Source organism: Chiloscyllium punctatum, chromosome 13, assembly GCF_047496795.1.
Source record: "Chiloscyllium punctatum isolate Juve2018m chromosome 13, sChiPun1.3, whole genome shotgun sequence".
Lineage (NCBI taxonomy): Eukaryota > Metazoa > Chordata > Chondrichthyes > Orectolobiformes > Hemiscylliidae > Chiloscyllium > Chiloscyllium punctatum.
Window position 1 is genome coordinate 56,248,832 of NC_092751.1, and position 72,089 is coordinate 56,320,920.

The window sequence follows — 72,089 nt, forward strand, 5'->3', positions numbered from 1 at the left end:
TTGCTATCAATTTAATAAATAGTACCGCGAGTTGGAGTCTCCTAAGAGCTGTTAAAATTAGTTTATGACCTACCGTATCAATTGCCCTAGCGAGGTCTACAAAGACCACCGCTAAATCTTTCCTTTTCTTTTTAGCTCCCTTAATGATATTTTTAAAAATTTTAATACGTGACTACTGTCGGCCATGCTAATGACAGTGTTGCACAGTACTTGGAAATGGATGGTAAAATAGAGCAAAGTCTGCATGTCTTCATCAAGTGGACGTCATGTCTGACAGCTCTGCTAGATCTCTTTGAGGAAGTATACAGCAATTAAGACAAAGCAGAATCAGTGGACGTGATCTAATTCAACACACATAAGTCCTGTGATAAGGTGCCATACAGCAGACTGCTAAATAAGATAAGAGCATGGTGTTACTGACAAGGAGGGGATTGGCTGACTGGATGAGTGAGAACAGAGGGGTCTTTTACAGGATGGCAGCCACTGACATTTTAAGACTTGAACAGTGATCGGTGTTGAGAGCATAACTATTCACGTTACAAGTTAAACATCTGGACAAAGGAACAGTGTGCATTGTCGCTACATTTGCAGTTGACACAACCGTAGTTGGAGAGACAGGTCGTGTCAAGAAACCTGGGAGAATTCATAAGAACCTTGGCAGGCGCAGAGAGTTGTTAAAGAATTGGCAAATGGAATGCAATATGGGATGTGTCAGGTTATGCAGTATGAGATGAAGAAGGCAGGCTTCGAAGAATTTCTGTTCACAGAAAGCATTTAGAAATCCGAAGCACAACGTGACTTGGGAGACCGAGATCAGGCAGGATCAGTTGGAATTAAGGGATGAAAACACAATTTTAAAATTTATGTCAAGGGACCTCGAATACAAGAGCAGAGATGTCCAATTGAAGATTTATATGGTTGTGGTCAGACCGCATTTGGAATATTGCAAGAAGTTAGGTCCGATGTCTAAGGGTAGAGTCAGAGTCACACAGCAGTTTAACGTACCATTCACTCCATATAAACCATGCAGGACATATTGCCAAATTAAAATAGACCCGTCTTCCTGCATTTGACCCATATACCTCCAATACATTCTTAATCATTTACTTATCCAAATAACTTTAAAACAATTTAACTGCACTTGCATCCATCACTTCTTCTAGCAGATTATTGCGCACAGTGACCAAAGTTTGTGAAACAAAAGCTGCCCGTCATCTCCTTTATAAATCTTCCTTCTCGTACTTTAAAAGTATGCGCCTAGATTAGATCTCTCTCACCTTTGATAGTAATTTTATTTCTGCTCCTCATGATTTTACAAATCTCTATAAGGCCAAACGCCGAAGTCCTCTGCTCCTGTTAAAAAAAGAAAGCTTTCAATCATGACATCATCCTGGTAAATACTTCTTGAACCCTCTCAAATTTAATAAAATCCTTCTCATAATGAGGAAACTAGAACTGTACACAATACTCCAGAAGATGTGATGGCATTGGATAGGGTCCGAAGAAGGTTAAAAGAATGGTCCTGGGGGTTAAAAAATGCTTTTCATAATATGTTGAAAACTCGGGGGCCGTACTTGATGCAGTTTAGAAGTTTGAGGGGGTTCTGATTGAAACTTATGCAATACAGAGAGGCGTAATTAAAGTGGCTGCGAAGAGGTTTTTCAACTGGCACGAGAGACCGGGATTCGACTGCACAGCCTCACAGAGAAAGGGTGACCATTTTGAATCTTCAGCAAGAAGTGAGTCATTCTTTGGAACACCTTGCCGTAGACGTCTGTAGAAGTCATGTCATTGCGAGTGTTCAAGATAGACAGAGATTGGTCCCTGATTGATGAGGGGATCAACAGTTACAGGAGATGGCAGAAAGCAGAAGAAAGAGGTTGAGAAACATATCAATCATGACCAAATAATGGAGAGGCCTCGATGCGTTTAATAGCCTAATTCTGCTCCTTTACCTTGTGGCCTTATAGCTATTGCGTGTTTCGTCAATCTGCCCATAGACTGAGCAAGTCAGATCAGTAACAATACTGTGGAGGAGACATACCTGGAGTATGCATGAAGTGGTATTCTGAGTCGCTCTGTTCAGGATACAAACGTGGGACAGAGCATCCTCGATTCGTACTGTTTAATGGCTATTGGTGGGCTAACTTATTTGGCTGGTCGACGAGATTGCGATGAAGAATGAAAGCAACAGCATGTACACAGTTCTTGTACCGGACTCATGAAGCACCCACATTCTCAATCCTGTGCCTTGCCTGAGGCACAACGACTCTCAGGTTAAAGCAACATCAGTCAACTCGTGTGATCTCTCTCTCTCTCTCTCTCTCTCTCACTCTCTCTAATGAGACAGCAGGCCTGGGAATATGTCAACTTTGATTTCAAAGCTTTATTTGTATATATGACAAAGAATAATTGACAAACTATCTGTATGGGGTCCCTAATGGAAGAGTGCAGAAGCCAGTGAGAGAACTCTTCATTGAGGTGGAGAGTGATAGAGCTGACTGAGAATGTGAGCCGAAATTTAAATAGAAGAAATGACACTGATATGAAGCGTGAGCAGGGTACAACGAATTGGGGAACAGAACTTAAAGGGATGACAAGCACATAAAAAGCATTTGCAGGAACTGCAACTGATTCTCGTTCCTGTCTGACACAAAGAACACTGGAAACGTGGCCATGTCATGGCTAACAAGGGATATGAGGACATAGTACTGCACTCAAGGAGGAGGCTGACAGATTGGCTGAAAATAAGAGCAGACATTAAGACTGGGAGCAGATCAGATATTTGCACAAGATGAAGAAAGAATTAATGCAGAGAGAATTTTAGCTTGACAGTAATCTTGAGAGAAACATATAATGAACTTTTAAAGCTCCTGAAGGTAAATGAAGGGAGAAAAAAACGATTATTGAAAACAAATCACTTACAATGAGAAACAGTGGATGTAATAGTATGGGATAAATATATGGCACACCAAATAAATATGTATATTGGTTCTATCAACAGAAATGATGACACAAGTAATATTCCTAAAGTGCTGGAAAGAAAAAGAGAGGGAGGAACTGAAGGAAATCAGTATTATCAGGGAGATGTTGATTTCGAAATTGATGAGATTAAAAGGCAATAAATTCCACCAACTGCGAATCAAACACTAGTGTACTTAAAGTCACCCTAAATGCAGTGAAGGTGTTCTGTAACTAGAGTGTGGAGTCTAAATAGAGTAAATTAATTATCGTACTTCAATATTCTATCGACTCTGAAACAATAGGGTCCAATAGCTTGGCGGACAGTTAATGTAACCCCACTATTTATAAAAGCAAGTAGCGAGAAAACATGGAATGACAGAAAAGTTAGCCGAACAATGGAAAACAGTAATTGGATTGGACAGAGCCAGCATTAATTTACGAAACTAAAATAGGAAAGGAGATATCGTCTTCTTGTACACAAATCGCTGAACGTAAGCATGCAGGCACAGCAGCAGGTGAGGAAGGCAAACGGTCTGTTAGCCTTTGTACTGAGAGTATTTGAACACAGGAGCAGGGAAGACTTGATGAGATTGTGCAGGGTCTTGTTGACACCACAACCGAGAGTGTTGTGTGCAGTTTTGGAATCCTTATCTGGTAAAGGATGTTCTTCATACGGAGACTGCACAACAAATGTTTGCCAGACTGTTCCATGGCATGGCAGGACTGACGAATGACGACAGAATGGATTCGTTAGGATGAATATCACTCAAGTTTAGAATGATGAAGTCCGATGTCACAGAAAAGTATAAAATTATAAAAGGTACACATAAGGTAATTGCACGAAGGATGTTTTCAATGGCCAGGGCGTCCAAACCATAGAGTGCGGGGAGGTAGCGTCACTTCTAAGAATATGGGAGCTATTTCAGTCACAGGTGATTCGGAAAGTTGTCGCATAATGCATCATTCCCTGATGGGGAAGTGATTGTTATTTCTCACTTTTCTCACTTCTCTGAACATTATGAGGGACATGCACAAGGTAAAACAGGCAAAGTCTTTTCCCTGGGGTGGGGCAGTCCAGAACTAGAGGGCATAGGTTTTGGGTGCGAGGGGAAGGATATAAAAGATGCCTAAGGGGCAACCTTTTCACAGAGAATTCGGTCGTGTCTGGAATGAGCAGCCAGAGGAAGTGGTGGAAGCTGGTGCTATTGCAAAATTTAACTGGCATTTGAATGGGTATATGAATAGGAAGGATTTGGAGGGGTATGGCCCAGGTGCTTGCAGGTGGGACAAGATTGGTTTGGGATATCTTGTCGGCATGGACGGGTTGTACCGAATGGTCTGCTTCCATGCTGCACAAGTTCAGAAATAGGACATTAAGCGCAACAAGTCCACACCGACCCTCCAGGGAATAGCCCTACCAAAACAATTACCTAGGTTATGACTCTCCATTCGCTCCTGAATAAGTCACCTAACCTACAGTCGACCCAGTTGGAGTCAAAGTAGGTCTCTGGCGCTGTAAGACAGTAGCGCTAACCAGTGAGCCACCGTGCGGCCCTGCAGCAAACTTGCAAGTCGCATGCAAGCGTGTGTCAAATGCGATTCCTAAAAGAGATGTTCTGCTTCTGTTGTTTTCCCTGTCAGGAACAATAATTCCTGATTCATTGATCAGGAAATGAACCCAAACCACAATGATGGAAGTACTGAATCATAACCGATAATCGACCAGGGTTGCATGGCTTGTGCAAATACATCTGCTGTTAACATAATATCTTTGCTTTCCTGCGAAGAGAAGTTTCTTCCAAAAAAAAGATGTTCGTGGCACATGTGGTTTTATAGTATAGAATAATGCACGATGTCAGTTCCACTCATCAAACATCCATACTTTCACATTTCCAGTTTGCAGTGCTTGGCCCGCAGTCTGACGTCTGAAGTGTTCACCTCAATGAGTCTTTCCCTGCCAACCAATAACCTCAAATGAAACAACGCATGGGAGTGAAGTCAGCTTTGGTTAAATTTGTTCAGGACCCGAAAGAGAATTGAACCTCAATTTCACCCATAAAGAGAAATATACAGACACACCTGGTGAGAGTGACAAAGGCCTTAGGAGCGACCGACTTCAAGAGGATTTTCAACCTTTGGCTTCTTCTTCTTTCACTTTAGACTTTAAAACCAGAGCCTGTTTACGGAAGCAAAGGGGTAAACAGGCAGCAGGCTGCTATTCGAGGAAAGGCCCAGACATGAAGCATTGATACATGCTGAATGTAAACCTCCTGAGGCAGCCTGGCTGCCTGTGATCTTGCAGCCTCCTTCCTGTTTACTTCTACTTGTTTAGTCGCTACATAAGGAACAGAATCATTATGCCACTTACCCGTACGTTTCCTCCCCTACTGTTTCCCCGTTGCTCTACAGCTTCTACAGTCTCACGTTTTCCTTCCTGCCAAACTGGAGCATTATTCGTGTCAGCTGCGTATTATTCTCACGTTCATCGAAGTGGAAAAGGGAAGTGGAATTGCAAACTCAAACAGATTAGCCCTGGAGAAAATGGCTTGACGCATTTTCATCAGAAAGAATTCCGAACAACAATGAGAAAGCACGTTCCGATGTTTGCTGCAGTATATGTGCGAACACGCAGCAAAGCTCCAGTGGGACTCGAGCTCATGGCCACTGGCAAACAAGGCTAGAGCTCCAATCACTGAGCTGCAGAGCCACGAGCGAAAGTGGCGCTTTTATATTGATATAATAATGATGACCTCACCCAGAACAATCTCCATCAACCGAGGTTTGTGATGCAACCTGAGTTTTGTGGTATAAAATACTACTTGAAACCTACTTGTTTGATCACTTGTTTGATACAACACTTTGTCAGCTTCGCAAAATCTCGTTATGCGACTGTGATCAATATGTGCTTAAACTCCAATCAGAGGAAAAGCTTTGAAGTTTCCAGTATATGAAAGGCACGATGCAGTTTTGATACAATTTACTGGCGTTGATTTGAACACGTATCACGGTTTTTCTTCATCACTTGGTGAGTAACTCCTTTCTTAACGGCATTATGAGATCTCCTTAATGAAGAGATTTCATGCTTTATGGCCTTGATACATGAAATCTCGGGCGCTAGACATAAAAGATGTAAAATCATGCATGATCAAAAAGTTGGAATACGAGGGAATGCAGGTGTCTGAGACAGCATTATTTAAAAAAAAAATTTGATGTCGGATTCGCTGACATTGGCATTTAGTGTCCACATCCAATTGTTCTTGAGTGGGCTGTAGGACATTACAACGATAGATGGAGCGGAGACAGTGAAAAGATTTGAATAAAATGACGAAAACTTTGATAATTAGCTGAGCCGTGATGGGTGAACAACGCCTGTTCTGAATACTCCCACGGGCATCAGAGTTGTTCGAAGGCCTCAGGATTGCCTCATTGGGTGAACAATCCGCAACTCCTTCCCTTCCACCATGTGGGAGCTCGTGTGGAAAGGTAAAGCTTTGAAGGCAGCAGCACACAGTTGTGAAAGTAGGCGGTGCTAACAACGTCATTCAAATAAGTCAGAATAAAACACTTTACAGAGATCAAGTACAGGCATGCATAGAGGCAGAGGACGTGAGACCAGAGTCGAGAGGGAATATGAGAGGACGGATGGGAGTGCATTAGGATAGTTTAGTCCAAAGGAATGGAAGAGAGGTTGAGCTGCAGAAGAACAGAGACGTCGAAGATCCGTATGACGTTAATGAGGTGCCAGTGTGCAGACTTGGTGAAGTATCTCACCATTGTTATGACGTGACTGTTCAGACTCAGACAATTGTCAAGGAGAAATTGAGTCAGTGGTGAGGCACTTTCTACACCAACGTGGCCAATGCTGCCTTTCAGTGCATTTAATCCACTTCCAGCAACACCGTACTCAAGATCCACCTCTCCAACTATGACAAAGGCAGAATTCCCATGGCCATCACCTTCCACTCCACCGACCTCCTTTGACATCATATCATCCTCCACCATTTCCGGCACGTGCAAATGGAAGACACCAGCAGACATGTATTTCGTTCTCCATCACTAGCCGCTTTCTGTGAAGATCATTCCTTCGGTGATTCATTTGTCAGCTCCACGCCACCCACCAAACCACCCTCCCCTCCAAACATCTTCCCATTCCATCACAGGATTTGCAAAATCCACCCTCACCTTTGCCTTCAACTCCGTCCAAATACTCAAATGATTCTTCCACATTCATCGGAGTTTTACATGCAATTCCACACATGACATTTACTCTATCCTGTGCTCCCAATGCAATCTCCTTTACATTGGAGAGACAGGATGCCTAATTGGAGAGTGCTTGAGAACACTTCCGGGACTCCCACACCAAGCGACATCACTGCCCTGTGGCCGAACACTTTAACTCTCCCTCCCACTCAGCCAAGTATATGCAGGTCCTGGGCATCCACCATCGCTATACCTTTACCACCCGACGCCAGGAGCAAGAAGGCTTTATCTTTCACATTGGGACCCTTCAACCACACGGCATCAATGTGGACCTCAATATATTTCTCATTTCCCCTCCGCTATCTTATCCCAGCTCGATCATTCCATGTTCGCACCGCTCTCATGAACTTTCCTATCTGTCCATCTTCCTTCTCGCCAATCTACTCCACCCTGCTCTCCGACCTATCACCACGACCACCACCTCACCCCACTTAACACACTCTCAGATACCTTGCCTCCTCCTATTTGTCTCTCAACCGCCTTGGCTCACAAGCCTCATTCCAAATGAAGGGCTTTTGCCTGAAACGTCGATTCTCCAGCTCCTTGGATGCTGCCTGCGCTGCCGTGCTTTTTCGAGACCATACTCTCTTCTCAGTGGCGAGGCAGTGGATTTGTGTTGGGGACTGAAGACAGAGGCTTCAGTTTTGCATGATGCAATTATACGAAATGTCTGCTCCAATAGGACAGGACGTCAGACAAGTCCGGACAGTCTCGAGCGAACTGGGATTAGATGGTGTTAACATCAAATTGTTGACCTCTCCGTCTCAGTAGTGGAGGCTGTCTGTTTGAAAGATTCTTGTAAAATTCCGCTCAAATTGTTGGTGTCAAAATCCCTTATCTTCAATCCGTGGCTTCAGGCACAATCCAGAGTCTGTGAGAGACTCTTTCTCATTCTCTTGACTTTTAAAAATATATGACATCAATTTTGCAGCATATTAGAAGGGAAAGATTTTTTTTAAAAAATCACTCCACCATGATCTGATGAAGCTGCGTATTTTATCCTAAATTGAACTTTGGTCAAAGTTTGAACATGGAAGGAAAAGGCTCTGGATATAGAGGGAGAGAATAGTTCACTTGTTATGTGTGTGGACACGGCTTCTGCTATCATCAGAACTCAAAAACTACAATTGCAGTCATATTTAGGTGAGACTACAGACAGGTCAGGACTCATTTCTCCTTCTGAGCTGGGACCCCATGAAAGCAATGACACCTGGAACTAGCTCACTGTGTGCGGAAGGATACACTCCTTCTCGGACCTGCTGCAAAAACTGCTTGATCACAATGAGGAGAAATCATTTCAACGTCTGGTTTGCGGTAAATGTTTCGAAACGACCAGTGATTGGACCATCCAACACTACGCTCATACTAATGAGAAACCTTTTATCTAGCCAGACTTTGGAAAATATTATCATACCCCTGTCTGGTTGATGCATGGGAAATGTGCTCACACGAAGGAGAGTCCTTTAAAACTTCTGGGGACATGACGGCCGATCCACCTGCTCACCCGGAGGACAGACATCTTCAATTCCACAACTGACGGACGTGCTGCAAATGTCCGAGCGAGGTAAAGTCACGACAACATTAGTAACACGCCTTTTCAACGCCCAGACCGATGGAAGTGCTGTAAATGTTCCTGGGGACTGACATGGTATCAACGTGTTCACAAGGAAGAGGCCTTTTCAATGCTCAGATTTTGGGAATCACTATACAAGTTCCTTGTCATCTTTTTATCATAAATGCCTTCACATTGAGGAGAGACCTGTCAAATATCTAGTGAGTGGGATGTGCTCGCCAGTCTCCGCAGGACTGATGTTCCATCGACATTTTCACAAGATGAGAGACATTTCAATTGTTTTCGTTGTGGGAACAGGCGATCACCTCATCTCTCAGTACACCAGCGAGTTTGCACTGGGCAGAACGTATTTATCTGTTTCATTTGAGAAAAACAGTAGCTCACTCATCCACCCTGCTGAGACAGCAGACAGATGCACTCGGGGAAGGAATTCACTCACTCATCGGGCCTGCTGAGACAGTGCAGAGTTCACAAATATCAACTGCGATTAGACTTTGTTGTTCATGACATTCAGGACTGAAAGCAAAGTTTTAATGTTCTAAATAAATGTCAAACAAATCAATTTTGTACTAAAAACTATGTGAGAGATCAGTGTAAGAATGGGATTTCATAGTACTTGAAGCATCAGCACAGGTTGTCAAGGACAAATGTGTTAGAATTCTATGAGATCATAATGAGGAAATGAGAAAAAGTCTATTCTGTGAATGTGGTCAGCTTGAATTTCCAGTAGGCATTTGTCAAGATGCTGTATCGGAAGCTGCAAAAGAATAGGCCATGGTGTTTGGGGCAAAGTACTGGTATGGCTTGAGTTCTGGCTGACTGGCGGAAGGCAGACAGTTGAGTGAAGGGGTCTTTTCCCGGTTGGCAGCGCGTGACGTGTGGAGTTCAGCAGGGGTCAGTTTTGGCACCACCGTCATGCATGAATCATCGGGTCAAAGGAACTAAGGGTGTTGTTGCTCCATTTGCAGATTATACAATGACAGTTGGAAGGACAAATCGTATTGAAGAAGCGGGCAGGCTGCAGAATGACGTGGACGGGCTGAGTGCTTGGATAAAAAAGGTTGCAGTTCGAACACTGTGTGGAAATGTGCGAGGTCATCAAGTGATGGAATGATTAGAGGCATAGACTATTTTATGACGGGAAAAGGCTTCAGATATCTATAGTTTTAAGGCACTTGAGAGATCTAGTTAAGCTTTCTCTAATGTTTAACATGCATGTTTTGTTGGCTGTTTGGAAGACAAAAGCAATGTCGGCACTCATCCAATAGCAGAGGTTTGCAACTGACGCGATAAGAGTCTCTCGTCACACGCATTTATATCATCGAGAGGAGCTTTTGGCCCCATGTCCAAGGGAAGATATATTATGAGTGGTGGATAGGAGGTTTACAATAGCTGACTCAGTGGAGAGCACTGATGCCTTCCAGCCTCAGCCACGCTGGTTCAATTTTTCTCGGGGGACGGTCTGCAGTTTGCACGTTCTTTTCCTGTCTGTCTTGAGTTTCCTCCACGGAGGAAATATGTGTAATTGACGTCATTTGGCCATGGAAAATGCAGAATTACAGGAATCGAGTAGAGTACTCTAGTGATGGAGAGGGATAAGTGTGTACTGCAGGGCAAGAGTTATAGCTGGGGGCAGGGAAATTATGATGCGGTGAGGCATGACTTAGGATGTGTGGATTGGAAAAGTAGATTCCAAGGCAAGAGCGTAATTGATATGTGGAACTTGTTCAAGGAGCAACGATTGAGTGTCCTTGATAAGTACGCACCTATCAGGCAGGGAGGAAAGGGTCGTGTGAGGGAGCCGTGGTTTAATAAGGAATTGGAATCCCTTGTTAAATGGAAGAGGGCGGCCTTTGTAAAGATGAGGCGTGAAGGTTAGATAGGGGCGATTGAGAGGTATAAGGTAGCCCGGAAGGACCTGAAGAGAGAGCTAAGAGCAGCAAGGAGGGGACATGAAAGGTCCTTAGTTGGTAGGATTAGGGAAAACCCTAACGCTTTCTATAGGTATGTTAGGAATAAAAGAATGACTAGGGAAGGAATAGGTCCAATCAAGGATAGTAATGGGAAGTTGCGTGTGGAGGCTGAAGAGATTGGGGAGGCACTGAATGAATACTTTTCGTCAGTATTCACTCAGGAACAGGACATTGTTGTCGATATGAATACTGAGGCACGAATAAGTAGAATGGATGGCTTTGAGATATGTAGAGAAGAGGTGTTGGAAATTCTGGCAAGGGTGTAAATAGATAAGTACCCTGGGCCTGATGGCATTTATCCTAGGATTCTCTGGGAAGCAAGGGAGGAGATTGCAGAGCCATTGGCCTTGATTTTTGTGTCGTCTTTGTCGACAGGAGTAGTGCCAGAGGACTGGAGGCTAGCAAACGTGGTTCCCTTGTTCAAGAAGGGGAGTAGGGATAATCCTAGTAACTATAGGCCAGTGAGTCTCACTTCTGTTGTGGGCAAAGTCTTAGAGAGAATTGTAAGGGATAGGATTTATGCACATCTGGATAAGAACAATGTGATCAAGGATAGTCAGCATGGTTTTGTGAAGGGCAGGTAGTGCCTCACAAACCTTATTGAATTCTTTGAGAAGGTGACTAAGGAGGTAGATGAGGGGAAAGCGGTAGATGTGGTATATATGGATTTTAGTAAGGCGTTTGATAAGGTCCTCAAGGTAGGCTACTGCAGAAAATACAGAGATATGGCATTGAGGGTGAGTTGGAGGTTTGGACTAGGAATTGGCTGGCTGGAAGAAGACAGAGGTTAGGAGTTGATGGCAAAGTTTCATCTTGGATTGCCGTCACTAGCGGTGTTCCGCAAGGATCTGTTTTGGGACCATTGCTGTTTGTCATTTTTATAAATGACCTGGAGGAAGGGTTAGAAGGTTGGGTGAGCAAGTTTGCGGATGATACGAAAGTCGGAGGAGTTGTAGACTGTGAGGAAGGATATGGCAGGTTACAGCGGGATATAGAGAAGCTGCAGAGCTGGGCAGAAAGGTGGCAAATTGAGTTCAATATAGCTCAGTGTGAGGTGATTCACTTTGGTAAGAGTAACAAAAAGATGGGGTACTGGGCTAATGGTCGGATACTTGGTAGTGTGGAAGAGCAGAGGGATCTTGGTGTCCATGTACACAGATCTCTGAAAGTTGCCACCCAGGTAAATAGTGCAGTGAAGAAGGCATATGGCGTACTGGCTTTTATTGGTAGAGGAATTGAGTTCCGGAGTCCTGAGGTCATTCTGCAGTTCTATAAGACTCTGGTGCGGCCCCATCTGGAATATTGTGTGTAGTTTTGGTCGCCATACTATAGGAAGGATGTGGAGGCACTGGAACGGGTGCAGAGGACGTTTACCAGGATGTTGCCTGGTATGGTAGGAAGATCCTATGAGGAAAGGCTGAGGCACTTGGGGTTGTTTTCATTGGAGAAAATAAGGTTTAGGGGTGACTTGATAGAGGTGTACAAGATGATTAGAGGGTTAGATAGGGTTGACAGTGAGAACCTTTTTCCACGTATGGAGTTAGCTATTACAAGGGGGCATAGCTTTAAATTAAGCGGGGCGGGGGTAGATATAGGACTGATGTTAGGGGTAGGTTCTTCACTCAGCGAGTCGTAAGTTCATGGAATGCCCTGCCAGCAGCAGTGGTGGACTCTCCCTCTTTATGGGTACTTAAGCGGGCATTGGAAAGGTATATGGAGGATAATGGGTTAGTGTAGGTTAGGTGGGCTTTGATCGGCGCAACATCGAGGGCCGAAGGGCCTGTACTGCGCTGTATTCTTCTATGTTCTATGTTCTATATTCTATATTGCGCGCGCCTTCTCTGGCACTTTGGTAGTTAGGAATCAACACTCTCCCTGCTGTTTCCTGGATTTAATTCCGAGTCATGGAATGAGAATCTACTGTGGCTGTACAAACTCTAAAAAGCGAACAGGAATTCGTGTTATTAAAGTTAACAGCTGTCAGACTCGTTGACAGTTTGACATCAGACCTGCAAGCAAATGGGTCGAATCCTGATATGCATTGCCTTGTTTGACACATACAGTACTACAACAAACAGCAAAGTCCTGACTGAAACTTCCAAAAAAGTTGAAGATTTAACTTCTTGAATGCAGAAATGTTGGTTCCCTTGTAGGACAGCCTAGTATCAGAGTGTTTAAATGAGAATGTGATTCGTACTTTTCAGACAGAGATGAGAAAAAAAAGGAACAAACTACTGCAGATGCTGCAGTCTGTACTGAAAACAATAAGTGCTGGAAATCACAATTGGTCAGGCGGCATCCATAGAGAGAAAGCAAGTTCATATTTTGAGTCTTGATGACGCTTTATCACATGTGAAGTGTGATGAGAAGTGTGGACAATGCTGTATGTATGCAATTGTGAGGAGAGGGGTTGGTCTGCTGCAGAAGAAATGATGTTAATTGTGCAGTTTAAGTGACTGGAATGTGAGAAGGACGTAACGATGGTGTGATGGTGAAGCCAAACCCACTCCTTCCCTTTCTTCTACTTTATCTGTTGCATTCACTGTCATCTCTTTTCCCTGCACACATTCCAGTGGGACTGCACTTTTTTTCCAATTTGGCAGGTAGACATCCTATTGTTCTGCCATTCTCACAAACTGGTGGAATTGTGTACTGCATAGGCTGTCGGGTCGGGCTCATTAAGTTTAATGAAGGCTGAGAGCGACAAAAATTTAGTAAGTAAAATTACGAAGGGTTATGAAGAAAGGCAAGAAAGTGCATTTCAATATTATCAGATGAGATATGAGCTCATTGAATCTAGAAACAGACTTGGGCTGAATGGTCGCTTTCTGCTTTAAAAATGAATTGTGTTAAAATATGAAACTTGAAAACTGACTTTGGTAAAGATTGCAAAGCTAAAAATGCGAGTATCCCTCCGAGACACTAAATCGAGCAGAGCTGTGGTAAGGACGACACGCAAAGTGCAGTCATTGTTTGTGAACGATCCAGAGTGAACAGTGTACCAGGCTAAACAGGAAAAACTGCCTTCAGCACCCACACTTGAGCTTGACTCAACGAGATCCATACTCACCTCTCACAAACCAAAATTGTCCATCCCTTTTCCCGCCGTCCCCTCTGCTCTTGTTTTAAAACGAGTGCACATCAGACAATAGTATCTGACGTCGCTGCTGTCGGAATGCCACATGCAGCGAAGTGATTCTGACGGTTCACAGAATAATTTGTTTTCGAAAGATCAGTCAGTGATTGGTACTGATTATTATAAATAATAACTATTGAAAGATCATCGCAGAGAAAGAACTGAATCCTAATGAACAGATTACCCTGGATGATCTCTGTTTTTATCACATTGTACACGATCTAAATCCGCGTTGCATTTACCCATTGTTAAAGACCCCTTCGGCGCTGTCACAGTTTTGTTATATTTGCTTGGTTTATGACACACAGGCTGTCGGTCCGTATATTGCATTGCAGTGTCTCATGCATGCAATCATCTGTCTCATATGGAAATGCACTGTTTCTGTAGCTCAGTGGTTAGATAACTGGTCCTGTACAGTAAAAATGTTCTTGAAATACCCCAATCCTGTTTGTTTTTCCAGGAATTTGAGGAAGATCATTCAGAAGGTTAGAAAGCAGCCGACGGTAGAAATGTACTGGTTTCACATGATGAGAGATTTGAGGCAGGAAAAACTGCAGAGTGACAGGTAAACCAATGGGGGAGAAACATGGACAGGGGACTGAACAGATATTTGCTTTCACTGCAGACGGACTAAAATTGGACAAAGTCCGTCAAGTGCGTGACAATTATTGTCTGAGCGCTTGTCACTCTCGGGGAAAAGTGTTTGCATGTTTTGCTCTGTAGGTGAAAATGAGCTTCAGTTTATCAAGGGGTGAGAACACAGTTTTGCTCCCTCAAACTTCATTGCATTTATTGTGCCGTTTTAGATTAAACGTTAGGTGGAGATACAATTGAGATGAACGAGATTTGAAAAGATTTGTTTCTCAGGTTGACGTTCTGGATGTACGTTTTCTCGCTGAGCTGGAAGGTTCCTTTCCAGACATTTTGCCACCATACCATGTAACATATTCAGTGAGCTTCCTAATGAAGAACTGGCTGTATAACCCGCTTTCTATGTATAAATGCACGAGAGAAACGCAAGAGAAGTTTTAGAAGCATGACATTACAACCAGACCTCTATCGACAAACAAAATTGACTTGGATCACATTTACCAACCCCTGACAAAGAGAAACAGGAAATGACATCAACATAGGAAATGATATCACCACAGGAAACGACATTACAAACCCAGGGAAACCCAAACAAATAAAGAGAAAGCGGCTAAACCACCAGTGCTTCACTCTGAGGCCCACTGAAGATGTTACCTTACGATGATGAAACGTCTGGAAATGAACCTTCCAGTTCAGCGAGCAAACCTACATGCACTGAGATGAATATTTGGAGTGTCAGAGCACATAAGCCAATAGGCCAGCTTTGGACAAGTGGGATGATGTGCCTGTGTCTGTGCTGAAAACACTCAGTGACTCAATCAATTTGGAGGAAAAGATGATCTCCAGTGAAAAAAGAAAGCCAAATTCTGCGCCATTAAGAAACGATTCAAAGGTCCCAGTTGTCATTCCTGGTGGTGCAGTAGTTGGAATTCCACGTTTGTCATTTCACGGACTTTGTTCAATTCCGACAACCTAGCGTTGTGAGACTGTTGTGTGAACCACTGATCCCCTGCACGATTTGAACCCTAACATGACCCTTCTTTATAACTGAGACAGTTCCCTCGCCCAGATATTTCCTCAATCCACAAATAGATCTCCTGCTTGAAATTATTTAAATTCAGATTAATATACTTTCCCTCAGCCTGACGTCCAAATGCTCCCTGTTCCTTATCAATAGGAGTTGCTCTGGTTGAGTTTGAAATTCCCCGACATATGTCCAAATGCTTCCTTCTCCATCGCAATAGAAACTGACACAGTTGCGTTTGAATCTCCCAAACTGATATTCCAATACTCCCCGCTGCTCCATGTGAATAGAAGCTGTTCCAAATGAGGTTGGACCCAGCCGAGGCATTTGACGCACATCTGTACTTCTGGGATGGACGTCGCGCACATCGATTGCATCACTGCAGCCACATCCACTGATCTTCCCTATCCCCATTTCCCGTTGAGTCTTCTGGCATGTCCCACTCAGTTTCTCTGATTCTGGGCTTGTGAACAGGAATTATCTGGTATTTCGCAATAGCAGTTAATTGCTTTTGTTGAGCAAGTTGGTGAAATAACTGATGTGAAACTATATTGTTACCGGTATACATTTCAACAAAATTCTGCAGTATCACCTCAACATTTGATGTTTTGTAGAAATCTTTCAGTATCAGCCTTCAGCAATGTCTAAGTTAAAGATTCAGCCCACTCTGAGTAACCACATCTCAGTCACTGTTTGACAACTATTTCTGTTGTGCATATGGTGCTGCTCCCGAAATATCCCAAAAAACTACCCTTATTGTTTTTCTGCATCTTGCTTTGTCCTATGGCCGCCACAAGTTCAGTTCCAATCTAAGCCATGGCAATAGGCATCTTTCCCGTTTTAGCAAATGGAAGTGGTAATCAGTCGCATTTTACATGAAAATACTCTTCGAGGTGACAACTTTCAACCTTCAAGTATTCGCTTTCTCACGTCTCAGTGTTTCGTGCATCAGGATTCAAGCCCAACCTTTCTCGGAGATTTCTCTCCCTTACAGAATCAATAACCAATCGTTTCATGCCTCCTGCAATTTCACTGAGGCTTTGCACAATCTGACACTCACATTGACATCATTCAGTTTGTGCTGCTGCAGTCAATCTTGCTGGGATAAAACGCCCAAATCCCACCGTCGGGAAGTTCCACCTCGTCGATAAAATTAGATTCTCGATTGTGAGAATAATTCTCATAAAGTAACTTGGACGGACAGAGACCAGAAATTATTTGAGCATCAGGATCAGATAAAGGAGGCAGCACAATATTGAGCAAAAGATGATTTATTGGAAAATAACAGTTTGTGTGGCTTTCTGCGTCATTTATTTCATTTGTTCCTTCCGCCAGAGCCAGAGTATTGTATTGAAAGGGGGGGTGGGGTGATAAACCACCCCGTGTTTACCATGGAGCAAGGCCCACATCAGGAGAGCCAGCAGTATCCATTTTAAAGCAAACAGTATTCATTCCAAAACAGCAGCTGCCAGCCCGACCACATGATCAGGAGAAGGGGGCCCAAAGACAGATCCGAATACACACACCGGACCAGACACTAGTCAGGACTCCAGACAATGGTCATGACTCACAGATCGAAACCCACCTTATAATCTCGTCAAGGTTCCAACTGACACACACCCATAACCTGATCATGCAAAACAGTCCTACACAAAAGGCAAACACCAAACGAACAGGATGAATCTAACAGACACTTTGGAAGTAACAAAGGGGGCTGCTAGCCTCCAGCCCTCACGGAGAGACAAGCAGATAGCACCCGGACCCATTTACGTAAAGATAAGCAGCACAACTTTTGTGTATGCTGCCGACTCTGAGGACGGCAGGAAGCTTGACATTCATGATTGCCACCATTCACACTCATTCATACCCAATCTCCTACATCCTGACTCATGAAGTATATAACCTGTAACATTTATTAATGACTTGGCTGAGGGAGTCGAACGGTGGGTCAGTAAATTTGCAAATGATACGAAGATAGGTGGAGTTGTGGACAGTGAGGAGGGCATTTGTCGTTTGCAAAGGGACTTAGATTTGATGCAGAGCTGGGCTGAGGAGTGGCAGATGGAGTTCAACCCTGCCAAGTGTGAGGTTGTCCATTTTGGAAGAACAAATAAGAATGCGGATTACAGGGTTAATGGTAGGGTTCTTAGTCAGGTGTAGGAACAGAGGGATCTTGGGGTCTATGTACATAGATCTTTGAAAGTTACCACTCAGGTGAATAGAGTCTGGAAGAAGGCCTATGGTGTATTATCATTCATTAGCAGAGGGATTGAATTCAAGAGTCGTGAAGTGATGTTGCAGCTGTACAGTACTTTGGTTAGGCCACATTTGGATTACTGTGTGCAGTTCTGGTCGCCTCACTTTAGGAAAGATGTGGAAGCTTTGGAGAGGGTGCAGAGAAGATTTACCAGGATGTTGCCTGGAATGGAGAATAGGTCGTACGAGGATAGGTTGAGAGTTCTCGGCCTTTTCTCGTTGGAACGGCGAAGGATGAGGGGTGACATGATCGAGGTTTATAAGATGAACAGGGGAATAGATAGAGTAGACAGTCAGAAACTTTTTCCCCGGGTACAACAGAGTGTTACAAGGGGACATAAATTTAATGTGAAGGGTGGAAGGAATAGGGGAGATGTCAGGGTGGGTTCTTTACCCAGAGAGTGGTGGGGGCATGGAATGCGCTGCCCGTGGGAGTGGTAGAGTTAGAATCATTGGCGACCTTTAAGTGGCATTTGGATAGGTACATGGATGGGTGCTTAATCTATGATAGAACATCGGCACAACATCGTGGGCCTGTTCTGTGCTGTATTGTTCCACGTTCTATGTTCTATCGCGCGTGGAACGGGAGAGATTCGGACCTCGGTTGGTCTCCACCGGCATTAAACACTTTAATAAATTACCGATTGTCGAACCGCACTCTGGGCTCGGACTGAGATCATTTCATCCGCGCTAACAATGTCAAATTCAAAAAGATCATTAGCATACTGAGGGATATTGATATACAGAAGAATCTTGGTGCAAGTCAGTAACTCCCAGAAAATGGCAACAGAAGTGTTTCAGATAGGAAAGAAAGCAAACGGAGCACTCGCCTTCGCCAGAAACAACGTTGGGTATCGTGGTTTGCATCTGATGCTGTGATTCTATAAAATATTTGTTTCGCCACACTTGGAGTACTGTGTGCAGGTCTCATCTCCACATAATAGGAAGGATGGGGAGGCTTTGGAGAGGGTGCAAAAGGGTTTTATCAGCATGTTGCCTGTATTAGGGTTTTTAAGATTGTGTTAGGTGTAAGTGGAAATTAAACAAAGTTGGATTGTTTTGTGAGAGTATCAGAGGCTGACAGGTGACCAGGTACAGGAATATAACATTTGGAACAGGGATAAATAATGTAGATAGTCAGAATCTCTTTTCCAATGTGTAAGTTTCAAATACTGGGGAGCATAGGTTTAAGGTGAGAAAGAGGAAGTTTAAACGAGATGTGTGAGACAAGTTTTTTTTCACGTAGAGTGGATGTTATCGAGGGAGGTCGTAGAAGCAGAAATGTGAGTAAAGTTTTGAAGTGGGATTTAGACAGAAACATGAACGGGCAGAGAATATAGGGATTTAGACCCATGTGCAAGCAGATGGTATGAGTTAGAATAGTATATTGGACAGCATAGACATGGTGGGCCGATGGGCCGGTTGCTGTGCTCTACTGTTCTATTTACTAACTTCCCAGCATCTACCCGCTCAGACTCCCTCAGAACCTTGGATGTTTCATTCCATTTCTCTCTCATTATCTAAACTTCAATGGGTTCAACCTCAACCTACTCCACCTTTTCTCATTAGAAATTCCCTGTATTCCCAGGATCAGCGGAGTGAACCTTCTCTGACCTGCCTCCAATGCAACAGTATCTTTCCTTCGGGCACTCACACTGCTCATAATATTCGAGGTGTGGTCTGACTTGTACCTTGCATAGTTTTAGCTAGACCTGCCTATTTTTAGACTCGTTTCCCTCTGTAATAAATTTAAGCATTTGATTTGCCTTCTCTATTACCTGCTGACCCTGTGAGCTACATTTTTCAGATTGATAAACAAGAACTCCCTCAACCCTTCCTGCTGTCAGTCTGAAACTAAATAGTGGTAGCCTAACAATAAGTCGGGAGCAAACTGAAATTGTTTGAAAGGATATGTCAATATACAATAACTGGCCACTTAGAAAGCCAATTGATTAAAAGAGAATTTGTTTTTGAGCCTGTTGAATTTAATTTGGTGGTGCGAATATAAGTGGCAGAATTGTATGATGTAGGAGGGTGTGGGGGTACGGGGGATATGGTGTATTTCAATTCTCAGAAGCCTTAACGCAAGTTTCAATAAGGGCTAAAGAGTAACTTGATATAGAATAGAGCCCCTTAAAGATCAATAAAGTCACCCATGTGTGGATCCAGAGGAGATGGGTGAGATATTAGACAAAACAGTCTTGTCAGTATTTGCTGTGGCGAAAGACATGGAAGCTCGGGAACTTGGGGAAATAAATAGTGATGTCTTGGAAAGAATCCACACCAGAGAAGAGAAACTGCTGGATTCTTCAAACAAATAAAGATAGATAAGTCCTCAGCAGCTCATTAGTTCGATCATAGAATATTGTGGGAAGCTCGGGAAGAGATTGCAGTGACTCTAACAGAGATACTTATATTATCAACAGTCACAATGAGGTTGGAAGACTGGAGGGCGGCGAATGCTGTTCCATCACTTAAGGGCTGCAGGGAAAAGCCAGGAAATTACAGCCCAGTGAGCCTGGAGTCACAGGAGGTAGGCAAGGTCCTTAATGAATACTATGTCTCAGTATTCACTGCTGAGAGGGACCTTGTCATTTGTTAGGACAGCGTGAAACAGGCTGATGTACATGAACAGGTAGATGTTAAGAAGGAGGATGTACTGAGAATTTTGTAAAAGATAAGTCACTGAGCCAGACTGGATGCATCCAAAGTTACTATCCGAAGTGAGGGAATGGATTGCTGCCCACCTGTGTGATGACCTTTGCACCCTCACTGTCCACTGGAGTCGGACCAGATGACTGGAGGCAGGAAAATATTATTCCCTTGTTCAGGAAAGGGAGTAGGGATAATCCTGGGAATTGCACACGTGTCAGTCTTATGTCTATGGTGTGCAGATTCTTGGAGAAGACTCTGAGAGATAGGAAACCATAGATTGATCAGAGATAGTCAGCATGGCTTTGTAAGGGGCAGGTCATGCCTTACAATTCTTAATCAATCTTTTGGGAATGTGACGAAACACCTTTATGACTCATTCAGAAAGTATGGAGGCATAGGATACAGGGAAACCTGTCTGTCTGGATACAGGATTACTGGCCCACAGAAAACAGACGGTGATGATAGATGGAAAGCATTCATTCATTTGGGCGGCACGGTGGCACAGTGGTTAGCACTGCTGCCTCACAGCGCCAGAGACCCGGGTTCAATTCCCGCCTCAGGTGATTAACTGTGTGGAGTTTGCACGTCCTCCCCGTGTCTGCGTGGGTTTCCTCCGGATGCTCCGGTTTCCTCCCACAGTCCAAAGATGTGCAGGTCAGGTGAATTGGCCATGCTAAATTGCCCGTAGTGTTAGGTTAGGGGTATGGGTGGGTTGCGCTTCGGCGGGGCGGTATGGACTTGTTGGGCCGAAGGGCCTGTTTCCACACTGTAAGTAATCTAATCTTGGAGCTCAGTGACCAGTGGTTTTGTGCAGGGAGTGGTTAGAGGACTTCTGCTCTTTGTGATTTGATGAATAAGTTGGATGTGTGTGTGGAAGAGTTGGTTAGTAAGTTTCCCAATGACACAAAGGTTGGTGGAGTGGTTGATACTGTGGGGGGCTGTTGGAGGTTGCAAAGGGACATTGACAAGACGCTGAGAAGTAGCAGATGGAGTTCAATCTGGAAAAGTGTGAAGTCAGTCAGTTTAGAAGATTGAATTTGAATGCAGAATTCCTAGTTAATTTTAGGATCCTTGGCAGTGTGGAGGAACAGATCCATGGATCCCTCAAAGTTGCCACCCAATCTGATCGGCTTGTTAAAAAGGAATATATTGTGTGGGATTTCATTCGTTTGGGAATTGAGTTTTAAAGCTGCGAGGTTATGTTGCAGCTCGATAGAGCCCTGGTTAGACCCCAGTTGGAATATTGTGTTCCGTTCTGGTCCCTTCATTGCAGGAAGGATGTGGAAGTTTAAGAGAGGGAAAAGAGGTGATTTACCAAGATGCTGCCTGTACTGGAGAGAATGTCTTATGAAGAAAGGTTGAGCGAGCTAAGGCTTTTCTCATTTGAGTGAAGAAGGATGAAGGGTGACATGGCAGAGGTGAACAAGGTGATGAATGTCATAGATAGAGTGAATGGAGAGAGATTTTTTTACCTTGACATAAATTTCTATTACAAGGGGTTATAATTTTCTGGCGATTAGCAGATGCTTAAGGGGAAATCTCAGAGGTAGGTTTGTTCCATATAGAGTGGTGTATGTGGAATGCACTTCCAGCGGTGGCAGTATAATTCGATGCATTAGGGACATTTAATATACTTCTGGATAGGCACATGGATGATAATAAAATGAAGGGAATGGAAGTTAGAGTCGTAGAGATGTACAGCATGGAAACAGACACTTCAGTCCAACCCGTCCATGCCAACCAGATATCCCAACCCAATCTAGTCCCACCTGCCAGCACCTGGTCTATATCCCTCCAAACCCTTCATATTCATATACCCATCCAAATACCTCTTAAATGTTGCAATTGTACCAACCTCCACCACTTCTTCTGGCAGCTCATTCCATGAACGTATCACCCTCTGTGGGAAAAAGTTGCCCCTTAGGTCTCTTTTATATCTTTCCCCTCTTATCCTAAACCTATGGACTTCCCAACCCCAGGTAAAATACTTTGTCTATTTACCCTATCCATGCCCTTCATAATTTTGTAAACCTCTATAAGGTCACCCCTCAGCCTCCGACACTCCAATGAAAAAAGCCCCAGCCAGTTCAGCCTCTACCTTTAGCTCAAATCCTCCCACCCTGGCAACATACTTGTAATTTTTTTCTGAACGCTTTCAAGTTTCCCAACATCTTTCCAATAGTAAGGAGACCAGAATTGCACGCAATATTACAACAGTGGCCCAACAAATGTGCTGTACAGTCACAACATGGCCTCCCAACTCCTGTACTCAATACTCTGACCAATACAGGAAAGCATACCAAACGCCTACATCACTATCCTATCTGACCTGCGACTTCACTTTCAAGTTACTATGAACCTGAATCTCAAGGTCACTTGGTTCAGCAACACTCCCTCAAATCTTACCTTTAAGTGTATAAGTCCTGCTAAGATTTGCTTTCCCAAAATGCAGCACCTCGCATTTATCTGAATTAAACTCTATCTGCCACTTTTTTTTATCTTACGGTCGGATAAAAGATTGGCATGTTCTGTACTGTTCTGTGTTCTACGTGTCGTATGGTAAACTGGGTAATAAGCTCAGATCTGTGTAAAAGAATATCGCGTTCAGGAGGAGCTACTCAACTGGACAGAAAATTGGGCTTGATGGTAGGAGACAGAGGGTGATGGGAGACATGTTGTTTTTTCTGACCGGAGGCATGTAACCAGCGGTGGAGTGGGTCCACTGTTGTTTGTCATTTGTATAAATGGTTTGGATGGGAATATTGTTCAGTAAGTTAAGTAAGATTTTGGCTGACACTGAAATTGTTGGTAAACCGAACAATGATGAAGGGTATCTGTGATACAACAGGATGGACAGTACTGCTGGGATAGTGGGCTGAAGTATAGCAGATGGAGTTTAATTAGATAAATGTGAATTGTGTCATTTTCGTGAAACAAACCAGGGTGGGACTTGTCCAGTTAATGTTAAATCCCTTGGTCGTGTTGTCAATCAATGACCCAGGTACACTGTTCTTTAAAAGTGGTGCCACAGACAGACAGGCTGGTGAAGAAGGCGTTTGGGATGGTTTCCTTCACTGGGCAGAGCATTCACAGTAGGAGTTGGGACGTCATGTTGTATCTGCACAAGACATTGGTCAGGACACCATAAAAGCATTGTTGATCAGTGGGAAGAACTCATCTGGTTCACTGACCTCCTTTTGTGTAGAACATCTGACATTCTAACTTGGCCTGGCCAACATGTGACTCCAGACCCACGACAACATGGCTGACTCTGAGCTGTCCTCTGTGTAATTAGCAGTGACACCCACATCCCATGAATGAATAAATAAAAATACATATGTCCCTCCCTACTTCTGCAAACACCTCCAGCTGCAGCAATTCAGACTGGCTTTGTAACACGATTCAGGTCCTGACCACTCTCTGTAACAGTCTCACCACCTCCAGCACCTTCATCCCTCCCTGTTCCTTTTGTGACATTAAACCCTTACACTGATTCCCCTTCCCACTGCCCAACTCCTGCGAGCAGACCCTTTGCAATCCCTTTAACACTTACTCCTAGAACATTCTCTCACGACAGGATTTTAAGTCTCTTAATGTAATATGATCTATTTTATCCTGAATGAGGGGCCGGTGGGTATTTCTTGCTGAGATTTTGTCTGTTTCAATGGAATATTCTTTTGTTGAGTGATTTACACTTCCTTCAAACTGTTCATTTATAGGCACATATTTCAGTCTGTTTCGCCTCTTTACCTTGGTCAGTTCTCATCTCAAACCCATGTAATTGGCTGTTTTTGTTTCAAGTTGTAGCTTATCCTTTCTGTGGTTCACTTTAAAACTTTATATTTCTTTAAACTGTACTTTATCACAATTTCCCAGAGGATCTCTCCAGGTGATATTACTCATTCACTAAGTTTGATCACACAACGGTCGCTCTGAGATTGTTATGTCCCTAGCCAGTTGCACAATGTGTAATTAAAAAAAAACACCGAAAATCTTTCTTCTAATATCACTGTTGACAGTATGACTGTCCCAGATTATGTGAATATTGAAGTTTCCCAAAATTATCACAATGTGTTTGTTAAAAAATTCCAATGAATTCCTGTTTAATGCAGTGATGAGCAATGGAATGTAGTTCGGTGGCCTAAATCTGTTCTGCTGCTTGTGTCCTTTGCAAGTAGTCACCAGAATTTATATTCAGACTGACTCGACTTCATGAACTGATGCCAAATGCTTTCTCTGTAATGCCTTTGTTATCCATTATTGTTAGCGTTACCCATTGTGCCTGAGTTTGCACAAGGTGGTAAACCATTGAATATTTATGTCCACCTTTTGTTCGCCCTGTAACCACGTCTCTCTGGTGTCTAAATCTCTTTTATCTCTGTGTCACAAATCCATCTACCTTGTTGAAGAGACATTATCCCATTCGAAAAAAACATAATTTACTCTTTCCTATATTTTCCTGTCACAGACCTATTCCCTGATGTAGTTAAACTCTGTCCCATCCTGTTCCTTTCTGCTTGTCTTCAGTCACATTTCCACGCTGCTCCCATACTTCACCTTTTCTTTTTGCATTTGGAAAGCTCGTTTCACCTGAACCCTCTCCCAGCATCCTCTGTGTCAGTTTAAAACCCTGTCACACAAACCTACCGACATGATTGGCCTGGACACTGGTTCCAGTACAGTTCCAGTGGGACCATCCTAATGGATTATTTATTAAATCGGTTATGGGATGTGGATGTCTCTGGCTAACCAGTCTTTCTTGCCCAGCCCTAGCTTCCTTCAAGCTAAGTAACTTGCTCGGCCATTTGAGAGGGTAATTTAGAGGCAAACACTTTGCTGTGGGCATGTCATGTAGACCATGTGATGATGAGCAGATGTCCTTCTCGAAAGGAGAAGTATTTGGTATTTTTGTACATCAGCAATGGTTTCATATTTATTTATCGATTGTTAATTACTATTTTTAAAATTCTTCATTTCAAACTCCACCATTTTTGATGGTGGGATTCAAACCCTCTTCGCCGGAACATTAGCCGAGGTTTTGGATACATACTCGAGCAATAATACCACTCGGCCATCACTTCGCCTGCTCACTGGTTGCTTATCCCTGAGCACTGATACATGAAGCTAAACCCATTCTGCCAACATGACTGTGTGATCCTGAAGTATTGCAGCACTCTGGTGATATCACTCAGTCTGTTTCCGTGTAGTATCCCTCACTGTGTGGGTCTGATCGCTGCCTCTGTCAGCTTCTCCCGCTCTTTCAGGTACTCCAGATCCTGAGCCAACAGAATTCTCCACTCCAGAGAAATGCAACAGCACAACCCAGGGATGGAGTTGGATTTTCCAGATATCTGTGGGGCTCATTTCCATTCTCCATGTGTAACCCTCACTGCATCAGTCTAATTTTCTATTCTGTCTATTTCTCTGTCTCCTTTCGGTATTTAGGAAGTTCCTGACTCAATAGACCTCACAATTGCTGGGGGTCTCGTCCAACACCTCGTTGAAGACGATTGGTCAGCCAGAGAGACAAAGGGCAGGGAGATGTGGAGTCTTCAATAAATCCTGCAGTGAGGTAAGATCAATCAGAGTGCACAGAGCAGGGAGCAATGAGAGGGCCCCATATATCGGCTAACAGGACATGGCATAGATACAGTGCTGGAGGGGGAGCACAGTACAGTACAGACATACTCCAGACTCAATCACCACGTCTACTTTAATTTATGTTGCACTGAGACAGCATGGGGAGTTCATAGTTTTCAATCCAGTCCTGCGCTGTCTTAGTGAGCATCAGAACAACAGAGGGGAAAGTAGGCCTCCGACGAGAGGTTGGGAATGCTGCCTGGGATCTTTCTGTTCTGTGTTCTCCCTCCATCACTGTGCTAAGACTCACTACTCTGCAACTGTGTGCCTATGGCATGGCTTGTGCACCGGTGTCTTCAGTCATTTTTAACTCCTATAATAGTTCCTGTCACTGTTACTGCCTCCCTTCCCGATAGTCCTCCACATATTTGAAATGTACTGCATTCCAGACTACCATCCTTATCGCTATAAATTGTTTCAGTGTCTACAACATGCTTTATTTCGGTACTGTAATCTCCTTTAACTGGATACAGAGTGATACAGCACGGAAACAGAACCTGTGGTGCAACTCATCAATGCTCTCCATGTTTCTATAATGAATGAGTCTCATTTGCCTGCGTTTGGCCCTTAGCTCTTCAAACCTTCTCCCCTCCATATACCTGCCCAAATGTGTTTTCCATGTTGTCATTGTTCTTGTTTCTCCCATGTTCCCCTGGCAGTCCGTTCGTTCTGTGCACCATCCTCTGTGGATAATGTTGCCCCTCAGCTCCCTCTTTAAATCTTTGCTCTCTCACGTCCCGTTTGTACTCTCGAGTTTTGGGCTCCCTTACCCTTGGCTATTCACCATTCTTAGGCCCAATCCTTGTGGCACTCCACTGGTCACAGACCTCCAGTCTGATAAGCAAACCTCCACCACCACCTTCTTCCTTTGAGCCAGTTCTGTATCCAAATACCAATCCTCCCTGTATTCCGTGAGATCGAATCTTGCTAATCAGTCTCCCATGGGGAATCTTGCCGAATGCCTTACTGAAGTCCATATAGATCACATCTACCGCTCATCCCTCTTCAATTCTCTTTGATACTTCTTCAAAAAACTCAATCGAGTTTGTGAGACATGATCACCCACGCTCAAATCTCTATCTCTACTCCGTCCTTGCTTTTCCAAATACATGTGGATCCTGTCCCTCAGGATTCCCTCCAACAACTTGCCCACAACCGACGTCAGGCTCACTGCTCTATAATTCTCTGGCTTGACCTTACCACTCTACTTAAACAGTGGCACCACGTTAGCCGACCTCCAGTCTTCCGGCATCTCACCTGTGACTATCGATGATACAAATATCTCAACAAAATGCCCAGTAATCACTTCTCTAGCTTCCCACAGAGTTCGAGGGTACACCTGATCAGATCCTGGGAATTTATCCATCTTTATGCATTTCAAGATATCCAGCACTTGCTCCTCTCTAATATGGACATTTTGCAAGATGTCACCATACATTTCCCTACATTCTATATCTTCCATATCCTTTTTCACAGTATAAACCGATGCAAAATATTCGTTTAGTATCTCTGTCTTTTAAACGTTGTAATTGAAACCACGTCCAACCTTCCTCAGGAAGTTCATTCCACAATCAAAACACTCTCTGTGTAACAATTTGCCCCCATGTCTTTTTTTTTGAACATCTCTTCCCTCTATCCTTAAAAATGTCATCCCTCTCTTGAGACTCCCCCATCCTACGGAAAAGGCAACTACCATTAAATCGATCTATATCTCATTTTTAAAAATAAACTTTTAGAACATCACATCTCAAACTCTAGGTTCCAGTGAAAAATGACTCAGCCTATCCAGCCATTTTTCAGAACTCAAACCTTTCATATCCAACAATCTCTGCTGAACCCCCTGCAGCTTAATAATATCCTCCCTATAACTGGGCGACCAGAACTGGACAGAGTAGTGCAGAAGAGGCCTCATAAATGTCTGCACAATCTCAACATGACGTCCCAAATCCTCCACTCAATGGACTGAGCAATAGTCAGGCATGCCATATCCTGCGGTTCCACACACCAATGGTCTGATTAATTTTTAAGGGACACTATTTTGTCTCGAGTTACTCTTTTACTCTTAACCTATTTATACAATCACTTTTGGATTCTCCTTATCATTCTCTGCTGAGGCTATTTCATGTACCCTTTCTGCGTTCCTGATTTCTAACCAAAGTGTATTCCTAAAGTCCCTGTGATCCTCAGGGATTCCCTTGATCCAGCTGGCTCTACCTGACATGTGCCCCCTTTTCCTTGACCAGACCCTCAATAGACAGCCAATGTTTCCTAATGCTGTCAGCATTGGTCTGCACACAAACGGAAACACGCTGGTGGTGATCACTCAATTTATCTCACTTTTAAAATATTCTCACTTGCCAGACTTCCCTTTCCCTGCAAATACACTAGCCAATCACCTTTTGAGAGTTCCTGGCTAATATTATCAAGATTAGTCTGGCCCCATTTTATAATTTGAACCTGTTGACGAGCTCTGTCCTTTTCCAACGCTATTTTCAAAGTAATACACTTGACTCACTTTGGCAAAATGCTTTCCCACTCACACCTCAGTCCCTTTCCCGACCTTGTTTCCCAAGGGGAGGTCAGGTTTTGCCCCTTTCTCTTTTCAGGAATTTACATATTGATTGGGAGTTTTCTGGAACACAATTACCAAATTCCTCCCTTGCAAACACTGAACACTGGCTGTCCCAGTCTAGGTTTGGAAAGTTTAAAAACCCCATCCATAAACAGCCCTATTATTATGATTGATATCTGAGATCTCCTGATGTTTGTTCCTCAATCTGCCACTGATTATTCGGGGTCAGTAGGACAATCGTGTCAGAGTGATGACGCATTCTTATTTCTCAGTTCCACTAACATCGTGTCACTGAGTGATCCCACAGGAATATCCTCTCGAGGCATAGATGTAATGATTCAAGCAATGAAAACCCACCACCACGCGTCCTCTCTTGCCTCCCCTTCGATGCGTCCTGTAGCATCTCCAATTTGAAACAATGAACTGCCAGTCCTGTCCCTCCCTCAGCTTTGTTTCTGTAATAACTATAATATCCCAGTCCCATGTTCCAATCCATGCCCTGAGTTCATCTTCCTAAGCTGTCAGGCCCCTTGCATTGAAATAAATGCAGTTTAATCATCAGTTACCCCTCCCCCATTTCCTGCCATGTTCTTGCCTGCCTTGTCTGCTGAAATTGCTGTCTTTAACTTGTGCACCAACCTCAATCTTCTTTCTGGCCTTATGACTGTTTAAGGTGCAACACCCTGCCAGATAAGATTATATCCTCTCAAGCAGCTCTAACAATTCACTCCATCAGGATGTGGGTCCCCCTCCTGCTCCCAGTTCAGGTGCCTTCCCCACCCTGTCAACCTGTGCTGACACCTTCAGACATCCAGGGACTTGCCCACCAATTTCCCGGTGTTACTCAGTTCTCTAGGAGGACCTACCTTTCATGATGTATATCCTTCACTTACGAGACTTCCCACAGTGCATTACCTCACAGTGATCAGATGTAAACTCCATCTGCCATTACTCAGATTGTGTACAACTCTGAGTATGACTAACTTCATCCAGTCTCCCCAACCGTCCCTACCTCTAATTGTCGAGAGAATGCACAACCCTCCCTATTGCGTTAACCTCCTCCAGTCTCTCTCATGGACACCATCTATGTAAGCTTCTCCTGTTCCTGATTATATTTTCCTCCTGTTCCAATAAACCCTTGTGAACTTTGTGACCTAGTCCAATCTCTGCAGTGCTCTGTATAATCAGCCTCATTGTGACTGGAATCTGGCATCAATTCCAGCCTTGGCCAACTGTCTGTATGGACATTGCATGTTCTCCCCCCAACGGTGTGGGTTTCTTCCGGGTGCTCTGGTTTCCTGCCATAGTCCAACATTTGAACGATACGTGATTGACCTTCATAAATTGACTGTAGTATTCAGGCAACTGTGGTTTAGGTGAGTTCACCATGAGGAATGCAGGGTTTATTGGACAGGGAGAGGGATGGGTGTGGTTAGGATGCTCTTTAGAGGGGTTGGTGTGGACTTGTTGGGCCGAATGGCCTTTCTCCACACTTTAGATATTCTATTCAGGTTACTGCCCAGTCCTGTCAACTATCCCTGTCTCTTGAACCTTCCCTCATCCTCAATACTCTCCTTATATGTGTAATCTCCAACAGACTCTAAAACATTCCTTGCCTATGTAAGCTTCTCCAGTTCTTACCACGATCGCTATGACTGTCACCTCTTCCTGCTTTTAGAATCCTCTCTATAACTGTTGACATTCGTTACATCACTCCCAATCACTGTTCCATCCTGAAACCCGCAAAAACATTTATATCTCTGTAAACTCATCTGGACTATCTATACTTCCTTTTGACAATCCCGTGCTGAGACTTTCTCTATATCAAAAAAGTCCTGAAGTGTAGGTAACACTTATTATTGTAACCTCCCTCCAGCCTTACAGCACTGAGGTTCTGGAGAAGCTCTGTTCAAACCGACAGCTATCTCTGTGTCTGTAATCTGCTCCACTCACCAGAATTCATTCTCTCTGAGCTCTTCTGTAGCCCATTAAACACTCCCTAACACTGTCTGTATCTGTGTAACCTTCTCCAAAAACACAACCTTCCCTATCTGTGTAAATCCCTACACCAGTCCCTATCCCTCTCAGCTCCGTCTAATAATAAAACCCTCCAAGTTTGTGTATTCGCCTTCAGTCCCTACTCACCTCCCTATCTGTGTAACCTTCTCCATGCATTTTTGCTTCAGTCTCTTCAAATTTTCCTGTCAGTGTAATATCGTCTGGACCTGAAAACTCTCCCTCACTTTAACATTCTCAGGCCACACAACCCACACTATCTGTGACCTACTCCTGTTGGAGAACACTTCCTCTGTGAACTGCTCCATCTCTTCAACTCTCCGTAAGGTCCTGCAGCTCTTACAGTCCTCCCGTCTACATAACCTCTTCCAGTCCCTAAAATGCCATCAGTCTGTGGAGACCCTACCACCATCCCTATCTGTGTTATCCTCTCAAGTCCCTGCAACACTCCTCATCTGTCGATCCCACTCCAATGCCTGTGGCTCTCTCGGTTCTGTTCCAACAAGACTCATTAACTATGTCACATCGTCCCGTCACTATCACTCACACTGTCAATTTAAGCTCCTCTTGTATCTTCATCCACCTACCCATCTGTATAACCTTCTCCAGCTCTTCCCCTCCATCTGTGTCAACATCACTCTCCACTCGAACACTCCCTACCGTAGGAACTTCCTTCTGTTTGTGCTATGCTCCTTTATCTGTGAAACTGTCTCCAACCAAACTTGCTACCTCAATCTCTCAAAAAAAATCCAGACTCCACAGCCTCCATGTCTAAATAACCCCCAGAGCCCAAGCCCCCAGAGCCCAAGCCTTCCTATATCTATAAACATCTTCAGTCACGATGACCCTCCATATCTCTGTTTGTTCCGCCAGATGATACAAACCTCTTTATCGCTGTAATCGGCTCAGCTCCCTAAAACAGTCCCTGTCTGTGTAATCCAGCCCTGTTCTACAAACATCCTTATCCCTGTAAACTTCTCTTTCCCTCCCAACATTCCCAACTCCATGAACCTGTCAGCCCTACAGCGCTCCACATTCCTGTCACCTCCTGTGGCTCTCTGGTCCTCCTTCCCTGTGAAACCACCTCCAGTCCCCACATCCCTCCCAGTCTGGGTCCTCTGCTCCAGATCAGATCATTGCTGTCTCTGTAAACAGTTCCACTCCTGACAACTCTTCCCATTTGTTTAACCTCGTTCAGACCCAATACTCTCCAGCTTCCTGCATCCTCTTCCTGCCACTGCAACCAAAATCACATGTTTATGTAACAACCTCCAGTGCTTACACCCTCCCCAACTCAGTAACCTCTTGCAGCCCTAGCAAAACACCGAAACTATGAAACCTCTCATTTCCCTACAATCCTACCTCCCTCCTCAAATGCCTTCATCACGATTAAACCTCACAATCACTGAATCCTCCTTTTGGCATTGCAACCCTCCTAATATCCTCGTGTCCTGATACACCTCCCTATCTCTGTAACCCCCACCACCCTCCAGTGCCCTTCTGGGGAACATGGCAGAGGAGAGAAGATTTGTAGAGTCTGGACCATATTACGGAGGCAGAATCCTGGGAATTACAGATTTGTTCTAATGTCTGTGGTGTGCAGATTATTGATGAGGACTCGAAAGACAGGATTTATGACTACTTGGAAAACCGCAGTTGAATTAGAGATGGTCAGCATGGGTTTTTGAGGGGTGGGTCATGCCTCACAAACCTTATTGAAATATTTGAGGATATGACAGAATACTTAATGGCTCATTCAGAAAAGAAGGATGATTGGGATACAGGGAAATCTATCTGTCTGGATACAGGACTGGATGGCCTAGAGAAGACAGAGGATGGCAGCAGATGGACAGTATTGAGCCTGGAGCTCAGTGACCAGTGGGGTTCTGTAACAATCGGCTCTGGGACTCTGCTCTTTGTGATTTTTGTAAATGACTTGGATGTGGATGTTGGAGAATGGGTTATTACGTTTGCCAATAACATGAAGGTTGGTAGAGTGGTGGGGAATGTGGAGGGCTGTTGACGGTTGCAATGGGACATTGACAGGACGCAGAGCTGGGCTGGAAGTGGCAGATGGAGTCCACTCTGGAAAAGTGTGAAGTGATTCATTCTGGAAGGTTGAACTTGAATACAGAATACAGGATGAAAGGCAAAATACTTGGCTGTGTGGAGGAACAGAGAGATCATGGGGTCCATGTCCATAGATCCCTCAAAGTTGCCACGCACGTTGGTAGGGTTGTTAAAAAGGCATATGTTGTGTTGGCTTTCCTTAGCAAGGGGATTGATCTTAAGAGCCGTGAGGTTTTACTGCATCTTTATAGCATCCTGGTGAGACCACACTTGGAATATTGTGTTCAATTTTGGTCCCATTTTGACAGGAAGGATGTGCAAGTTTTAGAGAGCGTACACAGGAGATTTACCAGGATGCTGCCTGGAATGGAGGGCATTTCTTATGAAGAAAGGTTGAGGGAGCTAATTTTTTTCTGATTGGAGTGAAGAAAGGGGTGGGGTGACTTGGTAGAGGTGAACAAGGTGATGAGACGCACAGAGAGAGTGAATAGTCAGAGACGTTTTCTCCTATGGCATAAATGGCTGTAATAAGGCGGGATAATTTTAAGGTGATTGGAGGATGGATAAGAGGATAGAGAATGGTAGGTAGTTGGATGGACTGCCAATTGTGGTATTAAGATTAGATACATTCGGGACATTTAATAGACTCTTGGATAGACACATGGATAATAGTAAAATTAAGGGTATGCAGGTTAGTTTGATCTTACAGTCGGATAAAAAGTTGGCATAGCATCATAGAACATAGAACATAGAACATAGAACAATACAGCACAGAACAGGCCCTTCGGCCCACGATGTTGTGCCGAACTTCTATCCTAGATTAAGCACCCATCAATGTACCTATCCAAATGCCGCTTAAAGGTCGCCAATGAATCTGACTCTACCACTCCCACGGGCAGCGCATTCCATGCCCCCACCACTCTCTGGGTAAAGAACCCACCCCTGACATCTCCCCTATACCTTCCACCCTTCACCTTAAATTTATGTCCCCTTGTAACACTCTGTTGTACCCGGGGAAAAAGTTTCTCACTGTCTACTCTATCTATTCCTCTGATCATCTTATAAACCTCTATCAAGTCACCCCTCATCCTTCGCCATTCCAACGAGAAAAGGCCGAGAACTCTCAACCTATCCTCGTACGACCTACTCTCCATTCCAGGCAACATCCTGGTAAATCTTCTCTGCACCCTCTCCAAAGCTTCCACATCTTTCCTAAAGTGAGGCGACCAGAACTGCACACAGTACTCCAAATGTGGCCTAACCAAAGTCTTGTACAGCTGCAACATCACCTCACGACTCTTGAATTCAATCCCTCTGCTAATGAACGATAATACTCCATAGGCATTCTTACAAACTCTATCCACCTGAGTGGCAACCTTCAAAGATCTATGTACATAGACCCCAAGATCCCTCTGTCCCTCCACCTGACCAAGAACCCTACCATTAACCCTGTATTCCGCGTTCTTATTTGTCCTTCCAAAATGGACAACCTCACACTTGGCAGGGTTGAACTCCATCTGCCACTCCTCAGCCCAGCTCTGCATCATATCTAAGTCCCTCTGCAGCCGACAACAGCCCTCCTCACTGTCCACAACTCCACCTATCTTTGTATCATCTGCAAATTTACTGACCCACCCTTCGACTCCCTCATCTAAGTCATTAATAAAAATTACAAACAGCAGAGGACCCAGAACTGATCCCTGCGGAACTCCACTTGTAACTGGACTCCATGCTGAATATTTACCATCTACCACCACTCTCTGACTTCGACCGGTTAGCCAGTTTTCTATCCAATTGGCCACATTTCCCTCTATCCCATGCCTCCTGACTTTCCGCATAAGCCTACCATGGGGAACCTTATCATGGCCGAAGGGCCTTGGGCTGAACTGTTCTGTGTACTATGTTCTGTGTGGTAAAGTGGGTAATAAGCTCAGATCAGTGTAAAAAGGATATGGCATTCTGGAGGAGCTCGTGAACTGGATACAAAATTGGCCTGATGGTAGGAGACAGAGGGTTGAGGGAGACATGTTTTTCTGACTGGAGGCATGTGAACAGCGGTGTAGTGTGACCCCTGTTGTTTGTCATTTGGCTAAATGGTTTGGATGGGAATATTGGTTTCCTGGTAAGTAAGCTTCTTGGGTGACACTGACATTGGTAGTAAATTGGTTAGTGGAGAAGATTAAATGATACAACAAGATTAACAGTACTGTTGGGATAGTGAGCTGAAGAATAGCAGATGGAGTTTAATTAGATAAGTGTGAAGTGTTCCATTTTGGTGAAATAAACCAGGGTGGGACTTGTACAGTTAATGTTCAGGCCCTGGGTAGTGTTGTCAGTCAGTGACCCAGGGGCGCTGGTACACTGTTATTTGAGTGTGGTGTAACAGATAGACAGGCTGGTGAAGCAGGCGTTTGGGATGGTTACCTTCATTGGGGAGAGCATTAAGAGTAAGAGTTGGGATGTCATGTTTTATCTGTAAAAGGCATTGATAAGGTCACCATAAAAACATTGTTGATCAGTTGGAAGAACTCATCTAGTACACTTACTTCCTTTAAGGAAGGACATTAAATATTCTAACCTGGTCTGGCCAACATTGGACTCCAGACCCACAGCAATATGGCTGACTCTGAGCTACCCTCTGGGTAATTAGCAGTGGGGTCAAAGAATGTTTGTCCAGGCAGTGACACCCACATCCCATGAATGAATAAATAAAAATGCATATGTCCCTCCCTACTTCTGCAAACCCCTCCAGCTGCAATGATCCGTACTGGCTTTGTAACACCGTTCAGACCCTGACCACTACCTGTAACACTCTCACCAGCTCCAGCACCTTCAACTCTCCCTGTTCCTATCGTGTCACTAAACCCTGACCATGGCTCCCCTTCCCACAGCCCTCCTCCTGCTAGCAGACCCTTTGCAAACCATTAAACATTTACTCCTAAAACACACTCTCACTTCAGGATCTGAAGTACTTTATGGTGATCTTCTCAGCCTCCAAATCTAGTATGATCCCTTATCTCCTGAGTGCGGGACCAGTCGGGATTTCTTGCTGAGGTTTTTACTGTTTAAGTGGAATGTCCTTCTGTTGAGTATTTTACACTGTTCCTTCAAATATATTCTGCTGTCCACTTACAGACACAAGTTTCAGTCTGTTTAGCCTGTCTACCTTGGTCAGTTTTCCTCTCACAAACATGTAATTGGCTATTTTTGTTTCTAGTTGTAGCTTGTCCTTTCTGTGATTCACTTTAAAACTTTACATTTCTTTAAACTGCACTTTATCACAATTTCCCAGAGGATCTCTGCAGGTGACATTACTCATTCACTAATTTCATTACCCGGTCTCTCTGCGATAGTTATGTCCCTAGCCAGTTGCACAATGTGTTCTTCAAAGAAACAGTGAAAAAAAATTAACCGAACTCCTCTTCCAATATCAATGTTGACCGTCTGTTTGTCCCAGATTATACAAATATTGAAGTTTTCCGAAATTATCACAATGCCTTTGTTAAAAAATTCCAATGAGTTCCTGTGTAATGCAGTGATGAGCAATGAAATGCTGTTCGGTGGCTAAAACTGTTCTGCTGCTTGTGTCCTTGGCAAGAAGTAGACATAATTTACATTCAGACTGACTCTACTTCATAATCTGCGGCCAAATGCTTCCTTTGGTATCCAGTGTTGTTAGCATTACCCATTTTGCCCGAGTTTCTGCAAGTTTGTGAACTATTGAATATTCCTGTTCACCTTTTGTTCATCCTGTCACCACGAATCTGTGGTGTTTAAATCTCTTGCAACTCTGTGTCACATTTCCATCCACCCTATTGAAGAGACTTTGTCCATTCCAAAAAATGCGTAATTTATTCTTTCCCACAATTTCCTGTCACAAATCGATTCACTGATGTATAGTTTTAGTTAAACGCTGTCCCATCCTATTCCTGTTCTGCTTGTCTTCAGCCACATCCCCATGCTGTTCCTATGCTTCACCTTTTCTCTTTGGTATTGGAAAGCTCCTTTCACCTGTCCCTGCATCCTCTCTGTCAGTTTAAAGTCCTGTCCATAAACCTACTGATATGATTGGCCAGGACACTAGCCCCAGCACAGTTTCAGTGGGACCATTGGAATGGATTTTTTTAAGAAGTCAAGTATGGGATATGGATGTATCTGGCTCACCAGCCTTTCTTGCCCAGCCCTAGCTGCCGTTCAGCTGAGTAACTTGCTCGGCCATTTCAGAGGCGAACGTTTGCTGTGGGGATGTCATGCAGACCATGTGAGGATGGACAGATGTCCTCTTGAAAGGCGAATTATTTGGATCTATTGTACATCAGTTATGGTATTTTTAGATTGTCAATTGCTATTTTTAAAATAATTTATTTCAGATCCCACCATTTCAGATGGTGGGGTTCAAACCTTCTTCCCCTGAACATTAGCTGAGGTTTTGGATACATGCTCTAGCAATAACACCACTAGGCCTTCACCTCGCCTGCTCACAGGCTATTCATCCCTGAACACTGATACCAGTGCATCATGGAGCTAAACCTGCTTTTCCTTCATGAGTGTTTGATCCTGATACCTTCCTGCACTGTGGTGATAATACTCAATTTCTCTCCATGTAGTATTCCTCATTGTGGGGGTCCAATTTCTGCCTCTGTCAGTGTCTCTCACTCTTACAGATCTACTCCAGATCCTGAACCAACAGTATTCTCCACTCCAGGGAGACACAACAGCACAGGCCAGGAATGGAGACTGGGATTTTCCAGATCTCTGTGGGACTCACTGTCATTCTCTATGTGTAATCCTCACTGCATCAGTCTAATTTCCCATCCTGTCTATTTCTCTATCTCCTGCAGGTATTCAGGAAAAGTAGACTTCCCAACTACTGGGTATTTCGTCCATCACCACATTGAAGATGGTTGGTCAGCCAGAGAGACAAAGGGCATGGAGATCTAGAACCTTCAATAAATCCTGCAGTGAGGTAACATCACTCACAGTGAACAGAGCAGAGAGCAATGAGAGGGCTCCAACCATTGGCTAACAAGACATGACTTAGATACAGTGCTGGAGGGGGAGCACAGTACAGATACACCCCAGGACAATCAATACCCCTAGTGTAAGTTTTGTTGAACTGAGACAGCATCGGGAGTGTCACAGATATCTATCCAGGCTTGTGATGTCATAGTGAACATCAGGATCACAGAGGGGAAAGCAGGCTTCCCATGAGTGTGTGGGAATGCTGCCTGGGATCTTTCTGTTCGATGTTCTCTCTCCAACACTGTACATTTACCATGTCTCGTGGACCAGTGTCTTCAATAATTTTTAACTCCTATAACAGTTCCTGTTCCTGTAACCTCTTCCCTTCCTGATAGTCCCTCCACAGATTTGAAATGTACTGCATTCCAGACTATCCTATCCATCGCTGTAACTTGCTTCAGTGCGTACAACATGGCTTATCTCAGTAGTCGTCTCCTCCAATAACTGGAGAAAGAGTCATGCAGATCAGAAACGGTTCCTTCGATCCAACTAGTCCATGCTGACCACAGTTCCTGAACGAGTCACATTTGCCTGCGTTTGTTCCCGATCCCGTCAAACCTTCTCCTCTCCATTTACCTGCCCAAATGTCTTTTCCATGATGGAATTGTACTTTTCTCGACCACTTCAGCAGCAGCTCATTCAATATGTGCACCATTCTCTGTGTAGAAATGTTCTCCTCTGGTCGTTTTTAAGTATATCCTCTCCCACCTCATATTTCTGTCCTCTAGTTATGGATTCCCCTACCCTGGGGTAGAGACTTTCACTACTCACCCTATGTATACACATTCTGTTTTTATAAACCTTTATACGGTAACCCCTCAGCCAGCTACACCCAATGGAAATATGAAGGATAGTGATACAAATAACTCTGCAATGTTCCCCACTGCGACTTTGCCTCAATGTTCTGGGATACACTTGTTCAGGACCTAGGGCTTTCTCTACCTTTGTGTTCTAAGACCTCCATCACCACCTCTTCTGTAATGGGGATGCTTTACAAGACATCACTGTTTCTTTCTTTTGTTTCTGAATCTTTGTCCACTGTACTTTCTGACATGAAATATTCATTTCAGGTCGTGGCCATCTCCTGTGTTTCCAGGCATAGATTGCCTCATTGATCTTTGAGGGGCCTTCCTGTCTCTCCAGTAGCTTTTTTGTACTTGTATGCTGTAGAATCTTTTCGGATTATCCTTAACCTTATCTGCCAAATCTATCTAATTTCACCCATGTTGCTTTCCAGCTTATCCAGCCTCTCTGTTTCTGTCAAACCCTGCAGTATCAGTAACATCTTCATCAATCGTCGCTCCATTTGCAGTTTCAGAATATGCTTCCTAAATCAGGATGATCAGAATTCTATACAGTACTCCAACTGGAGACCCAGCAATGTCTGATACAGCCGTATCATGATGGACCAACTCATGTACTCAATGCTCTGATCCATGAGGGCTAGTGTGCCTAATCTGCTTTCCCCTTCCTGTCCACCTGTGATGTCACTTCCAAGGAACAATGTAAATGCAGCCCTTGGTCTCTCTCCGGTCGACAACACAGTCCAGAGCTCTGCTATTAATTGTATTAGTCGTCCCTTGTTCATCTTATCAAAAGTCAAATACCTGAATTCAGCTCCATCTTTTATTTCTTAACCCACTGGCTCAATTGGTTAAGATCACCTTTGATAATTGTATTCACTGCCCACTATAACTCTTATTTTGCTATCCACAAACTTAATAACAAGAATTCATATATTCTTGTTTCTGTCAATAATACACATGCGTGACCCCAGCACCGATCCTTATGACACACCGCTGGTCAGAACCCCCCAGTCTGCACAACAACCCTCTCCCACCATCCTCTGTCTCCTACTGTCAAGCCAATTTTGTGTCTGTTTGTCTCGTTAGCCCTGATCCCATGTGATCTAACCTTACTAACCAGTGCACCATGCTAAAACCTGTCTAAGGCCTTGCTGAAGTCAGGATAGACAACGTCCACTGCTCTGCCTTCATCCATTTCCTTTGTCACCTCTTCAACAAACTCTATCAATTTTGAGAGACATGAATTGGTATGCACAAAGCTCTGCTGACTATCCCTAATCAATCGTTGCCTTTCCAGATGCATGTAAGTCCTGTCCCGTGGAATTGCTTCCAACAACATTGGCACCACTGACATCAAGCGAATTGGTGTTTATCTCCCCACCTTTCGGTCGCAGCCTTTCGTAAATACTGGCACAACATTAGGCAACCTCCAGGCTCCAAGCTCACCACCCGTGCCTGTCAGTGATAGAAAAATCGTTGTAAGTTTCGTCCCTAACTTTCCCCAATGTCCTGGGATATACTTGATTAGTTCCCAGGGAGTTGTCTAATTTTAATGTATTTTAAAAACCTTCAGCATCTCCTGTTCTCCAATGTGGACTCTTTTAAAAACATCACTGTTTATTTCCCTGCTTTCCAGTGTGTTTTCCACAGAAAATTCTGTCGTGAAGTGTTTGTTTCGGACCACACCCATTTCCTGTGGTTTCATTAATCTTTAAGTGGTCAAATTCTGTCCCGAGTTATTCTTCTGTTGTTAATAAAATAGTAGAATCTCTCTGGATTTTCCTGAATCCTCTCTGCTAAAGCTCTGTCAGTTCCCCTTTACGCCCTCATGGTTTCTATCTTTAGAGTAATACTACACCCACAATGTTCTTCAAGGGATTGACTTAATCCAGCTGGCTGTATATGACATGTGTCGCCTTTTGTCTTGACCAGAACCTCAATATCCCTAGTCATCCAATTTTTCACACTTGTGTCAGCGTGGTCCTTCACGCTAACAGGAATATGCTGGCCCTGAAATCTTAATTTATCTCTCTTTTGAAAGAATCCCACTTGCCCGACGTTCCTTTACTTGCAAACAGCCTCCACAAATCAACTTTTGGACTGTCTTGCCTAATATCTTCTCGACTGGTGCAAGGTCAGTTTTGATCTTTAACTTGTGGACCAGGCCTGTCCTTTTCCATCGTTATTTTCAAACTAATAGAATTTTGGTGACTTTGCAAACGTGCTCCCCCACAAACACTTCAGCCCCTTTCTCTACCTTGTTTCCCAAGGGGAGGTCAGGTTTTATCCCTTTCTCCAGTCGGGCCCGTTACATACTTATTGAGAGAGTTTTCTTGAACAGACTGAACAAATTCCTCCCAGCCAAGCTGTGAACAGTCTGGCAGTCCCAGTCTAGGTTTGGAAAGTTAAAATCCCCGACCATTACAACCCTATCATTCTTGCAGATATCTGAGATCTCCGACACATTTGCTGCTCAATTTCCCGCTGACAACTGCGGGCCTGTAGTACCGTCATATCAAACTGATTATTCATTCTTATTTCTCAGTTCCACTAACATAGCGTCACTGGGCGATCCCCAGGAATATCATCTCTCATTGCTGCAGTGATGCTTTCACTGATCCACTCCCCTTACTTTCTTGTCTCCCCTTCTATCCTTCCTGTTGAATCAGTCGTCTGGAACAATGATCTGTGAGTCCTGTCCGTCCGTCAGCTGTGTTTCTGTAATTCCTGTGATTTCCCAGTCCCATGTTCCCATCTATGCCGTGTGTTCATCTGCCTGACCTGTCAGGCATTTTACATCAAAATAAATGCAGCTTAATTCATCAGTTTTCCCTCATTGCCTGCTGTGCTCTTACCTGGTTATCAATTGATATTACTCTGTTGAAACTCTGTCCTAGCCTCAACTTTTATACTGCAGCCTGAGACCATCCCCCTCACTGTGGACAACACCCTCACCTTTCACATCTTTTGTAAACCTACTAACGAAAACTTCTGCTTTCACATCTGAGTGATTAATGCCCCTCATATGTTCCTCCCCATCTCTGTGATATTCTTCAGTTACTGCATTTCTCATTCTTTATCTCCAGAGCTTCCAATCCCCCTGATCGATGTAAGAATATTGATCCCTTGCAGCATGTTTAACACCAGTAGGAGCCTCCAACTGCTCAATGCAACCTGCCCTTGTAACCTCCTCAAATACTACAGCTCACTGTCTTTGTAATATCTTCCATAATCTGCAATCCTGTTGATTTCTGTAACCTCCTCCAGAACAGCATTCCACATCTCTGTGTAACTGATAGGAATGCTGCAAACCTGCCTTCACAGTCCTCACTAGTTCTCTGAGCTCCTTCAGACCTACAACCCTCAGTATCTCTGGCTCCTCCAATCCCTACACTTCTCCCTGGCTGTGTGAACTGATCCAGACCCTTCAACCCTCTCTATCTCCCTCTCTCCTGCAACTCCAACTTTTGTCCCTGTCAGTGTAGCCTCCAGCACCAACAATCCTCCCGGGCTCTATAAACTCCTGCAGCTCCAACTACCACTCCAACTGTCTAATATCCAGTGCCTACAATCCTCCCTTTCTCCTAAAACTTCTGTAGCTCCAACTACCACCAATATCTGTGTAATCTCCAGTCCCGACAACCCTCCCAATCACTGTATTTCCTGAAGCTCCAAAGACCACCCCTATCTATGTAATCTCTAGTGCCTATATTCCTCCGTATTGCTGTAACTCCTTCAGGACTGATAACCCTGTAAATCTCCTTGACATCTTTCAGCCCAACAACCTATCTGATTTCTAACCACCAGCAGTGATCTCAAACCACCTGAACGCTAACATCCTTCAGTCTCTACAACCCAGCTTTTCTCTGTTAGCTTCTCTGGTATCTGTATTCACTTTTATCTCCAGTTACAGATCCTTGCTCAGAGAAACAATGCGTCAGTACCGAAACTGTAAGAACACAAGAATCTTCGGTGTATCAATAAATTTGCCTCATTTTCTACATTTTAACGACTGCAAGTTCAACCTTCTCCACCTCTTCTCATCAATATCCCTCCATTTTGAAGAACAACCTGGTGAACCTTCTCTGGGCTGCCTCCAATGCAAGGACATTTTCCCTCCAGATAGTGGACCAAATCTGTTCACAGTATTCTCAGTGCGGGCTGACAGGAGTCCTCTATATTTATTACAAGCCTTTCATATTTTTATTCTCCATTCCCTTTGAAATCAATGCCAGCATTCCATTTGCCTTCTCTATGTCCTGCTGGCCCTGTATGCCACCTTTCTGAGATTTATACACAATGATTCTCAAGTCACTCTGTGATGTAGCTTTCTGTAGTTGATCTGAAACCAAGAGGTGACAGCAATAATCAGGAAAGTGCTGGAATGTATGGTAAACCATATGCCAGAAATGATAACTGCACACTTGGAAACCTACGGGAAAAGGGCAGTCCATCAGACCATCATGTATCGGAGCAGAATTAGGCCATTCGGTCCATCGGGTCTATTCCACTATTTGCTTATGGCTGAATTGTTTCTCAACCCCAATCTCTCACTTACTCCGGGTAACACTTGATCTCTTTATTCATCAAGAACCTAGCTATCTCTGAGTTAGATACACTGAATCACTTAGTATCCACAGCCCCATGATGTAGTGAGTTCCACTGATCCATCACCTGCTGGCTGAATAAATTCCTCCACATCTCTATTCATAAGGGCCGTCCCTTCACTCTGAAGCTGTGCCCTTGTCCCCTAGTCTCTCTTGCTCGTGGAAACATCTTGCCCCCGTCCACTCCATCCAGTCCCCTCAGTATTCTGTAAGGTTGAACAAGGTTCTACGCCGCCGCCGCCGCCTAAACTTTATCAAGTGCAGACCCAGAGACTTCACCTGCTCCTCATATGACACAAAATTCATCGCTGGGATCTTTCTTGGAAACCCATTTCTCATTCCCCTTCACATTCTTTGTCCAGACTCTTAATGTATAATGAGCAGAGTGTCATCCCAAAACTGACCCCTGCGGTACTCCCCCCATCAACAGTTCCAATCGTGAAAAATTGCCCTTTCTTCACACTCTCTGCCTTGTGCCAATCAGACAAATCCTCTATCCATGTTCTGCATGTTGTTCTGAAACGGAAATTCATTTCACACCCACTGCTGGATTTATTTTTCTGTCTGGCTGTAAACAGCAGATTTTCACCATGACCTTCCCATCTGTAATTCCCTGGAGAAGGTGGTGGGGAGCTGCCTTCCTGACCCATTGCAGTCCTTTGGGCGTAGGGACAGACATAGTGGATGGAGGATGGAGCATGTCTTGGAGGGCACCTTGGAAATGTTGGTGCTTAGATTAGATTAGATTACTTACAGTGTGGAAACAGGCCCTTCGGCCCAACAAGTCCGCACCGCCCCGCCAAGTCGCAACCCACCCATACCCCTACATCTACATCTACCCCTTACCTAACACTACGGGCAATTTAGCATGGCCAATTCACCTAATCTGCACATCTTTGGACTGTGGCAGGAAACCGGAGCACCCGGAGGAAACCCACGCAGACACGGGGAGAATGTGCAAACTCCACACAGTCAGTCGCCTGAGGCGGGAATTGAACGCGGGTCTCTGGCGCTGTGAGGCAGCAGTGCTCACCACTGTGCCACTGTGCCGCCCACGATGCAGTGTTCCTCTGGTGTTCCTCTGCACCTGGAGCTCCTGTCCTTCCAGGGAATAGTGGTTCCAGGTTTGTAAAGTACTGTTGAAAGGGCCTCCCTGAGTGACCACAATGCTACTTATAGATCTTTTATTCCTTCATTCATTCATGAACATGAGCTTTGTTGGCTGAGCCAGCATTTATTGGTGATATGGAGTTGTCCCTGAGAAAGTGGTAGTGAGCTGCCTTCTTGAGCCACTGCACCAGCCGTTGGAACTGTTGTTATCTGTGTCCCACCCAGCAGGTGCTTGTCCTCATGTCTGCAACTGCATACAGACAATGCAGCTCTCCCTTTCATATCCTACATACTCCCCGCCATATAAATCTGACAGTTCCTCACAAAATCTCACCTTCTCCATTCCCATCTGTGCTAGAGATCACTGAAATTCATTTATTCTTGTTTAAACTTCTGATCACATAAAATCTCTCCCTTTTAAAATGTGTAACCCCTTCAGCTTCTGTAATCCTCCATATAACTAACCAATGAAAGCACAGGTTCCCTTCCTAAATCTCTGTAATTACAATGGTTGCGTGTGCCAAAATGGCACTTTTCATCCTCCTTATCCATCTCAGGACTTCCAGCCCCTATAATCCCAATATTTGGAACGCTCCCATTCTCTGCACCACCTCATGTCCTGATGGTCCTTGAACACCACCAGTGCTCCAAAAGTTTATGTTCCCCCCAGTTACTGCAACATCCAACAGTCTCGACTATCATACAGCACTTGCTGGCTCTCAATTTGTATTTGTTGAAGTCTCCACATCTCTGTAGGCAGCACAGAAAAACCTCTTTTGCCTCTCCAAAGGTCCGTCATGAACAAGCCACTATCTCTCGATTTCCTTCGCCTTCTTCAGCGTCTGCAACTCTTACTGTATCTTCCAATAACCTGCTTTCGACACTGCAGGACTGCCTAGCTCACCAGATAACCTGTTCCATCCCAGATAGCTCGCTCAGTCACTGTAACACCTCTGTCTAATCCTCCTCTTTTCCATTGTCGTCCAGGCACAACAACGATTCAGTCAGACAGCAGTGCGGAATGTGATGTTGTAAATCTTATATGAGGCTTGAGGCCTATCATTACCTGGGAGTCACAAAGGGATGGAACCTGAGAGAGAGCAGCACAGATCGAGAGAATATTAATCAGTAGCAAAGATCGAGGCCGACGAGGACTTGGAGTTGCAGAAGCAGCAGACCAGGAGTCTCGAAATCAGCACTGAGGCACAGAGGGAGTGACCATGTGACGGAGCAACTTGGAGCAGGAGCATGAGGCTAACATAACTGGTAGTTACAGAGGCAGCAAAGTGGGAGGATATAAATCAGCACTGAGGATCGAGGCCTAATCGTGCCTGGGAGTCACAGAGACAAGTGACCCTGTGAGGGAGCAGAGTCACAAAAAGGGAGCAGAGACACGCGGGAGTCACAGAGATAACCTTCTGCTCCTTGGGGCCTGCCTGCACTGAGTTTTGAAGAAGTACAAGAGCATTCACAGAAAAGGCTGTAAATTCATTGGCAGATAACACATCGTTATTAGCGCCAGTCAGTAAATTGATAGAAGTTAGCAAATTTATTTTTTCAACTTCTGAAATAAGGGTTGAACTCAGAAATAAGAGGGAGAAGTGAAATTCTGAGCCAATATATATATTACCCTCAGTAAGCCACAGTTATATAAGGGTGTTTACCATATTGTTTATTTCTCCCTGATGTTAATTTAATTCTAAGTAATTAATTAAGTTACTCTAGACATGTTGCATTTTAAGACATGACAAGACATGTTTGTTAGATGGAAAATATGTTCTGTTACGTTGGGAAGTCATAGCCCCTGCTCGTGTCCTAGATGAACACTGGGTCTTGGAGCTCAGATAGTAACGAGATACTCTATGGGACATCTGTGATGCTGAGAGTTAGGTGAATAGCTCACACAGAGAGCAGATCACCCTGCAGACATGACAGCCAAGAAGAATAAAGGGAATAGGGGACTAGACAATCGAAGAGAAACATTCAGGGAATGGGAGGATATCCTGATATCTCCCCCACAATTCAGTTTCCTGGTTTGGAAGCTGATGAAGGTGTGGGCTGTTCAGGGGAGGGCAGTCGGAGCCATGTCTGCGGCACCACAAGCAGCCTGACTGTGCAGGAGGGGAGGGAAAAGGAAGGAGGATCAATAGGCACAGGGGAGACAGGAAAGTGAAGAAGGTGTCAGTGTTTCTGTAATTCCAGGATAGTGGGGTTAAGAATATATCGGTGTCGGCAGGACATTCGTCTGAGGGACAGTGAGCAGTCAAAGGTCATGTCCATGTGGTAGGAATGAACTGGGTAGGAAGGGTGAAGCGGTCTGGGAATCAGAATTTAGGGAGCTAGGTGGATGTTTAGCAAGTGGGACCTCAAATGTAGCAATCCCTTGGTTACTGCGAATGCCGTGTCCAAGTGAGAACAGAACTCGGAGTTTTAATTAGATGAGAGTGTGATTCGAACGATGGTGCAGCAGGAAGGGCGTCGGTTTCCTGGGACATTGGGACTGGTTCTGGGGAAGGCAACAACTGTACAAGCTGAATGGGCTAACGTGACAGAGCTGGGACTGAGTTCCTTGTGCGGTGTTTGGGAGGGATTGAAAATAACTTGGCGGGTGTACAGGATCCAAAAAGGAATAGTAGAGGAGACTACCAGGATTCTCAAAATAATGGGAGATACAGTTGGTACTAATTTACAACAACAAGTTTATCAGTGGAAGATGGAGTAAGAAAGAAAGCCTTAATCTGAGGTACTCTGCATTGTCAGGAATACTCGGAGTTTGGAGAGTTCTAGATGCAGATTGGTGTGTGTAAATCTGATCGACTGATCACCGAGAGCTGGCGCAATGAATGGCAGGACTGTGTGTTAAATATTGCTGAGTATCAGGGATTCTGAAATTATAGAAGGGAAGGGAAAGGCTGAAGGTGGAAGTATTGGTTTTGATTAGCATTAGTTGAAGCGTCCAAGAGAAAGAGCCTACTCACTCACTCGGGACACCTCACTACCTTTCCCCCAGCTGTACTAGCTGTTACAAATAATTCCACCTCCCTTAGTACTGTTTGGTAATTCTCACATTTCGGAAGGAACCAACCCACACAACAGCAGAAAGAGCCAAGAGGGATAGGGGGCGCCCCAACATTCAGCTCCTCACTCTATCACAGGGAAGGATCCTGACCATAATAACCATGAGAAGCTGACTGACCATGTCCAAGCTCGCTGACTGGGATCGGAGACTCCCCCTGACTCACTGTGCTGGGCACCATGACTGACCGTGTCCAAGCTCGCTGACTGGGATCTGGGACTTCCCCTGACTCACTGTGCTGGGCACCGTGACTGACCGTGTCCAAGCTCCCGAACTGGGATCTGAGACTCCCCCAGACTCACTGTGCTGGGCACCGTGACTGACCGTGTCCAAGCTCCTGCACTGGGATCTGAGACTCCCCCAGACTCACTGTGCTGGGCACCGTGACTGACCGTGTCCAAGCTCCCGGACTGGGATCTGAGACTCCCCCTGACTCACTGTGCTGGGCACCGTGACTGACCGTGTCCAAGCTCCTGCACTGGGATCTGAGACTCCCCCTGACTCACTGTGCTGGGCACCGTGACTGACCATGTCCAAGCTCCTGCACTGGGATCTGAGACTCCCCCTGACTCACTGTGCTGGGCACCGTGACTGACCGTGTCCAAGCTCCTGCACTGGGATCTGTGACTCCCCCTGACTCACTGTGCTGGGCACCGTGACTGACCATGTCCAAGCTCCCGGACTGGGATCTGAGACTCCCCCTAACTCACTGTGCTGGGCACCGTGACTGACCATGTTCAAGCTCCTGGACTGGGATCTGAGACTCCCTCTGACTCACTGTGCTGGGCACCATGACTGACCCGGACTGGGATCTGAGACTCCCCCTGACTCACTGTGCTGGGCACCATGACTGACTGTGGACAATGATATCAGGCTTCCTCGTTTTGTGTCTGTGCTAAACACCAAGACAATACAGCAGGCGGTTGAGACTGGTAGATTTGGCTGAGGGGAAACACTGCTGAGGGCATGGTAAGGCAAGGCAATCATTCTGTGAGCATTCAAGTCAGTTCAAAGCGAGTGTGTACAAACACTGAATAAGCACCCCAGAGGGACAGGCCATGAGCTGGGTGTGTGCCTCTGAGCACAGTGTCCTTGCAGCAGAATTGCAATGAGAGTTGTGAGTGCACCCTGAGATGCAGCATTGAAGTACAAATGTATACTGTCAGTGGGTCGGAGATGTGCTGGGATGGCATGGTGAGGCTGGCATGTGACGTGTGCCAGCTTTGGTGGATGTGGATTACATGCAGCTTCTGTCTGTGCAGTGTCCCCAGAGACGTTGGTGTCCAAGACAGAAGGCTGCGGGTGCGAGGGGCAAGATGGAGTCACCAGTTACCAGCTCTGACTTTCACGTCCAATTCTCCATATTGCGTTTCCCTACTGTGGGAGGGAGGGTAAGAAGCTGTAAGTTGTTGAGGAGAGATCCACTGAATGTGGCTGTTGATCATTAGTAATCATTCAGTCAATATCTTGCCACTCCTTTGCTCAAATCTTGCACAGGAACAGGCCTTTCATCCCAGCAAGACCACACTGACCACACTGACACATGATGCCGTTCTAAAGTTAAAAAGAAAGTTTTTGCTCCGACACCCTCTATGTCATTCTGTTCCCTACTTACTCATATTTGTGCCAAGGTCCCTCTTTAACCTTGCTATATTAGCTCCTTCTCCTCTATCAGTGCATTCTAGGCACTTGCACATTCTGTCTGGAACAGCAAAAATAAACCTTGCCGATCATATCTCCCGAACTTTCTCCCTTTTACCAAAAACCTACGGTCTTGAGTAATTGATATTTCTACTCTGGGATAAAGCCTCTAACTGTCCTTCTGTCTATGCCTCTGATAATTTTGTAAATATCTATCAGGTAGCCCCATAGCCAATGATGCCCAGGTGCAAACAAACCATGTGTGTTCAATTTCTCCTTCTGGCTAATACCCTCCAAACCAGACAACATTCTGGTAAAACCTTTCCATACCCTCTCCAACACTTCCACATCGTTCTGCTGCTGTGGCAACCAGTACTGTACACAATTTTCTAAATGTGCCTGAACTAAGTTTCTCTACAGCTGCAATATGATCTGTTAATTTTCATACTGCATGCTCGGATGCCTGTCTGCACGGTTGCCATCAGTCTTCTCGATCACCCTATCCACCCGTGTTGCTACTTTCCGGGAACTGTGGAGCTGTAAACCTACATCCCTTCGGATGTTGATGCGGCCAGTAGTTTTCCCATCCACTTTATACTTCTCTCCTGTATTAGACCTTCTAAAACACATCACGTCGCAACTGTACAGATAACGTTTTCTCTGTCCAAGTCTGCAGCTGACCTATATCCTGCTGTATTCTCTGGCAATCATCCTCAGAATCTGCAACTCCGCCAATCTATTTACAGATCTCCAGTCACAACAACACTGTTCCACCACTACTCTGTCTTCTATGACCAAGCAGTTTTCTATCCATCTTACTAACTGACCGCTGATCCTAGTTCACTTCACCTTCTGTATGAGCCTGCCATAAGGAACCATATCAAAGGCCTTGCTAAGGTCCAGTCGGCCAACATCCAGCCCCACCCCCTCATCAATCAATTTTGTCACTTGCTCAAAATAATCAATCAAGTTTGTGAGACAGGATATTCCCCAACAACTGTGTTGCCTGTTGCTAGTAAGTCCAGACTAGAATTCTGTTGGAGCTGCACTCATTCAGACAAGTGATTATTCCATCATATTCCTGACTTGAACCTTGGAGGTTAGATTAGATTCCCTACAGTGTGGAAACAGGCCCTTCAGCCCAACCAGTCTACACCAACCCTTCGAAGAGTTACTCACACAAACACATTTCCCTGACCTATATTTACCATGATAAATGCACCTAACACCATGGCCAATTCGCCTGAACTGCACATCTTTGGCTGTGAGAGGAAACCGGAGCACCCGTAGGAAACCCATGCAGACACGGGGGGAATGTGCAAACTCCACACAGTCACTAAGGTCGGAATTGAACCTAGGATTTGGTGCTGTGAGGTAGCAGTGCTAAGCACTGAGCTCTTGATAGTTACTGTACAGTGGGAGGTATGTTGGGCCGTGATGGTTCCTGTACAGTGGGAGGTATGTCGGGCAATGATGGTTCCTGTGCAGTGGGAAGTATATCTGGCGGTGATGGTTACTGTACAGTGGCAGGTATGTCGGGTGTGAGGTTGCAGACTGAGTTGTATTCTGCTGCTGCTGATGGCCCACTGCACCTCATAGATGCATCATCATTTGTTGCTCAATCTGTTTAACGCCTGTCCCAGTAGAAACCCATATCATGGTGAGGTGGGTCTGCAAAATGTAAAGGTAGCCCTTGCTCCCCAAAAGGACTGTGCAGTGACCATTCTTACCGGTATATGAAATGTAGAAGTGTATCTGCAGCAGGCAGATCAGTGATGATGTGGTCAATGATATGTTTCCCTTTTACTGATTCCCTTATAACCTGTCGCAGAGCCGTCTAGCAGCTACAGGATCCAGCACCAATGCTGAGCACTGTATTGACTATATGCCAAGAACTCCCCCCTCAGCCTGGCTATGTCCTGTCAGTGGGACAGAACCTACCAGAGAGGATGGTGAAGTTGCCAGTGACATAGTCCTGTTCACAGAATCCTGCTTTACAGGCAATGTCTCACTGTTTTTTGATTAGTTCGTGGGAAATATACAACAGGTCACTTTTAAATTTTTTATAATGAAGTGTTAATATCACTTTGTTTCTTACATATTTTAAAATAACCCAAACATCAATATTTTTCAATTGAAAACAATTGAAGTGAACAATAATTGAAATACCAGAGCGCACACTTGACTATTACAAAATTCAGTGACTGTTGTATAACAACCGATTCATGTTCAGATCAGTGAACACACCATCTTGCAGGCAGCAAAGCTGTTGGAAATGACTTTGAGGAAAAGCCTGAATTCAGACACAGTGTTACTGGCCCTCACCATGCCCTCCAAAACACTGACCATCTCCAAAATCTGTCCAGAGAGCTTCCAAACTGGAGCTGGGCAGTTACTCACACAATAGACTGGTTAGAGACATACCTGAACAACGGGGAGTGGTGTGTGGGGCAGACTGGTCAATAGACTAGCACATGGCGCGGTTCAACATTTGGATCAATGATCTGTAAACAACCATGTCTTGCAAGTATATCGTTTCTGGTATGGCACCTAAACTCTGTAATTCTGCACCTTGGACCTGATCCTGAATGAAGGTGTTATAAAGGTGATGGACTCCTGCAGCACATGGCATCTTACATTGAATCCCTCATAAATCACATCCAGTGTATGTTAGCCCCACAATGTCAGTATCCAAACAGAATTGTACAGCTCCATCGATGGCCGGCATCATCCTGGACCAACGTTCTTGTGTGTTACTTGAGCTGGAAATCTCTGTGCAAATGTTTGCAGCGTTGTTCTAACCGTTAACAGCAAAGTCTCTTTACTGAAGGTCTAACATCCTTTCATAACACCAACGTTTAGATTGTCCAATAAGCACAAAATCCACCCATGTATTCAGTTCATTTTTATAACAACAATATGATGAAAACAGTGCCCAACTCACAGTAAGGAGCATTGAAATGATGATTCTCATTACCACACCCAAGACCAAATTATGATTAAGTACAAGGAATTTGAAAATATACATTTATTTTCCCTTTTATTAATGTTGTGAACTCATTGTCGACTCTCCTGCTCCTCAGCGGCTACATGAATGGCTGTGCTATTTTTCAGAACCACACTTTTTGACTCTGATCTCCAGCATCAGCAGTCCTCACTTTCTCCCTGCTAATATTAACTCATATTCATTTTCATGGCAACAGTATCACTGCGTGTTTAAACATGTTACAGTCAGATCTGGGTACATTTTGAATTGCTTCTGTCTCTCTCAGAGCTCCGTAATGTGGGATGTGAAAGGCAGTGTCTGCGTGATCCTCGGTATGTAGGCCATGCCTTTGAGAGACTGACAGATTGTTTAAAACAGCACATCCCTTCAGCTGTTTACAACAAACAGGTTACTGCCGAGACACGAACAGCCTGAGCTCACAAAACCCAAAGCACAGTGTCTAACATTGGGCAGGTCTGGACAATATTTTCGTTTCATTTATTCATGGAATATGATTGGGCCAGTATTTATTATCCATCCCTTATTGCCCTTGAGAAGTTGATGGTCGTTTGCCACATTGAACCACTGCAGTCGATGTGCTATAATTAGACTTACAATACTTTTAGGATCTGACTAGAAACGCTGATGAGGGTCGAGCTGTGGATGTGGTGTATATGGACTTCAGCAAGGCATTTGATAAGGTTCCCCAAAGTAGGCTCATTCGGGAGGTCAGGAGGAATGGGATATGGGGAACTTAGCTGTCTGGATACAGAACTAGCTGGCCAACTGAAGACAGCGAGTGATGGTAGAAGGAAAATATTCTGCCTGGAAGTCAGTGGGTGTTCCACGGGGCTCTGTCCTTGGGCCTCTACTGTTTGTAATTTTTACTTAAGACTTGGGTGAGGGGATTGAAGAATGGGTCAGCAAGATTGCAGATGACACAAAGGTTGCAGGTGTCGTTAAAAGTATAGAGGGCTGTTATAGGCTGCAGCGGGACATTGACAGGATGCAGAGATGGGCTGAGAGGTGGAAGATGGACTTCAACCTGGATAAATGCGAGGTGATGCATTTTGGAAGTTCGAATTTGAAAGCTGAGTACAGGATTAAGGATAGGATTCTTGGCAGTGTGGAGGAACAGAGGGATCTTGCTGTGCAGGTACTAGATCCCCTAAAATTACTATCCAAGTGGACAGGGTTGTAAAGAAAGCAAACGGTGTTTTGGCTTTCATTAACAGGGCGATTGAATTTCAGAGCCGTGAGATCTTGTTGCAGCTCTATAAAACTTTGGTTAGACCGCACTTGGAATATTGCGTCCAGTTCTGGTCACCCTATTATACGAAAGATGTGGAGGCAGTCTATAATTACCTGGATTATTCTCGCTATCCTTCTTAAACAAGGGGACAATATTAGCAATTCTCCAGTACTCCGGGACCTCACCCATGTTCAATCATCCTGCAAAGATATATGTTAAAGCCCCAGTTATTTCCACACTCACATCCTTCATTAACCTGTGATTGATCCCATCCAGACTTGGGGGCTTGTCTAACTTAATACCTTTCAGAATATCCAAAAGTTCCTCCCTCTTTATGTCGACTTGACTCAGAGTACTCAGAGATCTATCCCTGACCTCAACATCCGTCATGTCCCTCTCCTTGGTGAATACAGATGCAAAGTACTGCTAAGAATCTCACCCATTGTCTCTGACTCCGTGCATAACTTTCTTCCTTTGTCCTTGTGTGGGCCAAACATTTCTCCAGTTACCCTCTTGCTCCTTATATATGAAAATAAATCTTTGGGATTTTCCTCAACCCTGTTTGCTAACGATATCTCATGACCACATTTAGTCATTTTAAATCCTCGATATTTACTGGGAAATGTGTTTAGTGAAAAGAAAATAAACATTTGTTCGTGCGAGTGGAAACTCAGACATTTTCAAAGTGTTTTGTGCCAAAAATAATTTGAAATTCGTCTCAGTGCAAATAAATGCAAGAGAAGAAACCTCTTTGGAAGAGTACCTTTCAGCCACTATTCCCCCCCAAAGTACTTGTGAGGTAGAAAAGAGTGAGGGTTTGTAACAAGGGCACAACAGTAACTATGGGTGGTTTGAACATGCAAATTGGCTCAATTAATCAACTTGACAGTGATATCCTTGAATAAAGATTCAGAGAATGTAGGAGAGATTATTTCTGAGAGCAGGCCATCATGGAAACAACCGGAGAATGGGGCTCAGTGGTTAGCACAGCAACGGGCACCCAGGTTCGATTCCAGCCTCGGGGGACTGTCTGCGTGTAGTTTGTACATTTTCCCCCTGTCTGCGTGGGTTTCCTCCCACAGTCTGAAGATGTGCAGGTCAGGTGAATTGGCCATGCTAAATTGCCCATAGAGTCAGTTACGTAACTCAGAGGGGACTGGGTGGGTTACTTTTTGGAGGGTTGGTGGGGACTTGTTGGGCCGAAGGGCCTGTTTCCAAAATGTAGGGCATCTAATCTAATTTAGAGTTGATATTATGTAACAAGGAAGTATTGGTGGATGAGCTTTGCCTTGGAAGGAATAACCACAACATGCTGGAGTCTCACATTCAGATTGAAAGAATGAAGACTGAGTCATACATGAGAGTTTTAGTGTTAGGCAATGATAATTTTACAGACCGAAGGAGGGATTTGGCTGTGGTGGTCTGGGGGAAGAAAAGAACAGTCAAAGGCAGGACAGCTGAAGAAATTTGGCAAACAATTAGGGAGATACTAAAGACCAAAGAGAAATTGTATTATAGAAAAAAATCATCCATATCTTGATGAGGAAGTCAAGGATAACATGAAGACAACTCCCAGCGCATGTCATACTTCACCCGTTAGTCACACTGTGGAGGATTGGGCAAGTTAGTGGCCTCGTGGTGTTATAATTGAATTCTTATGTGATAAACCCAGATAATGTTCTGGTGACCTGGGTCCAAATCCTGCCACAGCAAGTAGGGGAGCTTGAATTCAAATATGGAATTAAGAGACTGATGGTGGTTATGAATCGATTGCCAAGAAAAACATACCTGGTTCACTGATGTCCTTTAGGGAAGGAAACTGCCATCCTTTCCATAGACTCACCACTCTCAGACTGAAGGCATTTCTCCTTATCTCCGTTCTAAAGGTTTTCTCTTGACTCTCAGGCTACATCCTTGAGTGCTTTCTCTCCGAACAGTGGAAGCATCTTCCCAACATCTACTCTGACCAGGCAACCAGTATTCTGTATGCTTCTATTAGAGCCCCCTTCATCCTTATACACTCCAGCGAGTATAGACCCAGAGAGCTCATATGTTAAGCTTTTTATTCCTAGGACCATTCTTATGAAGCTCCTCTGAACACGCTCCGGGGAGCGACATCCTTTCTGAGTTATGTGGCCCAACACTGTACATAATACACCAAATGTGGTCTGACCAGAGTCTTATAGAGCCGCAGAAATCCATCCATTCAGGTCATCACAAAAGAAATGTCATCACTGTATTTGCCTTTCTGACCAGATTGACCACCTGAAATAATAATCTTACAATGGACAATAATAAATTTACCATGGAGTTACAAATACGAACAATGATTAAAGCATGCTGGGAAGTAGAACCCATCCTTGACCAAACTCTTCCACATGCTGCAGAATCCAGACAGACTGCAGCTACCCAGAGATGGTTTGCAAACAAACCTGACAGCTCCAGACCCTGTAATACCAACCTGAAGTTGGACCTGAATGGGACAATGGAAATTCGCCCTTTGGGCCATCAATGTGACAACCCCAGGTTGGATCTGATTGATCAGGGTAAATGAACCTGATCATTTCATTGGCAGATCCTCCACACCCTCCAAAAAGGCGTGAAGCCTTGGAAGGATAAGAATCACCATAAAACCCCTCAGAGAGTGGTCACTCGAGAATAACCACTGAAAGAGAAGACACCTACAAGACCATCAGAAGAAAACGAAGACTTCACCACGTGGAATCCGGTCAACTTCTGGTGGGGTGGTATGTGATCATTCAAGCTTAAGTTAACCCATAAGATAGATTGCAGTGTTTTTCATTACATTATAATACGTTTTATTGTTCTAATATTAATTGCATTCAATAAACAAATATCATTGTTTATAAGAGTTGACTCAGCTCTTTTGCTGAATGTAAGATTTCAAACACACTGTGTGGCAGATACAGCACCTTCCTAGCTACTGACACAGCCTGCACATTTACCTTGAGATAATCCTGACTGGAACTCGCAACACTTTGCACTTCAGACTTCTGAATTTTCTCCCCAGCTATAAAATAGTCCATGCCTCTCTTCTTCCTACTAAAGTGCATAACCTCGCACTTTCCCAAGTGTACTCCATCTGCCACGTCTTTGCCCACTCTCCTCCCCTGTCTAAATCCTTCTGCAGCCTCCCTCCCATCTCAATGATACCTGTCCCTCTATCTGCCTTTGCATCATTTAAAAACCTCGCTGGATTGCCCTCAGTTCCTTCATCTAGATTGTTAACGTACAAAGTAAAAAGTTGTGGTTCCCTTGCGAAACACCAGTTGTCATTGACTGCTATCCTGAGAAGGACCCTTTTATTCCCAATCTCTATCTTCTGCCAGACAGCCAAGCTTCTGTACAGACTAGTACCTTATCTCTGATACCATGGGCCTTTACTCAGCAGCCTCCTGTGAAGCACCTTGTTAACGTCCTTCTTGAAGTCCAGACACATAGTATCCATTAGCTCTCCTTGATCTAACCTGCTTGTTACATCCTCAAAGTGTTCTAACAGATTCATTAGCATGACCTCCCCTTGATGAAACCATACTGACTTCGCCCTACTTAATTATTCACAAATCTCATCCTTCACAGTGGATTCCAGGAAGTTACCCATGATCGAGGTTAGGCTGATCAGTTTGTAATTTTCTGCCTTTTGCCTTATTCACTTTTAAACAGGGTGTCAGGGAGATCCAAGATTACGGCGACCCAGCAGGTCTGAGTCTACAGAGCTCTGCCCAAGACTCAGGCAAAGTGGGGTACCCATTCTCACCTCACCTGTTAGAACATAGAACATAGAAGAATACAGCGCAGTACAGGCCATTCGGCCCTTGATGTTGCGCCGATCAAAGCCCACCTAACCTACACTAACCCACTATCCTCCATATACCTATCCAATGCCCGCTTAAATACCCATAAAGAGGGAGAGTCCACTACTGCTACTGGCAGGGCATTCCATGAACTTACGACTCGCTGAGTGAAGAACCTACCCCTAACATCAGTCCTATATCTACCCCCCCCTTAATTTAAAGCTATGCCCTCTTGTAATAGCTGACTCCATACGTGGAAAAAGGTTCTCACTGTCAACCCTATCTAACCCCCTAATCATCTTGTACACCTCTATCAAATCACCCCTAAACCTTCTTTTCTCCAATGAAAACAACCTCAAGTGCCTCAGCCTTTCCTCATAGGATCTTCCTACCATACCAGGCAACATCCTGGTAAACTTCCTCTGCACCCGTTCCAGTGCCTCCACATCCTTCCTATAGTATGGCGACCAAAACTGCACACAATATTCCAGATGCGGCCGCACCAGAGGCTTATACAACTGCAGCATGACCTCAGGACTCCGGAACTCAATTCCTCTACCAATAAAAGCCAGTACGCCATATGCCTTCTTCACTGCACTATTTACCTGGGTGGCAACTTTCAGAGATCTGTGTACATGGACACCAAGATCCCTCTGCTCTTCCACACTACCAAGTAGTCTACCATTAGCCCAGTAATCCATCTTTTTATTACGCTTACCAAAGTGAATCACTTCACACTTAGCTACATTGAACTCCATTTGCCACCTTTCTGCCCAGCTCTGCAGCTTCTCTATATCCCGCTGTAACCTGCCATATCCTTCCTCACTGTCTACAACTCCTCCGACTTTCGTATCATCCGCAAACTTGCTCACCCAACCTTCTAACCCTTCCTCCAGGTCATTTATAAAAATGACAAACAGCAATGGTCCCAAAACAGATCCTTGCGGAACACCGCTAGTGACGGCACTCCAAGATGAACTTTTGCCATCAACTACTACCCTCTGTCTTCTTCCAGAGAGCTAATTCCTAATCCAAACCTCCAACTCACCCTCAATGCCATATCTCTGTATTTTCTGCAGTAGCCTACCATGGGGGACCTTATCAAACGCCTTACTAAAATCCATATATACAACATCTACCGCTTTCCCCTCATCTACCTCCTTAGTCACCTTCTCAAAGAATTCAATAAGGTTTGTGAGGCACGACCTGCCCTTCACAAAACCATGCTGACTATCCTTGATCACATCATTCTTATCCAGATGTGCATAAATCCTATCCCTTACAATTCTCTCTAAGACTTTGCCCAGAACAGAAGTGAGACTCACTGGTCTATAGTTACTAGGATTATCCCTACTCCCCTTCTTGAACAAGGGAACCACGTTTGCTAGCCTCCAGTCCTCTGGCACTACTCCTGTCGACAAAGAGGACACAAAAATCAAGGCCAATGGCTCTGCAATCTCCTCCCTTGCTTCCCAGAGAATCCTAGGATAAATGCCATCAGGCCCAGGGGACTTATCTATTTTCACCCTTGCCAGAATTTCCAACACCTCTTCTCTACATATCTGAAAGCCATCTATTCTACTTATTCGTGCCTCAGTATTCATATCGACAACAATGTCCTGTTCCTGAGTGAATACTGACGAAAAGTATTCATTCAGCGCCTCCCCAATCTCTTCAGCCTCCACACGCAACTTCCCATTACTATCCTTGATTGGACCTATTCCTTCCCTAGTCATTCTTTTATTCCTAACATACCTATAGAAAGCCTTAGGGTTTTCCCTAATCCTACCAACTAAGGACCTTTCATGTCCCCTCCTTGCTGCTCTTAGCTCTCTCTTCAGGTCCTTCCAGGCGACCTTATAACTCTCAATCGCCCATCTTGAACCTTCATGCCTAATCTTTACAAAGGCCGCCCTCTTCCATTTAACAAGGGATTCCAACTCCTTATTAAACCACGGCTCCCTCACACGACCCTTTCCTCCCTGCCTGATAGGTACATACTTATCAAGGGCATTCAATAGTTGCTCCTTGAACAAGTTCCACATATCAATTACGCTCTTGCCTTGGAATCTACTTTTCCAATCCACACATCCTAAGTCATGCCTCAACGCATCATAATTTCCCTGCCCCCAGCTATAACTCTTGCCCTGTAGTACACACTTATCCCTCTCCATCAATAGAGTAAAAATCACCGAATTGTAGTTTAAAATAGTTTTCGCCCTGCAGCCTTGCCATTTAGCAGTTTGATGCTTTTTAAAATGTCCAAAGGCAAAGGGTCTCGCAGTTTACAACAGAGAGGGACCCCTCCCCACACCCTGCAGCAAGACAGATGTCTGCGGCTGTCCTGGGGGACTCACCTGCAGGGGTGAGCCTGATCTTGGAGCTTGTTAAACTCCGAGAGAAGTTGATGCGTCCATTGAAGAGACGCATTCCAGGTGGGAGTCGATCTCGGTCATGCTGCAGAAACATGATGGAGAGATTGAGAAACTCGGGCATCGTGTCGGAGGTACAGAGCAATGGACCACGGACTCCGAGACCACTGCTGATGTATCCATGGGTCAGATCTGAGCTCTGGAACATCGAGTCCCGACCATAGAGGCACATATTGAAGACCTCGAAAATTGAGGTCATCGGAAAAATATTCGGTTGCTGGGCCTTCCCGAACGGGAGGAGGAAGGCCGACTTGTTGATTTCTTGGAGCAATTGCTCCCACAACTGCTGTAACTGGTGTCAGAGCTGGGCCAGGTGTGGTTTGAACGAGCCCACCGGGCTGCTGTGCGCCGGCCCGGGTCGGACCAGCGCCCCCGCCCAGTCCTAGTTCAACTTCAACATTACAGGGAAAAACAGATGCTGCTTGTGTCTTGTGGAAGGATTCTCATGCCATGATATACAAGGGGTCCAGGGTAATGTTCTTCCAGGACTTCTCTCCAGCTGTGGTCTGCAAGAGCAAGGCATTTGATGAGGCGAAGAAGCATATGAGGGATTTAAATATTCAGTATTCTATGCGCTGCTGTCATGGAGGATCTGTATATAACTTTGGATCACCGGAAAAAATAAAATAATTCCTGGCTTCTCTCAAATAGACTGCGGTACTTGAACTATATTGATAATGACTTTATTTTGCTCCCCCCTCTTTTGTTTATTCCTCCTCCTTTCTTCTTCTTTCTCTTCTCCATCTTTCATTGGTGAGGGGGTGTGGGCTGGGGGTCCCCTTCCTTATCCTTTCTATGGACTCTTATCGAGAGCTCGTGCTGTTTATTTGATTATTAGGGACCGTTTCTGAGTGTTACTTTTATTTGGTTGCTTATTACTTGTTGGGATTGTAGTTTTGTAATTTTATATATTTTCATCTTGTGTTGTTTTGCTAAGTGTATCTAGGTGATGGTGTGGGCGTGTGTGGGTGGTTGAGCTCGCACATTTTTAACATCTGCTTTATAAGATATTGGAATTTATTTGCTCTACTTTGTAATGCCTGGGCCGAGGACATGTTTCTGGCTGGGAGATGTTATGGCGGGATTATTGGAAGGTAGTAGTGCCTCCTGTGAACAAGGGGGAAAGTCTCCTTTTAAGTATGTTTGATGTTATTTGTTTTTGGGAGTAGTTCTTAGCTGTTTTGGTATCGCTGTTTAAAGAGTGTTTTTATGTGTGAATCTATGTTGGTATTAATTCAATGCCTTTTGGGTGGGGTTCTTCCTCCTGGCGGGTCTCGGGCTTGCTTGGACGATCATGGCTCGTCATTTGTTTAGGTGATGCACTGGGAATGTCAAGAAGAACCACTCACTAATCAAAAGGAAAAATATATTATCAAGTCTTAAAAAAGAAAGGGTGGATGTAGCCTTTCTACAGGAGACACATTTACTTTCTAAGGAGCATTTAAGGCTGAAATAGGGTGGATTTGGCCAGGTGTTCTTTTCATCTTTCTGCTCAAAAAGTAGGGGAGTAGCCATTCTTATTCAGATGAATCATCCCTTCCAAATGCTAAGCCAATAAAAGATGAGTCTGGATGGTATATATTAATTAAAACACTATTATATGGAGAGGAATGTGAGATCTCTGTTGCCCCTCCACCCCCCCCCCCCAACCCCCGGAGCACTCTTTTAAATTTGTGATGGAAGTGTTCTGTAAGTTGATGGCTCTCGGGGTGCACCCCACAATTATCGGGGGAGATTGTAATTGTATCATCAGCCCAGGGCTGGACTGAATATCTAAGATCTCTGCGGGGATATCTATGAGACCTAGGCAGTTGGCGGATCTGAGTAGGGAGTTGGGGCTGGTGGATGTGTGGCGGTGTCTTCACCCGGAGACTAGAGACTTTACTTTTTATTCTAACCCTCACAACTGCCATACCGGAATCGATATGTTTCTGTCCCCTCAATCCTTTTGAACTCAATATTGTTTTGTGAAGTAGGTAATATTTCTGACCCTGCCGCAGTATATATGGAGATTAAGACTAGTGATGATGATATAGCTTCCCGACATTGGGGTATTGAATATAGTAAGTTCATAAAATATTTCTGGCAGGGATTTCAAACCTTCTGGGATATCAACTCCAACACGGCCAGTAACCCTTCGGTGATTTGAGAGACTGCTAAGGCATATGTGTGAGGTTTGATTATCTCATATTTTGTGATCCAGAAAAGACAAAAGGGAGAACAACAGTGTCTGCTCAGGGCTCGCCTGAAGGCAGCTGAGACAGCATACATTCACAGACCTTCCATTACTAAACTACAGCTGATCACAGCACTTAGGGCAACTTTACCACACTTGAATACCACACTTACTCAAACAGCAAAGAGGAAGCTATTACTTGCGAAGCAGAGATTATTTGAATACAGTGACAAGCCTGGCAGGTATCTTGCATACCTTGCCAGAAAGAAAAAGGCTCCCCAAGTCATTAAGTCTATTAGAAGGATCACCCTGACTTGTGATCGTAAAAAGATCAATGCAGTCTTTAGAAAGTTCTGTTTCGAATTGTATAGATCACAGGACTGTGAGGATAGAACGTGGAAGATAGAGTCTTCTTTTAAACTCTGGCCCTCCCGGGCCTAACCTCGGAGCAAGTATTGTTCTTGAATGTCCCCTGGCAACCCAGGAAGCACAGGAGGAGGTGAAGCAGCTCCAGAGTGGCAAAGTGCCCGGACCAAATGGATTCCAGGCTGAGTTCTATAAAGAATTGATTGGGGAATTGTTTGGGCCACTTATAAACATGCTTAATTATTCACATAGTCAGGGCTGTCTGCCGCCTTCTCTGAGAGACGCAAATGTTTCTCTCATTCTTAAGAAGGGAAAGGCCCCAGATGACTGCTCTTCGTGTATACCTATATCCTTGTTGAGTGTGGATTTTAAAGTTCTCTCAAGAATGTTGGCATTAAGACTGGAGAGGGTTTTACCATTCATTATAAAAGAGGACCAGATGGGGTTTATAAAGGGTCGCAGATCAACTAATAACATTAGAAGAGTCTTATATATGGTACAAGCTTGTCAGCAGGGAGCGATACCGGGATTAGTTGTCTCCCTAGAGGCAGAGAAGTCATTCGATCGGGTAGAATGGCCATATCTCTTTTATATGCTGGAACGGTTTGATCTTGGAGAGGTCTTTACTAAAGCAGCGGTGATCACCAACAATCTTTGGCGTTGACAGAGGTTGTCGTCAGGAATGCCCTCTCTCACCATTATTATTTACGCTAGTGATTGAGCCACTGGCGGAAGCTATACGAGCTGACCGTAATATAATGGCTCCGCAGGTTGGATCGGTTCAGCACAAAATTACTCTCTCTGCGGATGATGCCCTCCTTTTCTTAATTGATCCATTGACTTCTGTGCCCCGCTTAATTCAAGTGGTTAACTTACTTGGCATGTTCTCAGGTTATAAACTCAATTTTGTGAAATCATAGGCCATGCCGCTGGGAGGTCTTGCCAGTATATTCAATTTTCCAGATTGATCCTGTTCCCGTTTTCAGTGGTCACTGGGGGGCTTTCTTTACTTCAGTATTTTTAATACTCCGGCATTTGGTGGGCTATATAAAGTCAATTTTTCACATTTATTGGAAAACATAAGATAGGACCTTCAATGCTGGGAAGATCTCCCAATATCCTGGCTTTGATCAACATGAATATCCTACCTCGCCTTTTCTAAGCTATGAGAATGCTCCCCTTGATGTTGCCGAGACAGGCGCTATGTAAGCTTTATGGTTGGCTTGGCTGTTTTATTTGGAGTCATAGACGGCCCCTTGTTAAATTAGAAAAGCTGCAGCTTCCACAAGTAAGGGGTGGGCTGGATTTTCCGGATTTTAGGAGGTACCAATTGAACTCTCTATTATTCTACATTGCTGATTGGGTCAATCTGGTTAGATACTGTGGCCTCCCAAGCAAAATATCCCTTCATCAATCTACTATTTATGGACAAGTTGAGAGTTATTACGATCATTGTAAAAATCCTATTGTATTAAATACAATCAAAGCCTGGAAGATAATGCAACATGATGAGGGCAACCTATAAAATGTTATACTGCTATAGTGGGAATGTTGAGATTCCAGCCAGGGCTGACTGATGCTGGATTCAGAACGTGGGAGTCCAACGGTATCTCCTGTTTGGGAGACCTTTTTGATGGGGAGGTCATGAAGTCCTTCATACCGCTGCGTTAGAAATTTGAGCCGCCTAGCAAAGATTTTTTCAGTATTTTCAAATACGAGACTTTATACAAAACATTGATAATTAATCCATATCAATCTGATAGGGAAAGGAGAGTGCTTCGGCGGATGCATCCACCCACTGTCAGTACTCTCTGCCACAAACGAGTTAATAAGGTATCAAAGGACATGGAACGGTTATATAATGGTCAAGAGTTGGGGATGGAAATATCTTTAGAGATGTGGGAGGACTTCTGAGAAAACGCCAGGAAGATCTCTATCTGTAACAGAACTCAGGCTATCCAATTGAAGATACTTCATAGTGCTCACATGGCACCTGAGCGACTTGCAAAGTTCAAGGCAGGAGCACTTCCAATGTGTCCTATGTGCAAACTAAGAATTGGTACTTCCACGCATTGTCTGTGGACATGCCGTAAGATCCACAAGTATTGGGACAGAATAGCAAATGCTTTGGCAAAGATTTTGGGTACGGAGAGTGGGTTGGACCCAGTGCCTCTACTTTTGGGCTCCCCAAATTTCCCCTCTTTGGATGTCTACGGGAGGAAATTATTCATTATTATTTCCTTTTGTCCGTGGGAAAAGCATTTTAGTGAATTCGATATGTGAAAGTCCCCCAAGACTTTCAAATTGTCACAGGATAGTCATGGAATATATCCCCCTAGACCTCCTTACGAATGTGGTGCACCAAAAGACGGAATTATTTTTTCGAACATGCCAATCCGTTTTGAACTACATTGACACAGATATATCGGCCACATTGTTCAGAGCCTTTGCTTTGCCGTGGGGAGGATTCTGGCTGGTTCGGGGGCCCCTGGGAGGAGGAATCCTGTATCAATATCGGTTCGGTTAAGACTTAATATAAAAATAAAACAAAATGTATCCAGTTATTTATTTACTTCTTTATTTTCTTTTCTCCTTTTGTTTTATAGTTAGTATTGTAGGATATCTATTTTATGGTTTGCTAGTTTGGAGAATAGATTAGTAGTTTGTTTTTAAATTCTATATTGGGGTTGTTATTATATTGTAAAGCAGAATACACTGGTTTGTACTATTTTTGTTATTTTGTAAAAAAAATTCAAAAATCTTCTTTTTTCATAAAAATATCTATTTAAAAAAGTGTCACGTTCACAATTTTTTCGTCTGCTGGGACCCTCCCTGATTCCAAAGATTTCTGGAATATCCCCATTAATGTCTCCATCCAGCTTAATTACCTATTTAGTTTTTCGAGCAACTTCTCCTAATCAGCTCTGCCTCCTCATTCTCTTGAATCTTTTGGAATATTATTCATGTCTTCCACCGTGAAACCTGACTTGAAATAATTATTCAGTTTCTCATCTATTATTTGTTCCACACTACTATCTCTCCAGCGTCATTTTACAGTGCCCCAATATCCACTTCTGCTTCTCTTTTTTGCCCTTTATATATCTAAAATGACTCTTACAGTCGTCCTTTATATCACTGGATAGCATACCCTTGTATTTCATCGTCTTTGTCCTTATTTCTTATTTTGTTGCCCTCTGTTCCTCTTTGTAAGCTTCCTAATCCTCTGGTTTCCCACTGCTATTTGCCATGTTATCTGCTTTCTCTTATACTTAAGCTTAAGCTTCTTTATCAAGTCTGCCTCACTGCACAACACTAAATCTAGTATTGCCCGTTCCCTTGTTGCCTGCACGATAAGCTGCTCCAAAAAGCCATCTTGTAGACATTCCACAAATTCCTTTCCTTGCAAATTACTGCCACTAATTTTCTCAGTCCCCCAATCACTGTAACTTTGCCTCTCCTTCATATCTTTTCTATCTCCTGGTCTATCATGCACCCCAGCTCCTGGCTACGATTCAATGGCCTATACATTACTCCAACTATGGTTTCCACCTTTGCGGTTCCTCAAATCTACCCACACACATTCCACACCATCTGATCCTACTTTGAGTAATGGGAACTGAGTGATGGGACTGCAAAACACTTCAGCTTTGCATCAAATTTATAGCTTAGACATGGAGTAAAAATATTTCATTGTCAATTACTTTGAAATGCCGCCACAATGTGTTTCTTTGGCCAAATATTCTGTCTGCATTAGGGAAGAATACAAACTTTTGAAACTGTTAGAGAAGGAAGATATGAAGAGGACATGAGTCTATAAGAAGATTAAGGTGGGCTAAGTGAACAGGCAAATATTGGTGTATGGAACATAGTAGGAAAAATGTGTCTATGCTGAAAGATATTTGCGAGTTGAATGGAAAGTAGGGTATTATTTCAATGGAGAGATTGGCTTGAGGCACAGAGGAACCGGGCACCTCGATTACAAAATAAAAACTTTCCGTGTACATCAAATTTTTATTGAGGTAAAATAGACATTGTAACATTCTGAAACAGAATACATTTAAAAGTGGGGACGATTTTGTGCAGATTTATAATGTTGTGATGTAACCACACCAAGAGAGTGATGGCCACAATGATATGAAATGCAATCCAGAGACGGTTCACTCAACTGACTCCTGGGAGGAGCGTTTATTTATGGGGGACATCTTGAACTGTCTGGCCCTGGATCTGCTGGAGTTTAGGCGAACAATATGTGATCTTGTTTAACCCCAGAATATTCCAAGTCGTCTTTTCAAGTTGAATTCTGAAACAATGTTTCAGCTTGTGTCAGAGATTACCATGAGTGGATGGGTTGTAAAGCTGAAGAATATCTCAGTGAAGAAGATGGTGATTTGGTGTAATCATCTCTAAGTATTGTGCCTTTGTGGAACTCCCTTCCTAGAGAGCGATGGAGGATAAGACATTGAATATACCTTCGGCAAAGGCAGGCAGAGTCTTGACTAAGAATGACGCACTAATGTTTTAAGAGCAAAGGAGGAATGTCTGATAGAGACCACAGTCAGATCATCCACGATCTTATCGCATGACGGAGCTGTTTTGATTCCTTACTCTTGATGCTAGTTTCTGCATTTCTGTTGTCTTTAAATACTGAAAAATTCTTACACAATTCTTATGAACATGAAAACTCTCCTTTCAGATTATCAGGCACAGCTTTCCAAGTGTGACTTTTAAAGAGCACGGGAAAAGCACTCAGGAAAGATTCATGATGTTGTAGAGTGGCCAGGTGCATAGGACAAAGGGAAAGCCTGCCTTGAAACTGCTTTAAAAAACAGATTGTGTCGAATGGATAACTTTAATACTTCAGATTCCTTTCAGTTGTTCTTGTGAGGTGCGTTTCAATACCAAGGCCAGCATTCTGTTGCCTGTGTTTAATTTCTATTCAGAACATGGTGATAAACTCCAGGGATTCTTGTGCTGCAGGAATACTAACAGATATGTTACAAAGAGAGAAAAGAGTTCGGAACAATTTGATATTAAAGGGATAATGATATAACTGCATATCCTATGTGCCCTTCGAGATTGTATTCCTCACTACTTGATACTCACAAGCTATGGAAATAGTGAGACTATATTCTCTGTTTCCAACAATTAAAGTGATAGAGTCATACAGCATGCAAACAGGCCTTTCAGCCCAGTACAACTATGCCAGCCAGAAAACACCAAACTACATTATTCCCAGTTACCTGAAGATCTATACCCTACTATTCCCTGGCAATTTGTGTTTAAATGCTTCGTTACAGTGTATCTGTGACCTGAGCTTTTTTGTTCTTTCAATACATGCACGAAATGATTTCACGGAAATAGATCATACAACTTCAAAGACCACGACCAACTCATCAGATCAACAAAATGTCCTCATTGTTTAATAATTATTAGAAAATCGGATTGTCTTCTTCGTTCATTTGGGATTTTCATGGAGCTAGACCAGCAATAATTTGTCCTTGAGAAGTTCCAGTCCAGTTGGTGTTGGTCCATCCAAGTGGCTGGTGGGATGGAGTACTAGCAGTGCATCTCATGTGCTGGATTAGCTGGGAGTAAATATTACTGCTGGTGGATGGAGTGTTACACAAGCTGTCTTGCTGTGACGAACCGCTCGCAGGAAAACGGGCTCTTTATCAATATGAATATATTCGAAGGAATTTACTATTCTTTAGAGAAATAACAACCTTACATGAGAAGTCTATATAATAATGAAAGGAAGTCTATTTCTATGTCATTGGTGTCCTTAAAATAATGGTGTCAAGCAGTTGGAATAATGACTAATGTCGTTGAATGACTCTTCACTGAGCATGTGTGTAATCCTAGATTTTCTTCGAGATGACTGGCATGTCCTAGGTTGAGTAAGTGCTGATACTCCATGGGATGATGCTGGTTTATAATCTCGCCACTTACTGAGCACAGTTCGATGGAACAAGCCAACAAGTCCAATTGGCTGCTGCTTCAGAATATATCAGAGCTTTCATTTCTGCTACCACATGAAATCATGTTATAAAGACAAGGCCCATCGTGCCTACATCATCCAGTGCTGATACAAGTCCTTTATAAAGTTTGTGAGGTTTCCTTCCTTATCCACCCTCTCAGGCAATCTGGGATCAAAACAGATTTAACTAATCCTCTCTTAGTGTCTTATCTTTTAATTTAAACGTGTTGTCCCTTATTTTTAACCCTTTGACAAAGGGGAGCAGCTGCTGTGTGTTCACTCTGCTCATACCTTTCATGTTCTTATTCACATGGGTTTATACTAGTATGGCGGGGCGGGGGGGGGGGGGGGGGAACCTGAGCTGTATACCGGAGGTGAGAGTTGATGGAGGTGAGGCAATAGCAAGAGGTAGACCAGCTAGTGGGAAGGATTTTCCTGGGAAGGAACCAAGGGATCAGTTAAAGTGTGTTTGCTTTAAGGCAAGGAGTATCAGGAATAAAAGTGATGAACTTAGAGCATGGATCAGTACCTGGTGCTATGATGTTGTGGCCATAACAGAGACATGGGTTTCTCATGGGCAGGAATGGTTGCCTGATGTTCCATGGTTTAGAACATTTAAAAAGAATCAGGTTGGGCGGGGGGAAGAGGAGGGGTGTAGCACTACTAAACAGAGAGGGTATCACAGCTACAGAAGCTTCCATTGTCGAGGAAGATCTGCCAACCTAAGTCAGTGTGGGTGGAAATTAGGAACAGCAAGGAAGCAGTCACCTCGTTAGGGGTTTACTACAGGCCTTCCAATAGCAACAGGGAGATTGAAGAAAGCATAGGTCGGCAGATTTTGGAAAAGTGTGAATGTAGTAGGGTTGTAACGAGTGACTTTAACTTTCCCAATATTGATTGGAACCTCTTTCGAAAAGAAGATTTGAATGGAGTTGTTTTTGTAAGGTGTATTCAGGAGGGTTTCCTAACTCAGTACGTTGACAGGCCGACGAGGAGAGAGGCCATTCTAGACTTGGTGCTCGGAAACGAGTCGGGGCAGGTATCAGATCTTGTGGCGGGAGAGCATTTTGGTGATAGTGACCACAACAGCCTCACATTCTACATAGCCATGGAGAAGGAGAAGATTAGGCAAAATGGGAGGATATTTAATTGTGGAAGAGGAAAGAATGATGCGATTAGACATGAGTTAGGAAGCATGGACTGGGAGCAATTGTTCCATGGTAAAGGCACTATAGACAGGTGGAGACTGTTTAAGGAACATTTGTTGCGAGTGATGAATAAATATGTACCTCTGAGACTGGCAAGAAGTGGTAAGATAAAGGAATCTTGGATGACGAGAGCGGTGGAGATTCTCATCAAAAGGAAAAAGGTAGCTTACATAAGGAGGAGGGAGCTAGGGTCAAGTTCAGCTCCTGAGGATTACAGGCAGGTGAGGAAGGAGCTCAAAAATGGTCTGAGGAGAGCCAGGAGGAGGCATGAGAAAGGCTTGGCAGAACGGATTAGGGAGAAAAAAAGGCATTTTACACTTATGTGAGAAATAAGAGAATGGTCAAAAAAAGAGTAGGGCCGATCAGGGATAGCATAGGGAATTTGTGTGTGGAGTCTGAGGACGTAGAGGAGCCCTAAATGAGTTTTTTGCTTCTGTCTTTATGAAAGAAACAAACTTTGTCGTGAATGAAACCTTTGAAGAGCAGGTGTGCATGCTGGAATGGATAGAGATAGAGGAAGCTGATGTGCTGAAAATTTTGTCAAACATTAAGTTTGACAAGTTGCCAGACCCGGACTAGATTTGTACTCGGCTGCTTTTGGAAACGAGAATACAATTTCTTTACCACTTGCGAAACCTTTTCATCCTTGCTCTCCACTCGAGTCATACCTGAGGACTGGAGAGAGGCAAATGTAATTCCTCTCTTCACGAAAGGAAATAGGGAATTTCCCGGCAATTACAGACCAGTAAGTCTCACATCTGATGTCTGCAAGGTGTTGGAAAGGATTATGAGGGATAGGATTTATGACTATCTGGATGAGTATGGCTTGTTTAAATGCAGTCAACACGGCTTTGTGAGGGGCAGGTCGTGCCTCACAAACCTTACCGAGTTCGTTGAGGATGTGACTAGAAAAGTTGATGAGGGTCGAGTTGTGGATGTGGTGTATATGGACTTCAGCATGGCATTTGATAAGGTTCCCCATGGCAGAATCGTTCAGAAGGTCAGGAGGAATGGGATACAGGGGAACTTAGCTGTCTGGATACAGAATTGGCCGGCCAACAAAAAACAGCGAGTGGTAGTAGAAGGAACATATTCTGCCTGGAAGTCTGTAGTGAGTGGTGTTCCACAGGGCTCTGTCCTTGGGCCTCTATTGTTTATAGTTTTTATTAATGACTTGGATGAGTGGATTGAATGATGTGTCAGCAAGTTTGCAGATGACACAAAGGTTGGGGGCGTCGTTGACAGTATAGAGGCTGTTGTTGGCTGCTGCAAGACATTGACAGGATGCAGAGATGGGCTGAGAGGTGGCTGATGGAGTTCAACCTGGATAAATGCGAGGTAATGCATTTTGGAAGGTCGAATTTGAAAGCTGAGTGCAGGATTAAGGATAGGATTCTTGGCAGTGTGGAGGAACAGAGGGGTCTTGGGTGTGCAGATACATAGATCCTTTAATATGGCCACAAATGGACAGGGTTGTTAAGAAAGCATATGGTGTTTTGGCATTCATTAACAGGGGGATTGAGTTTAAATGTCGTGCGATCTTGTTGCAGCTGTATAAAAATTTGGTTAGACTGCACTTGGAATACTGTGTCCAGTTCTGGTCGCCCTATTATCGGAAAGATGTGGATGCTTTGGAGAGGGGTCAAAGGAGGTTTACCAGGATGCTGCCTGGACTGGAGGGCTTATCTTATGAAGAGAGGTTGACTGAGCTTGGACTTTTATCATTGGAGAGAAGGAGGAGGAGAGGGGACCTAATTGAGGTATACAAAATAATGAGAGGCATAGATAGAGTCGATAGCCCAGGACCATTTGCCAGGGCAGAAATGACAAACACGAGGGTTCATAGTTTTAAGCTGGTTGGAGGAAAGCATAGAGGGGATGTCAGAGGCGGGTTCTTTGCATAGAGCATGGAATGCATTGCCAGCAGCAGTTGTGGAAGCAAGGTCTTTGGGGATACTTAAGAGACTACTGGACATGCATATGATCACAGAAATTTGAGGGTGCATACATGAGGATCATTGGTCGGCACAACATCGTGGGCTGAAGGGCCTGTTCTGTGCTGTACTGTTCTATGTTCTATGTTCTACACGTCTGTCAGGTCCGTTTCCTTTCACAGTGCACACAGGTTCAGTAGATTGACCATGCTAAATTACCCATCATGTGCAGCGAGGTGTGTTAGCTATAGGAGACACAGGGAAAGGGTAGGAGTTGGGTTAGCCATGGGAAATGCAGGAAAGTGGTATGAGGTGGGTCTGGGTGCAATATTCTGCAGAGGGTCAATGTGGACGTTTGGGCCAATGTCCCATAAAATAACAAAAGTAAAGGTTAAATCAAACAAAGAAACAAAACAAAAAACAGAATGCTGGGGAAACCGAGCAGGTTTGGTAGCCTCTGTCGAGAGTTAGCATTTTGTGTGTTGGTGGATTGAGTTGAATATATGGAGAAATAGAGACATTGAAAAAAAATAAACAAAGGGACTGTGGATAATCAGCTGGTATGGAAATAATTTGGGAGATAATTTTCATTTATTTTTCACTTTTTCCCATATTCCTGTGTATCATGCCCATGTAGGTATATGTCAAAGTCCCTGTTTCAAGTGAGTTCTGTCCCCTCTATCACTCCATCCTGAGTGTGGTCATCTTCTTTTCTTCATTAATGGGACATGGGTGTTGTTGGCTGGGCCAGCATTTATTTCACTTTCTGAGTTGCTTTTGAGAAGGTGCTGGGGAACTGCTTCTCTGAACTACTGCACATCGACGTGCTGTAGACTGGCAGTGGTTCCGTCTGTCTGGTTACACTTCTTTGAGACCTTGTAGTGTTATAACTGAATGTCTGACTTGACCATTTCAAAGGCCATTTGAGAGACTACCACTGCTGACGGCCTG